Source organism: Medicago sativa, chromosome 7 (genome assembly GCF_051527215.1).
Source record: "Medicago sativa cultivar Bolivia chromosome 7, Bolivia_mono, whole genome shotgun sequence".
Lineage (NCBI taxonomy): Eukaryota > Viridiplantae > Streptophyta > Magnoliopsida > Fabales > Fabaceae > Medicago > Medicago sativa.
In genome coordinates, this window is record NC_140755.1 from 9,754,684 (window position 1) to 9,826,772 (window position 72,089).

Genomic DNA, 72,089 nt, shown 5'->3' on the forward strand with positions numbered 1-72,089 from the left:
AACAAACAATTTACAATAAGAATTATAAAGTAAGGACCCTCAAAACTCTAAAGATTTTATTAAAAGAAAGGGGGAGAAAATAAATACAAATGAGGGGGGACTAGGCCAAAACCCTAAAAAAAAAAAAAACAGATAACAAAAAACACTCAATAACAGACTACAGAAATCTATGGTATTTTTGATGAATTTAATGATGTATTTTTGACCATGTAAAATAAGAATTTAATGATGTATTTTTGACCATGTAAAGAGATTTTGACCATGTAAAAAGATAAATTATATCCTTTTGAAAAAACTAAATTCATTACTATATATTATTTTTATGTTAAAGTATTTAGTTTATTATAAAGTATGTGCATTTTTAAAGTTTTCTTACATATAAATAATTTAATTACTTTTAATTAAAAATGATTAAATACTTTCTTTAGAAAAGAAAAAATTAATAGTAAAAATGATAAAGTAATTATGTTATTTGACAAATTAGTTTGACTAAAATTTATTGATAATTAATAAAAGCTAGTTTAATCGCACGGGACTAGAAGATCCAACTCGATTATCCTTTGGGTTGTCCACTATAAAATTCCATTAAATAGCATGATACAAAGGCCCAATAAATGCGGCCAGTCAAGACCCATTGATGTGATCAGAAGTTCATAGATGCAGCACACGATACAACCTCTTGTACCACCTTCAAAAAATAACACCTCGAAACGATGTGAAAATCAAGATAACAACCGGGGGCGGACCTGAGCAAGGCAGAGTGTGGCAATAGCCACACCAGCCCAGGCCCAGCCCATACCTTTTTTTTATATACAAAGCCTATCTTTAATAATATATATCTTCTATTTCATAACATAAACAATTCTTCAGTCGTAGCTTGGTGGCGTGGGTTTTGAGTACAGACTTGAATGTCTCAGGTTCAACTCTCAATTTTTACATTTTTTTCTTAATTTTTTTCAACTCTCAATTTTTACATTTTTTTCTTAATTTTTTTCAAGTTCAATTCTCCTCTCGTTTGCATCAATTTTTACATTTTTTTCTTAATTTTTTTCAAGTTCAATTCTCCTCTCGTTTGCAATTTTCTCAATTTTTGCAAATAATAATATAAACAATATAAATTATATATGAATATATATTAAGAATTTATTCTGCAACTTATGTCATGCATTATCTAATCTATAAAAAAATATATATAAAAGGGAGACCCATTTTTGGATTGAGATTTTTTACTCCGAATTTATTTAAATTATTTTATCATTTTTATGATGCCATTTAAATTATAATTAAAAAGTTAAATTCACTAAAATGTAAACAACTTTATTACACAAGGAACAAAATGATTCACGTTACGATTAATACAAATGTTATTATTTGTATAATTTATTTCTTCAAAATTTTAATCATACTTCTTTCAAAAAAAAATTTTAGCCCCACTAATAATTTGATCCCAGATCCGCCCCTAATAACAACCCTTCTTTATATATCAACAACCACCTCGATCCTACAAGAGCACTAACATGCCCCACCACCTTAAGCATAGCTAACTTCAGGATATTTACTAGGTCGTTCCTACTTACAAGGACATCATCTGAACCGAATAGACTTCTATGTCTATTACGGGTTTGGTTACATTAAGCAAACATTCATATATGCATTGAGTCGTACCTACTAATAAGGAAGTCACTTAAATCAGATTGGTCTCTTCTTCTATCTCGAGTTCAGTTACTTTGAATATTCGTAGTAGCCTCGTAACAAACCACACTAAAGCTATGGAAAGAAAATAGAAACAGACAAGGATTCTCACACCAGATCCATCACTATAAATGGATTCTCACACCAGATCCATCACTATAAATAGCTGTAACATCCCAGACTGCTTTCAGGATTGCCGACTGACCCTACAAACCAACACGAGTCTTTTCAGCATGTTTTGTCCTCACTCGCACGCTTACCAGGAAACTTCCCGGTAGGTCACCCATCAAAAGACTACTCCAAGTCAAGCACGCTTAACTGTGGAGTTCTTATGGAATGGGCTACCAAAAAGAAGATGCATCTTGTTGATATAAGTAGTACCAAACAATTCTTATAAGCCTTCCTTCAACCATGTAGTCCCATACCTACACGGCCTCAGGATCCCTCTCATTCCAGTGTGATTCGGTTCCTCTATAAGCTGTCGAAAGCCGCTCATTGTCGTGCCTTGTGCACCAGCGATCACTCCCCTACTCTCGTCAGCCGTGGGTGTTACATGCCCACCAACTTCCGCCTGGTTCGTCCCCGAACCACACCGTACTGGGAGAGGCCTGCTCTGATACCATTTGTAACATCCCAGACTGCTTTCAGGATTGCTGACTGACCCTACAAACCAACACGAGTCTTTTCAGCATGTTTTGTCCTCACTCGCACGCTTACCAGGAAACTTCCCGATAGGTCACCCATCCAAAGACTACTCCAAGTCAAGCACGTTTAACTGTGGAGTTCTTATGGAATGGGCTACCAAAAAGAAGATGCATCTTGTTGATATAAGTAGTACCAAACAATTCTTATAAGCCTTCCTTCAACCATTTAGTCCCATACCTACACGGCCTCAGGATCCCTCTCATTCCAGTGTGATTCGGTTCCTCTATAAGCTGTCGGGAGCCGCTCATTGTCGTGCCTTATGCACCGGCGATCACTCCCCTACTCTTGTCAGCCGTGGGTGTTACAATAGGGGTCTCGCGTCCTAAGCATGACCACTTATGAATTATACTTCACTTTTCTACATTGTAGCATCCATTCTTACTTGAGACTCAAAGTTTAAGAACCTATGCATCCTTCTCATCAATTTATCTATTAACCTTATGGCCGTCACGAGAAGGGGTGCTTATGCATGCAATAAAGATCTAAAGCAATTGCAACAAAACCTCTATGGAGTTGTAAACTCATAGCTTACCTCAGCAAAAAAGAGAAATCAGATAGAAGCACCAATAAAGACTTGAGTTAAGCTGGACACTATGTTGAATATATTTTAATACGCTATCGACATACGGTACTAAATTTGAAATATTAAAATAACACTACTCAAATTACATTTGTGTCGTTTGAAAGAAAACAATGTCAATTGATTAGTGATGACATTATTCTTTATGAAAAATACATCACTTATGAGACAAGATTCTTTAGGCTTGTATAAGATTGGCATCGTTATGAGGAATTTGATAGCTCAACTGGTTTGAGTTAAGGGTTAAGAAGTTGGAGGTAAGACTTACATCTCTATAATATATTATACGTGTATAATTGTGGTATTGAAGTTCATGATTTTTGTAACACCCCAAACCCCACATATTATTTTCTAATAAAAATACAATAATTAATTAAGCATGCAAGGGTGTCATACATTTTCATCTATTCAAAAGTACTTCATTTAAATTTTAAAAAACGTCGCAGCGAAATAATTTTCAAAACATCAAAGTAATTGTCACATCATTGTATTAACATCAAAACAAAATTTGAAGACGAATTCGGAAACAAATCTGAAATAAAATGAAACCCCAATCCCTAGTGTTACTAATCAGAGAATCGACTCAATAAAAACACCTAAAAGCGATAAACAAAAACGAGAAGGCTCCAACGCCTTCCTCCGAGACTCCCTGATACTTAGTTTCTTCTTCCTGTGAATTTGTACCAAGCGAGGGTACATTCCAATAGAGAGTGAGAATATATCCAACATAAGAGATGCGAGCACATGTATAGATTCAGATAAAAGAATATATCAATTACACTTAGGCATGTATACACCACAATCATATAATATACACATTTAAGCATATACGTTCATTTAATAAAATCAACTGGCATGAATTCAACATTCTATACTAACATGTAAGCAACAACAACATTTAAGAATATCAAGTAGACATTTAGCAAAATACAAACCATTCAAACATAGCCATATAGAAGCACATCAAAGAATATCACATCTTTAAATAGTTACACATCTTTAAATGACACGTCTTTTAATTACACATATTCAAATAGACTTGCAGTTATGTATGTGCTGTCCCTAACTCGATTTTATATGCATGTGATGCTGGTTTTGGATATCAGAGGTATGTTATTGATTTATCCCACATCTTTAAATCGGACTGACCATGAATGCATGAACACCAACTAATAACTCAACAATGCACATTTTTATATGACTCGCCAATTATAGATCTTAGGCAACACATCTTTATATGGCACATCTTTGTATAACACGTCTTTATATAAACACATATTCAAACAAAACATTTAGTTACACATCTCAAAATAGTACATTATTTTCTCATCATTATATGTTTCACAAATTAAACTTCTTTACAAATCCCATCCATGCCTGTCATTTAACTACATCTTCTACTCAATTTGTCGGCTAACATCTATAATTAAAAAATTTCAAGTTTCGTCACTTACACTCACTTGTAATCAATGAGAATTATTTCATTAGGTCCATCTTCCTATTAATTGAATACACTATTGCATTCCAAGTTCTTTCTAAAATTATTTCATCATTGTACAAAATCATGTTACTAAGTTAAATCCTTAAAACCTTTCTAACCATCATGATTCTTATTCCAATTTAACTTATTAACATTAATTCATATTAATTACTCATCCCCTCTCACCAAAGTTCCAAACATAAGTGAATCGGCGTCAAAGGAATGCCTTGGATTGTCCTAAACACTCCCTGCAGACAGAACAACTTACACTTTACTGTCATGCTCGCTTGGCGAGAAGGTAGCTCGCCTAGCGAGACCCCCAGGGCAAAAATGACCAAAAGTGTGTTGTTATGCTCGCATAGCGAGTGTATCAATACCAGAAACCCAGAAATCGTATTTTGGCCTCGGGATTGACCCTAAATCATTCAAAAGACCATGTGTTTTGATCCCTTATGACCTCAAAGTGGTAGAAAACATTACCTAGGTTGTTTATGCATTGATTAAATACTTATCTCATCTTAAACCATCAATTAACCATCAAGTTTTATGACTTTTTCACACTTTAACACATAAGAAATCAAATCAAAAGAAAACCATGAATCAATTATGAATTTAGCTCATAAATTAATGAATTTATAGAGTTTCCTCATCCGTTTTATGTTTAATGACTTACTATGAATCATAAAATGGATTATGAAACAGCTTTAGACAAATTCCCTCTGGAAGATGATCTTGAGATATGAATCATAAAACGGATAAGAAAACTGTTTCACACAAATTCTCTCTGGCAGATGGTCGTGAGAGAGAATAACACCAAACGACTAGGATTTCTCAATAATGTAACATAATAAAGGTCACATGTAAATATATAGTAAAACTTCAAGGACTAGACTAGTAACTTAGAGACCTAAATTTCCCAATATCACAAGCACATTTACTTATTGTCGAATACCTCCCCTCACACTCATGATGCAATAACAGGAAGTATAGAGGGTTTGTTAAACAAAACTAAAAAAAACTTACTCAACAGTATAAACTCATAGTATTTCCCCCCAAATTGGTATTATATTTTCTTGTTATAGTCTTTTCGGTATTACTATATATTTTCTTGTTACCTTTATTATGTTAAAGAATAATAATAATAATAATAATAATAATAATAATAATAATAATAATAATAATAATAATAATAATAATAATAATAATAATATTATTATTATTATTATTATTATTATTCATTTTCTTCTTCTTCTTCAAGGATGTCTACTAGTCCCTTGATTCCTTAATTGTGTTTTTAGTTCTTTATGTTTATATTTTTATGATTTGATTCTATTTTTGTTTGTCTTATTCTACTTTTCTATTTTTGTTTTGGAGGTGCCTATGATATTGGGACCTTTAGGTTTCTATATTTTAATATATAATTTTCATTGAGAAACCTTATTCGTTTGGTCTTACTCTCTTTTACGACCATCATCCGAAGAGAATTTGTCTAAAACGGTTTCCTTAACTGTTTTATGATTCATATATCAAGATCATATTCGAGAAAGAATTTGTCTGATAAAGTTTCCCTTTCCATCTATGATTCATATCTCAAGATCATCTTCCGAATAGAATTTGTCTGAAACAATTTCCTTATCCGTTTTATAATTCATAATAAGATATGAGACATAAAATGGATAAGGAAAATATTTCAGACAAATTCTCTCTGGAAAATGTCTTGATATATGAATCATAAAACTGATAATGAAATTGTTTCACACCAATTCACTCAGGAAGATGTTCTTGAGTGAGAATAACCAAAAGTACTAAGGTTTCTCAATGTCATAACATAAAAAAGGTTACAAGAAAATATATAGTAAAACCTAATGGACCAGACTACTACAAGAAAATACAATATTAATTTGAGGGGATATATTGTGAGTTTGTATTGTTGATTAAGTTTTTTTCTTTTTGTTTAACAAACCCTCTATGCTTCCTGTTATTGCATCATGAGTTTGAGGAGAGGTATTAGATAATAAGTTATTGTGCGCATGAATTTGGGATCTTTAGGTTTCTAAGTTACTAGTCTAGTCCAACGAGTTTTACTATATATTTGAAAACAAACATATCAAGAAATGTGAAGGGTGATGAAGGAGTGGCGTATGGAAGGAGGAACACACGGTTTTGGTAGCATCTACGAAGGAAAATTTAATTTTATCTTTACCCCAAATAAAAGAAGGAAGGAAGAAGGGTATCAGGAAGGGAAAGAAGGAAGAATAAGGATTTGAGTTTGATTGAAATCAAAACTATGTCGTTGGGACTATATATTAAAGAGAACAGAGAAAAATGTGAGGCTAAAGACAAGATCATTTTGATACTTATTTTTAGTCAAAAAAGCACAGAAGAATAAAGGAAACTAGATAAACCGTCATTTTTTCCGGGTTTTAATATATATTTTCCGGAAAAAAATGGCGGTTTATCCAGGTTCCTTTATTCTCCTGTTCTTTTTCTAACTGAAAATAGATATCATAATGATCTAGTTTTGAGCTTTATATTTTTCTCCGTTCTTTTTAATATGATCCAAAACGACGTAGTTTTGACTTCAATCAAACTCAAATCTTTATTCTTTCTTTTTTCCCTTCCTGGTACCCTTGTTCCTTCCTTCTTTTATTTGGGGTAAAGATAAAATTAAATTTTCCTTCGTATAGATGCTACCAAAACCCTGTGTTCCTCCTTCCATACGCCATTCCTCCATCACCCTTCACATTTCTTGATATATGTTTGTTTTCAAATATATAGGAAAACTTGATGGGCTAGGCTATTAACTTAGAAACCTAAATATCCCAATTTCATACGCACAATAACTTATTATCTAACACATCTCCTCAAACTCTTGATGCAATAACAGGAAGCCTAGAGAGTTAGTTAAACAAAAAGAAAAAAACTTAATCAACAATATAAACTATATTTCCCCTCAAATTGGTATTGTATTTTCTTGTAGTAGTCTAGTCCATCAGGTTTTACTATTTATTTTCTTGTAACTATTTTTATGTTATGACATTGAGAAACCTTAGCTCTTTTGTGTTATTCTCGCTCAAGATCATCTTCTAGAGTGAATTTGTGTGAAATAATTGCATTATCCGTTTTATGATTCATATATCAAGACATTTCCGAGAGAGAATTTGATCTGAAATATTTTCCTTATCCATTTTATGACTCATATCACGAGATATCTTCCCGAGAGAATTTTCCTGAATGAGTTTCCTTATCCGTGTTATGTCTCATATCTTATTATGAATCATAAAATGAATATGGAAACTGTTTCAGGTAAATTATGTCTAGAAGATGAAGATGATCTTAAGATATGAATCATAGACTTAAAAGGAAACTTTTTGAGACAAATTATTTCTCAAATATGATCTTGAGATATGAATCAGAAAATAGATAAGGAAACTAATTTAGATAAATTCTCTCCGTAAGAGAGTATAAAACCAAACGACTAAGGTTTCTCAATGATGTAAGATATTAAAGGATACAAGCAAAGAAGAAGAAGAAATGTGAAGGGTGGTGGAGGCCTGGCGTATGGAAGGACGAACAGTGGGTTTTGGTAGCATCTACGAAGGTATTTTTATTTAAGCTTTACCCCAAATAAAAGAAAGAAAAAAGAAGGGTATCGGGAAGGGAAAGAAGGAAGAATAAGGTTTTGAGTATGATTGAAGTCAAAACTACGTCGTTTTGGATCATTCTTAAAAGAACGGAGAAAAATATGAGGCTAAAAACTAGATCATTTTTATATTTATTTTTAGTACAAATAGCACCGAAGAATAAAGGAAATCGGATATACCGTCATTTTTTCTGGCTTTTAATCTATAATTTATATTTGGGATAAAGTTAAAATAAAAATACCTTCGTAGATGCTACCAAAACCCTTGTCTGTCCTTCCATACGCCACGCCTCCATCACCCTTCCTATTTCTTGATATGTTTGTTTTCAAATAATATAATATATAGTATAACTTGATGGACTATACTAGTAACTAAGAAACCCAAAGGTAATACACAATAACTTATTATCTAACACCTCTCCTCAAACTAATGATACAATAACAGGAAGCATATAAGGTTTGTTTAACAAAAAGCAAATAACTTACTCAACAATCTTCCCCCTGAAGCTTAAGCTTACAAAGTTTAAAAAACACTGCTACTATCTTCCACCTTTACCAACTTGACCAATTTTGTTCTTTGATTAATAAACTCCTCTTTAAATCAACTATTGTCTTGCCAAAATTCCCATATATCAGCACATATACGCCAGAATATATTTTGATATAAAATAAAGTTTAATTCAGCACATATACGCCAGAATATATGCCTAGCTTTTTTGGAAGGTTGAGATGGAGAATTTGGTTGAGCATCGTCCTCCAACTCAAAAACAATGCTATTTATTTCTTGCTTCTCACAACTAGAATTCTTCTCACCTAAATTTTTATCAAAAACCACAATATTTGTAAAATGTGAGTCACCATGAAATCTCTTATTAACCTGAGGAAATCAAATTATCAGTATAAACATGCATACAAGGTTGTTTCATTACTCACTCCTAAAGATTTGTTTCCATAAGTTCTTGCATAACAACAATTGGATCCCAAGAATCTAGTTGATATTGCACAACCATTTTAGTTACATTTTTCTTAGAAAACACTTTTTGACTTGTGTTTTGATTAAGAGATGATGAAAATAAGTACCTACTTTGTTAATTCTTTTACATTTAGCAATAGGAATTTTAGTGTTATGCTAAAGATTACAAACTTTCACTTGCTTTGCTAGATCTTTCATGTTGAGAGAACGTTTTGAGAAAAATTCAGGAGTGTTTAGACCATTTTCAGAAAGTAGTGAATTTGAATTGATCTTAAAAGATTCAGCAACAAGATTAAAAACCAGAAAAATAATTAAATAATTAGATAGTGTCTATTTGTTAACAATATTATGAAGATTAGTTAAGCTATTTACCTATATCACAATTACTAACATTAAATTTTTCTATTTGAAAGAACGAGCTGCCCTAGCCCTATATTCAACTTATTCAAGATAACACAAGTGAAGAGCTCTTAATTTATTAATTATGGAACTTGATTAAGCTAATCATTAACAATGTAAGAATATGAAGAAAAGAAATTATAGGTCATATCATATGTAACCAACCATTTTGGAAGTGGAAAAAAGAAGGGAAAACTAATAACATAGAGAGGAGAATATTTCACACTTGCAATAAATCATTTGGAATAATTGTAAATTTATATATAAAAAAAAGGCTTAATAGCAGTTTTCGCCCCCTAACTTTCACGAAGTTGCGCTTTTGACCCCCTAAGAAAAAAAACTACAAAACTGTCCCTAAGTTTTGCAACTGTAGCAATAAAATAAGTGAGAAGATGTTTCCACCAAACCACAACCTCCTACACAAGATTGAGCATCTAAATCAATAATTCGGCGATGAAAGAGATTGTCCTTGGTCGAGAGTCTATCATGGAGCAAACGCCACGCAAACATCACCACCTTCAAAGGAACGTCTTTATGCCAAATGGAAGGTAACTGGACCTCAGACGCAAGATGAAACTGCTCATTCAAAAACTTGTAAGCACTACGAACAGTGTAGTTAGAAGATGAATCCAACCTAGGGGTGGCAAAAAAATCCGTGCCCGCGGGTATCCGCGGATAAAATCCGTCATGGGCACGGGGCGGGTAGTTAAATGGGTACCCGCGGGTAAAATAAACGGGCATTTAACTACCCGTTTCTTTATGGACACGGGCACGGATTTGATGATACCCGTGCCCGCGGGTATCCGTACCCGTTAGTATATTAAGTAAATTACTAAAATACCCATGTGTATATATATAAGAGTTTGGACTTTGGTGTAACCCTAGTTTATGTGCAAGCTCAAGTTGTTTCTCTCTGTTCTCTGTGCGGCTCAACATTCTTTCTCTCAAAAATCATTCATCTCCTCTACTTTTGCGGCCAGGTTTGCTTCTTCTCCTTCATCTCTTTTCTTTTTTTTATTCCTTCTTCTCCTTAGCATGATTTTGTTTATGATTTTAGAATTTAGGGCTTTCTAATTTGAGAGTAATAAACTAATTTAGGGCTTTCTATTTTGACTGGGGTGTACAGCTAATGACCTTAATATCGTTAAATTTCTCCCAACTGTATTTTTTGTGCATTTTGTATTCCTATTTTGTTTTATTCTTTATAAGCCATCGTGACTCTTGAGTAGCTTTTACTACTTGTGTGCCATATGTTTAATATCACATTTTTTTTCTTCTTCTGCTGTATTTCAGATCTGCTGAAGATGCAAACGTATTCCTAGTAAATGATTTTCAGAGTATGATTGTTTGAATTTTTTGTAAACATATCACAAATGATTTTTTGTAAACATATCACAAATGATTGTATGATTGTATAATCACCTGAAAATTTCGGTGGCTGTATTTTAATGGTTTTTTTTTTAGTGTTTTTAATTATATAATGTACTACTATATTGGCAGTATTTCGGTGGCTGTATTTTAATTTTTTTGTCTATTTCGGTGGCTGTATTCACTATAATGTTTGTACAATTCTGTCTTTAATGGTTTTTTTTTTTTAAGTTTCTAATTATTCCTGTTATTCCTTTGTAGAATGTCTTTTGAAGAAAGTCAAGGAACCTTCAGTCCTAGTCCTATGGCAGTGGCAGATGCACAAGAGCATCCGGTGCTCGTGGATGGGTCTAATGTCGCTGCTTCAAATGTTCCGATTCTTCCAAATGCAGAAACTAATTCAACTCCTAATGAAATTGAAAGTCCAGTCCCATGTGAAACTGAGGTTAAAGGTGGTAAAAGAAGGCGCACTTCGGAAGTATGGAAACATTTCAAAAGGAAAAAAATAGAGAATAAGTGGAAGGCTATTTGTAACTATTGTGGCAAGAAACTCTTGGGTGACCCAGCTCAAGGAACGTCACACTTGAAGTCACATTGGATGTCTTGCGCAAATCGAACAACTCGAGATATAAGACAAGCTTTGATCAAAACTGAAAAAGTTGATGGTTAAACTGTAACAGTTGGTTCTTATGCATTTAATCAAGACGTAGCAAGACGTAAAGTTGCTAAGATGATAATTCTTCATGAGTATCCTTTATTGATGGTTGAACACATTGGTTTTAGAGAATTTTGTGCTTCTATGCAACCTTTATTTAACTTAGTTTCTCGTAACACTATCAAGGCTGACATCATGAAAATTTACGAGGATGAGAAAGAGAATACAAAGAAGCTGTTGTCAAAAAATCAAAGCCGTATTGCATTTACCAGTGATATGTGGACTTCAAGTAACCAAAATAAAGGATATATGACAGTTACAGCTCACTTTCTTGATGATTCATGGACCCTTCAAAGTCGACTTGTAAGGTAATAACACTAAACTACTTAATTTATGGTATTTTATATAATGTTAGCGATATATCATATAGTTTTTTGTTGTTATGGTATTTTGTATAATGTTAGTGATATAGTTTTTTGTTGTTATGGTATTTTGTATAATGGTAGGTTCATTTATGTGCCGGCTCCCCACACTAGCAAAACTCTAGCTGACACCTTATATGAATGTTTGTTGGATTGGAATCTAGATAGAAATGTGTCCACAGTAACTCTTGATAATTGCTCTACGAATGATGCTATGATTGAACGCCTTTTGAATAAGATTACACCTAGGTCACTTATATTGGGTGGTAAATTGTTCCACATGCGCTGCTCAGCTCACATAGTGAATTTAATTGTGAAAGAGGGCTTGTCCACAATCGCTGCTGCCATTGAAAATATTAGATTAAGTGTTGGCTATTGGAAAGCAACACCGAAAAGAGAGGAAAATTTCATAGAGGCATGTGCTCAAGTGAACATACCTTATGATAAAAAACTTGTTCAAGATTGCAAGACTAGGTGGAACTCTACCTTCTTAATGCTTATTGTTGCCATACAATACAAAGATGTTTTTGATCGCTTGGCAAAACGATATAGTGAATACGAAACTGTGCCGAGTGAAAATGAATGGATGGAAGCAAAGGAAATTTGTAAGCATTTGGAAGTTTTTTATGAAGTCACACAATTGTTTTCTGGTACCATGTACCCAACTGCAAATGTTTATTTTCCCAAAGTATGTGAAATGAAATTGGCTTTAATTGAATGGTCAGATTCTTCTACTAGCCATCTCATTAAAAAGATGGCTACAAGTATGCTTTCTAAGTTTAACAAGTACTGGAGTGTGGTAAATGAAGTGATGGCAGTAGGCATAGTGTTGGATCCAAGGTACAAAATTGAATTGATGGATTACTTTTATCCACTGTAGACCAAGATTTTCGGGTGTCAAGCCATTGATTGGACTTGAACCTTCAATCTACCGGACCTGCTCGATTTTATTCTTGGGAAGGGAAAAAGAGATTGAAAAACCCTTTTTGGATCCGGGGGTCGGTTACGATTCGGGAAGGTGTTAGGCACCCGCGTCGTTCACGGTACTCCGTGAGAACCTCTTTCTAACTTTATTTTTATTTGAAAATTTATTGTTATATAGTTGAAATGAAAGAATGGAGGGAGGAGAAGTTGGAGTTTTGGTTATTTTTATTTGATCGATTTGAAAGGATTAAAGTCTCTGCCTACGTACCCTTTAAAGGGATCAAAACCGTCGTAGTTCGCTCTTATAAAAACATTTTTGTGGGTTAGGTTGATTTTAGTTTGATTTTGAAAATGATTTTGAGAAGGGTTGCGAGACCTCAAGGTATAGAAGAATAAAATAGAAGTGAGGTTGTTTCATTTTATTTGAGAAATTTAGTCTAAGTTTAATTAAAGTTCAATTAGGAATTTGATTAAGAAAATAAAGGAAAAATCTCTTGGATTTGGATCCAAGGCTTATTAAGAAAATAATTTGACTTTTGCTTATTTGATTTTTGAGATAAAAAGGGTTTTTTAAACTAACGGTAAAGCTAGCATAATGACGTGAAAAATAAAGCGAGCGTAAAGCGATAAGTGTCGGTGCAAGTGTCGGTGCTTGTGTTACCTACATTATTACAAAAATTCCTAGATACATTCTATGGCCTCTTTGCCAAGCTACAAACCAATGGTAAAAAATATACATCCATTTCCTAGTTATACACACTAAATATCATGGAATTTAAATAAATTGCAAGAAGAAGAAAAATACAAGGGCTTATACTAGAATTAAAGCAAGCAAGATAATAAGAAAGCTTAGGGGTATGACATAATAGAATGCATGATGTCAAAATTTTAAAGCAATGCATGAAATATAAATTGAAATACTAAAGCAAAAATTAACAAGGGATATCATGGAGTAAAAAAAGACATTTGAAATGCATGAAATAAGAGTTGAATTTTAAAGCTAGGTTGTAAGAATGTTTGATGAAACCACAACCAAAAGATGCATAAAATGATTGTAAAACCAACATATAAATTGACAATAATGCATAATGTTGAGATATCAAGGAAAGGCATGAAATGATTATTGAAATATTAAAGCAAGATTAACACAAGATGTTATAGAGTAAAAGATTTATGATGCATTAAATGATTTTTGAGCCCAATACACTAAAGAAGTAAAAATGCATGATATTAGGTGTATAGAGAAAAAAAAAAAACAAGTTTTTAAAACAAACATTAGGCCAAAATTAACTACAAGATGTATAATGCAATATTATAGATGATGCAAAAAGCGAGATGCAGCAGACTATTAGATCATAAATCAAAAGAGGCATGAAGGCCTTGTGTGTAAAAGTTAACTATGCATAAAAAAACATGATATGAAGTTATTAAGAATGTGCATGGAATGAAGTGTTACGGCACTTAGAATGAAATAGACACAAAGAGGCATAAAGGCCTTGTATGCAAAAGACTAATTATATGTAAAAACATGATATGAAAGTGTTAGGAATATGCATGAAGATAAAGTTTCAAGTCGCTAAACCGTATTAAAAAAAGCATGATGTTTAAGTATATTTATTTTTTTTTAAAGAAGAAAAACTCATGGAAGAAAATTTTAAAGTGTTAGAAACCAAACGAAAATGCAAATTACAATGATTAAAACGTTTTAACAAACATATGAAGCTTAAAAAAGGAAAATGCATGAATTCTATGATTTACTATATATGCTGGAAAAAAGTGCAGCGAATAACACAGAAGGGTACAAGTAGCAGGAACAGGGGTGCAGTAGCAAACAATACAAACAGACAGCAAGCAAAACAGGCCAAACAGATGGGCTTGGAGCAAAGGAAACTGGAGCGGGTCAATTAAGCTGGACCGGTTCAGGACTTGGATCGGTTTAACCGAACCGGTTCAATCAAGAGTATAAAAACAGGAGCTCCATAGTTTCCTTTCCTTTTTACGGATAATATTTTTAAGAAAAACAAAGATCTTCTTCTCTCTTAAGTTCAGATCGGAAGAGATGAACAGAGATGGTCGGAATTCTCTCCGGCACGGTGGTCCGGCTGCCTTCACGGTGGCGCCACCGCACCGGAAATTTGAAGAAAAAATTATATCAAAACGTCCATCTCTTTCTCCTCTATCCGGATCCACCATTAGTTTTTTAAAACGAAGCAAAGCAAGAAGGAGATCTAGGGATTTCTAATCGAAAATAAACTTCATGTAGCAAGCAAAACTTAAACAGATTCGCATATGAACTTGCAAGGAAAGAAGATTTACCTCGGTTTTAAATCGGAGAAATCTATGAAGATAGGAAAACTTCAAGTTCACTTTTGCTCAACTCCGGATCTGCTAGCTAATGAGTCCGATCCAATTCCCCGTTATCTTGTCTCTTCGCGATCTTAACTTCCATTTCCTCTGTTTTCAAAACCGGTTCTGGATCTGCTCTTGTATGAATGTTTGAGTTCGAAAATTTAAGTGGTTGTGGTTTTATCACATGAATCAGTGTTGTGGTTATTGGAAATTTCGAATGGTTATGTTTTTGTGCTGATTGAAAGAGGACGATATATGTGATTAAAAAAAAATGAAGGAATGTTGGCGTTGATGATTATAATGGAAAATGGTGTTTGATTATATGAACGTGAGATGAATTTGAGTGGTGATGAGAAAAAGAACGTTGCTGGAGAATTTTTGTGTTCACATTATTCTTGGTGTTTTTGAGTATTTTGGTGAAGAAAGAGGGTTTGATCCAAAAATTATCACTGTCAATTTTGGAATCTGTTTCTGTGGGTTTTGGGCAACTGCTGAATATGTCAGTGTTTATTTCTGTGTAGCCCCCTTTCACCAATGATTGGGAGACTATTTATAGCCAAAACTAGGTTAAAAAAAAGGATGAATAGACTAAAGACTAAACTACCCTTAATGAAACTTGGAGAGAAAGAAAATGCTTTAGATGCTCTTTGGACTAATAACAATGTAACAAGTGGACTTAAGACAAAACAAATTGTTGATAAAAAAATAAAAATGACATTAAAATGAAATAAAAGAAAATAGAGTTGTAAAATAAGATAAAAGTAATAATAAAAAAAAAGTAATAAAATTTAAAGCTGTCGAAATCTCGACTGAGACGACTAAAACTTGCGGTGTTTTAAAACACGAACAAAACTTTTTAAACGGTTTAATCATGCGGACAAAAAGGAGATTACCTAAAAATGTTTATTTATAAAGAGAAATGAATAAAAGACTTTAAATATTTTACAAGCACGCGTAAAAATTTAAAATGTCTGAAAAGACAAATAAAGCAATTTCAACTGGACAAAATTTTACTTGCAAGTTCACAGACTTTGAATGATTAAACAACGACTGAGAAAGGTTTTAACTCGTTAAAGCGAAAAGAAGAGAAATTGAGCCGTTTTAAAATACGGAAAAAAATAGGTAAAAACAGAGCAAAGTGGTCAAAATTTGGGGTATGACAGATGCCCCTATTTAAGTTTCTTCGACACGAAGATTTGAAAGAAAACTTTTAAATCGATGGGTCGAAGAGACTTAAATACTAAGTACACCGAATTTTGACCAATTGAAAAGCTGAGAATGCGATGAATACAATAATATGAATGCATGCGATGCTAGTATGAATGCAAAGACGACGGAAATAAACTGACTGGGGAACAAACTGATAGGTATCACTGGGGAGATAAAGCCTGCCTATTACCAATTGTCGTGATGAAGACGAACATACGGAAGATAAAGCTTGAATTTTACCAACTGCTATGGTAAAGACGAAAATACAGAAGATAAAGCTTGGAACGGGCAATAAAGCTTAAGACGGAAAATAAAGCTTCAGACGGGAAGTAAAGCTTGTCTATTACCAACAGCCCGTGGTAAAGACGGAGATACAGAAGATAAAGCTTGTCTATTACCAACTGACGCGGTAAAGACGAAAATACAGATGATGAAGCTTGTCGGAATATAAAGCTTGAACAGACGGTAAAGCTTGGAAGATAAAGCTCAGACAGCAAATAAAGCTTAAGACGGGAAGTAAAGCTTGAGACGGAAAATAAAGCTTAAGAAGGAAAATAAAGCTTATGACGGAGAGTAAAGCTTGAGATGGAAAGTAAAGCTTATCAATTACCAACAGCCCGTGGTAAACGATGACAATGCGGAAGATAAAGCTTGGACTGAAGATAAAGCTCAGAAGGAAGATAAAGCTTGAGACTGAACATAAAGCTTGAGACAAAAATAAAGCTTGAGGTGGAAAGTAAAACTTATCAATTACCAACAGCCCGTGGTAAATGATGAAAATGCGGAAGATAAAGCTTGTCTACTACCAACTGCCGTGGTAAAGACGAAAATACTGATTAAAGCTTGTCTATTACCAACTGCCCGTGGTAACGACGAAAATGCAGAAGATAAAGCTTGTCTATTACCAACTGCTCGTGGTAACGACGATTAAACAGAAGATAAAGCTTGTCTATTACCAACTGCCCGTGGTAAAGACGAAAGAACGGAAGATAAAGCTTGTCTATTACCAACTGCCGTGGTAAAGACGAAAGAATGGAAGATAAAGCTTGTCTATTACCAACTGCCGTGGTAAAGACGAATATACTGATTGGTATCGGTAAAGTGATTACTTGATGGGACCTGCCACTTGAACACATACTGATTGGTGACATTTATGGATTAGACACTTTGAGATTGACATCTTATGTATTGGAGTGAGACGTAGGAAAATAATGCAACTATGCATGAATGATATTTGTATGTGTGCTATGTATGCATGGATGAATGAATGCATATGAGACTTATTTGACAGTATAATGGTGAGACTGTTGAGACCAGATTGGGCAGGTCCGAAGAAAGTGGCCCGACATCATGTTGCTAGCATCCGACACCCTTCATTGGGGATAACATCACTGGGGATGAACCAAACACTGACGGGGTAAAGCCCTTCAAACCACTGACGGGGTAAAGCCCTTCAAACCACTGATGGGGTAAAGCCCGCATTCTTAACCATTGATGGGGTAAAAACCCAAATTCAAACCAAGCTGATGGGGTAAAGCTCATATTCAAACCAAGCTGATGGGGTCAAGACCCATGATCAACTACTGAAAGGGGGGAAGGGTCCAATAACCAATTACTGAACAGAGAATGCCCCGTAATCAAACCGCTTGAAGGGATAACAACCCATTGATCATACTGCTGAGGGGAGAATGCCACATAATCAAATCACTTGAAGAGAGAATGACACATTGATCATACCGCTGCACGGGTAACAACCCATTAATCAGGCCAGTGAAGAGGTACCAAATACCCACCCATTAATTGAAACACTGAAGAGGTAACGAACTCTTTAAACAGGCCACTGAAGATGTAACATACCATCAATCCGACCACCGGAGGGGTAACAACCCATTAATCATACCGCGAAGGGGTAATGACACATTAATTATACCGCTGATGGGATACAACCCAACAAACAAAACTGCTGATGGGGATATGACCTAATATAATGTCTCAGTTGATGGTGAAGTAACCATTCCTTGGGATAAAGCCCGCCAATCAGAAACCTGACAGAAATCGCCATTTCTTGAGATAAAAACCCATCAATCAACGCACAGGCAAAAAATGCCATTAATCAAGCCACTGGCGGAAGTCGCCATTTGTCAAACCACAGGCAAAAGACGTCATTGATCAAACCAACAGGCAACAGTCGCTATCAATCAAAGCACTGGCAGAGGACGCCATTTGTAAGCTAGCACAAAGTGCATTCTTCCATTTAACCCCCTTGAAATTGTGATGCCTCTGTCTTTGTGTTTTTTTTTTGTATATTTTTTTGAATCCCTAATTTTTACCTGGACCGCCCTTTCGGGTTTTCAATCCACCGGAAATATATTCTTTTTGTTTGCCCCTAATTTTTGCCTGGACTGCCCTTTCGGGTTTTCAATCCACCAGGGCGCTCCTTTTTGCCTAAGCCGCCTTTTCAGGATTTCGACTTAGCGAGCTTTTCTTTTTTTGTTCTCTTTTTCCCTTTTTTTTTTGACAGAGGTCATCTCACAGCTTTTGGTCATGCTTGCCTTGCAGAGTTTAACTGTCCTTGAGACGAATGTTGATGTATGTTTCTACTACTCATAAATTCAAAGAAGATGTACCTGTTGTTTATGCTTTTCAAAAGACAATTAAAAAAGTTTTAAATCTTTGCTCTGAGTATTCACATCAAAAATAGAAGAAAATTATGCAAACAGAATAACTGAGAATTTCAAATAAATGGGCACAAGCTCAAATTAGATGTAAAAGAGTGGTGACCTGCCAAAGGCGTGGCTCCACAGATTTTAAAAGTTTTGGAAAATGGTAATTATATGGAAAAGTTACATTGAACACAATAACCATTGTGCTCCCTAACAACTTTGAATTCCACTGTTCCGAGTCTTTGACCTGCAGATGCTTTATATCGGGAGTTCTTTGACAGTTAGGATGCCCCAGATGAATCATACTTGATTTGATGAAGATGCCTTGCCATAAGTCGGAAGTCTTTTGACGACTGGAATGCCCCAAGTGAGTCATGTCCGTCCAGATGCAGTTACTTTGTCATAATCCTTAACTTTTGCATAGGTCGCCCTTGCGGGTTTCAACCTATCAGGATAAACACATTTTTCTTTTTTTTTGTCTCTAACTTTTGCATGGACTGCCCTTTCGGGTTTTCAATCCATCGAGACGCTCTTTTTTGCCTAAGCCGCCTTTTCTGGTTTTCGACTTAGCGAGCTTTTCTTTTTTAACAAAGTATTTCTTGACTGCATCGGTATTAACAGGACATACAAGTTTACCACCATTCTTTGTAATTTGGCATTCATTTGCCCATGGCATCAGGTAACATATTTTTGAGCACAAAGCCACTTTCTTGACATGCACGGGGACGAGCCTTCTTTGTCGAATACTTGCTTCATTCTTTCGATATAACTGTCCATGGCAAACGGCAGTAACGCTTTTAAATTCAATCAAGCTTGGCTTTCATTGGAACTTCCGTTGCCGGGACTTTGACCTCCATGTGAAGCATTGCCTTTATATTGTATACTGAGGGATGGTGGGGGGGTTGCCCCTGTTGAAGTGTGCACTTGAAGTATAACATCCCTGCAAGGCAGATGGTAGCATCTCGTGCCAGTCTTTGTACATGAATGTCCTCTTCTGGACAATCTTTCTTGATATTCACAGCTTCGATGGCCAAGATGCCCCAGTAGGCGAGAAATCACATTGGAAACTTCTTCTTCATACTCCTCTTCAGTCTCGGATACAAGGAACTCAAAGTTGAGAGAGAGTACAGGGTTTAAGTGTTCAACGGGTTTATTAATGCATGATTTGATTATTGATATAAACATTATGATTATGCAAATATGTGGAAATGATTTAAAGAAAAGAATTTTTGGTTTTTTGTATTACCATCTTTCCAGAAAAAGCACAAAATAAAAACAAAGTCGGGATCAAAGCGACCTTTTAATTAATGATGAAAATACATAAAGCAAAAAGCCCTAAATAAGTTCACTTCCGTCTCGGGTGGGACGAAAGGATTTTTTTTTTGAAAAACATAAAGCAACAAACAAACATATTAATTAAACAGATGAGTAGTAGAAATAAACATCAACAAAGACCCAAATGCAGCTAAACATTCCATGTACCAACACCAGGCTCCACGATCCGATAACAGATTAACTTGCACCTTCAAATTCAAAACTCTTCAAAAGGTATGAGATTTTTCTGGATCAACTTCTGAACTATCTTCTGCAATGCACAACAGTGCTCAATATCATGACCTGGTGCCCCTTGATGGAAAGCACAAAAGTGGTCGGGCCTGTACCGGGACGTCAATTTTGCTGGCACTGGAAGAGGTGCCTTGGTATAGACCAAATTCCTTTCAAGCAACTTTGGAAACAACTCTGCATACTTCATGGGAATGGGATCGACCTGTTTCCTTGAAGTCTGTTGTTGATATTGCTGAAACTGAGGATGATAAACCGGATTTTGAACAGTATTGGTGATGGGCTTAATAGCAGCAACAGAGTGAGAAATTAAATACTGTTGTTGACATTGTTGAAATTGGGGCTGATAACCCGGATTTTGAACAGCATTGATGGGCCTAACAGCGGCAACAGAGTGAGGAGCCAGATGTTGTTGACTTGGTTGAAATTGGGGCTGATAACCCGGATTTTGAACAGTATTTATGGGCTTGATAGCGGCAACAGAGTGAGAAGCCAGATGTTGTTGCTGAAGTAGCACCTTTATATCCGGGTCTTCGAAGAACTCAGTGTTATTTCCAATCAACTTTTGAACTTCTTCCTTCAAAGCGTAACATTGCTCGGCGTCATGGCCTGGTGCCCCTTGATGGAAATCACATTTGAGGTCAGGGCGATACGAAGATGGCAGCGGATTCGGCACCCAAGGAGGTGGCCTGGTTTGAACAAGTCTCTTCTTAAGCAAGATAGGAAGCAAAGTTGCATATTTGATAGGAATTGGGTCAAACTGTGATGCTTTCCGAGCCTGATTTTGAAGAATAAGCTGCTGAGGAGCCTGACTTTGAGGGATAAGCTGCTGAGGAGCCTAATTTTGGGAAGTAAATGGCTGAGGATCCTGATTCTGAGTAGTAAACGATTGAGGCTGTTGAGGAACCTGTTGTCGAGGTCGTTTCATGCACATTGGCTGACATAATGGATGAGACCTTTGCTGAACAAGCGGTGAATCCTTTGCAACCATCAATGAAGATACTAGGCTAGTTAACCTCTCTACCTCAGCCCGAAGCGTTGTTACCTCTCCACGAAGCTCATGGACCTCTTGCTCAAGCTGATCCATCTTTTGTGTTTGCATGAGTGTTTGCATGTACGAGCCGAACTTGGATGAAGACATCGGACCACTTTACTCATGGATTGACCTTTTGTAGAGAAAGACACATGATAAGACACAGACTAGAAACTATGAATGCAAAAATGATGCATGATATGTTTATGCAAAAATGTACAATATTTTTGTTATCGAAGGATTTATCAAGGTAAATTGTAAACATGGCAGATGAACATGGTTGCATTTGAAGATTTGTAAAGATATTGCAATAGGTTTCCTTTTCAAAAGGTAAGAACGAACCCAAGGAAGAAGTTCTTAACAAAAGCAAAAGCTTAGTTGAGATTTTTGAAATTGTATTGCTTGGTGTTCATTCTTACAAGGCCCATTCCTTTGATGTTTACAAAAAGCTTGGTTAAATCCTTCAATATATTTTTTTATGGATGAGAAAAAGGTTTATGGATGAAAGCATGTATGCATGATTATGCAATGAAAACATGATGAGGTTTAAGGTATACAATGTTGGAGTTTAGGGACAACAACGCCATTTGGTAAGGACTATGGTTTCAATTGCACATGTAACAAGGGTTCTACCAAGTTCCCAAATTACAACTACCCTTATGAATTTATCGGTGCGTAGGAATGCTCCTAGTCCAATATCATCCATAAGGAAGTCTAGTTTGAGTGTAGTATCGCGTGACAACTAAAGTCAAGAATGCTCTTGGTTCAGTCTCCGCACTACGTCCTAGAAAGGCCAAGTGGGGTTAAGGGTTTACTAAGGTCCACGGCTTCACCGGACACTCACATTGAAAGTAATAACGCCAACACGAATGCTCATGTTAACAAGACTACTACCTTCCGTGAGGCCTCCGCCGAGTGGGATTATCACTTGTAAACATGGGTCAAGAATGCTCTTGGTATGTCACTATGATTTTATCCCGTCCTATATCCTATGTTTCACTCAAGTCCGGGTATAGGACTTTGTCTCACCACTCACGTTAAAAATAATTACAAAGTATATACAAATGATAAAGCATAAAGAAAGAAAGGTGGGCTAAACCCGCGTAGGATCCCCAGTGAAGTCGCCATTTTTGTAGACCAAGATTTTCGGGTGTCAAGCCATTGATTGGACTTGAACCTTCAATCTACCGGACCTGCTCGATTTTATTCTTGGGAAGGGAAAAAGAGATTGAAAAACCCTTTTTGGATCCGGGGTCGGTTACGATTCGGGAAGGTGTTAGGCACCCGCGTCGTTCACGGTACTCCGTGAGAACCTCTTTCTAACTTTATTTTTATTTGAAAATTTATTGTTATATAGTTGAAATGAAAGAATGGAGGGAGGAGAAGTTGGAGTTTTGGTTATTTTTATTTGATCGATTTGAAAGGATTAAAGCCTCTGCCTACGTACCCTTTAAAGGGATCAAAACCGTCGTAGTTCGCTCTTATAAAAACATTTTTGTGGGTTAGGTTGATTTTAGTTTGATTTTGAAAATGATTTTGAGAAGGGTTGCGAGACCTCAAGGTATAGAAGAATAAAATAGAAGTGAGGTTGTTTCATTTTATTTGAGAAATTTAGTCTAAGTTTAATTAAAGTTCAATTAGGAATTTGATTAAGAAAATAAAGGAAAAATCTCTTGGATTTGGATCCAAGGCTTATTAAGAAAATAATTTGACTTTTGCTTATTTGATTTTTGAGATAAAAAGGGTTTTTTAAACTAACGGTAAAGCTAGCGTAATGACGTGAAAAATAAAGCGAGCGTAAAGCGATAAGTGTCGGTGCAAGTGTCGGTGCTTGTGTTACCTACATTATTACAAAAATTCCTAGATACATTCTATGGCCTCTTTGCCAAGCTACAAACCAATGGTAAAAAATATACATCCATTTCCTAGTTATACACACTAAATATCATGGAATTTAAATAAATTGCAAGAAGAAGAAAAATACAAGGGCTTATACTAGAATTAAAGCAAGCAAGATAATAAGAAAGCTTAGGGGTATGACATAATAGAATGCATGATGTCAAAATTTTAAAGCAATGCATGAAATATAAATTGAAATACTAAAGCAAAAATTAACAAGGGATATCATGGAGTAAAAAAAGACATTTGAAATGCATGAAATAAGAGTTGAATTTTAAAGCTAGGTTGTAAGAATGTTTGATGAAACCACAACCAAAAGATGCATAAAATGATTGTAAAACCAACATATAAATTGACAATAATGCATAATGTTGAGATATCAAGGAAAGGCATGAAATGATTATTGAAATATTAAAGCAAGATTAACACAAGATGTTATAGAGTAAAAGATTTATGATGCATTAAATGATTTTTGAGCCCAATACACTAAAGAAGTAAAAATGCATGATATTAGGTGTATAGAGAAAAAAAAAACGTGGAAAACAAGTTTTTAAAACAAACATTAGGCCAAAATTAACTACAAGATGTATAATGCAATATTATAGATGATGCAAAAAGAAAGATGCAGCAGACTATTAGATCATAAATCAAAAGAGGCATGAAGGCCTTGTGTGTAAAAGTTAACTATGCATAAAAAAACATGATATGAAGTTATTAAGAATGTGCATGGAATGAAGTGTTACGGCACTTAGAATGAAATAGACACAAAGAGGCATAAAGGCCTTGTATGCAAAAGACTAATTATATGTAAAAACATGATATGAAAGTGTTAGGAATATGCATGAAGATAAAGTTTCAAGTCGCTAAACCGTATTAAAAAAAGCATGATGTTTAAGTATATTTATTTTTTTTTAAAGAAGAAAAACTCATGGAAGAAAATTTTAAAGTGTTAGAAACCAAACGAAAATGCAAATTACAATGATTAAAACGTTTTAACAAACATATGAAGCTTAAAAAAGGAAAATGCATGAATTCTATGATTTACTATATATGCTGGAAAAAAGTGCAGCGAATAACACAGAAGGGTACAAGTAGCAGGAACAGGGGTGCAGTAGCAAACAATACAAACAGACAGCAAGCAAAACAGGCCAAACAGATGGGCTTGGAGCAAAGGAAACTGGAGCGGGTCAATTAAGCTGGACCGGTTCAGGACTTGCATCGGTTTAACCGAACCGGTTCAATCAAGAGTATAAAAACAGGAGCTCCATAGTTTCCTTTCCTTTTTACGGATAATATTTTTAAGAAAAACAAAGATCTTCTTCTCTCTTAAGTTCAGATCGGAAGAGATGAACAGAGATGGTCGGAATTCTCTCCGGCACGGTGGTCCGGCTGCCTTCACGGTGGCGCCACCGCACCGGAAATTTGAAGAAAAAATTATATCAAAACGTCCATCTCTTTCTCCTCTATCCGGATCCACCATTAGTTTTTTAAAACGAAGCAAAGCAAGAAGGAGATCTAGGGATTTCTAATCGAAAATAAACTTCATGTAGCAAGCAAAACTTAAACAGATTCGCATATGAACTTGCAAGGAAAGAAGATTTACCTCGGTTTTAAATCGGAGAAATCTATGAAGATAGGAAAACTTCAAGTTCACTTTTGCTCAACTCCGGATCTGCTAGCTAATGAGTCCGATCCAATTCCCCTTTATCTTGTCTCTTCGCGATCTTAACTTCCATTTCCTCTGTTTTCAAAACCGGTTCTGGATCTGCTCTTGTATGAATGTTTGAGTTCGAAAATTTAAGTGGTTGTGGTTTTATCACATGAATCAGTGTTGTGGTTATTGGAAATTTCGAATGGTTATGTTTTTGTGCTGATTGAAAGAGGACGATATATGTGATTAAAAAAAAATGAAGGAATGTTGGCGTTGATGATTATAATGGAAAATGGTGTTTGATTATATGAACGTGAGATGAATTTGAGTGGTGATGAGAAAAAGAACGTTGCTGGAGAATTTTTGTGTTCACATTATTCTTGGTGTTTTTGAGTATTTTGGTGAAGAAAGAGGGTTTGATCCAAAAATTATCACTGTCAATTTTGGAATCTGTTTCTGTGGGTTTTGGGCAACTGCTGAATATGTCAGCGTTTATTTCTGTGCAGCCCCCTTTCACCAATGATTGGGAGACTATTTATAGCCAAAACTAGGTTAAAAAAAAGGATGAATAGACTAAAGACTAAACTACCCTTAATGAAACTTGGAGAGAAAGAAAATGCTTTAGATGCTCTTTGGACTAATAACAATGTAACAAGTGGACTTAAGACAAAACAAATTGTTGATAAAAAAATAAAAATGACATTAAAATGAAATAAAAGAAAATAGAGTTGTAAAATAAGATAAAAGTAATAATAAAAAAAAAGTAATAAAATTTAAAGCTGTCGAAATCTCGACTGAGACGACTAAAACTTGCGGTGTTTTAAAACACGAACAAAACTTTTTAAACGGTTTAATCATGCGGACAAAAAGGAGATTACCTAAAAATGTTTATTTATAAAGAGAAATGAATAAAAGACTTTAAATATTTTACAAGCACGCGTAAAAATTTAAAATGTCTGAAAAGACAAATAAAGCAATTTCAACTGGACAAAATTTTACTTGCAAGATCACAGACTTTGAATGATTAAACAACGACTGAGAAAGGTTTTAACTCGTTAAAGCGAAAAGAAGAGAAATTGAGCCGTTTTAAAATACGGAAAAAAATAGGTAAAAACAGAGCAAAGTGGTCAAAATTTGGGGTATGACATCCACAAATTTATGGAGATGGATCTGACCGTGAAATTGAGAAGATTAAATCTTTTTTCAGAGATATGGTAACTGAGTATGATTCAAAAATGAAGGAGAAGCAGAAGGAGAAGGAGATTGCTTCTTCATCTTCAAGTCAAAATCAAAATTTATCAGAAGTGATTGCTGTTGGGAAAAAAGAAGCTTGGAAGGCTAATTTTGCCAAACATGTTAGTGCAAAACCAAGTGTTGCATCTAGTAGGTCAGAATTTGACCTATACATAGAGGAGAAAAGGTTACCGGATGATGAAAATTTTGACATCTTAGGTTGGTGGAAGGCAAATGGATTAAAATATCCAGTCATGCAAAAGATTGCAAGAGATTTCTTAGCAATTCCTATTTCAACTGTTGCTTCAGAGTCTTCATTTAGCACTAGTGGTCGGATTCTTACTCCTCATCGTAGTAAATTGAGTTCAGATACTTTAGAAGCATTGATGTGTGTCCAAGATTGGCTATGGAGTGATGTGAAAGGTAATCAATTCTATAACAAGTTTATTTTTTTTTTATCAATGTTAATTCTAAGGGACTGAGTTAACTAGTTATTCTTCCATTTTTCTTAATTTCATGCTTATATAGTTTATTTGTTAATTGACACAGATTATTATTTGACTTTTTCTTTTTCTTTTATAGGTTCTACAAAATCAAAGTTTGAGAACATTGAAATTAACTCAATCCTGGAAGATATGGATGGTGACATTGACATAACCGGTGAATGACAATGTTAGTGAATGATATAAGATTTTATTTCAAATTTCATTGTTATGTCGATTTATTTGGATTTTTATTTGGAGGTTTTATGCACTTATTTCAGGAAGTGGGAAGTGAAGTTATTGGAGCTTGGAAAGCATATAAGGAATTATGGGTGCTAATTTGGATTTTAGGCTTCTCTAGCTTTTATTTGGAGATTTTTATGTTTTTTGGATGTTTTTTGGATTTTGGATGTTTTTATCTTTTATTCTACTTCAAGAATTTTCATGGATTATGTAAGAATCATATCTATTATGGTATGATGAATTTATCTATTATGGTATGATGAATTTGCTTGTGATCATGTAAGAATCCTTTTTTTGTTGGTTTATAATATGGATTATGAAATTTCAATAGAATATTTTATGTATGGATCTTTAAAGTTGAATTTTGTAGGTAATTAAAAGTTGAATTTTTCTGAAAAAAAAATTCAAAAATTCATGGGTACCCGCGGATATCCGTGGGTATCTAAATACCCGTGGATTACCCGTATAGAGATACCTGTACGGGTATGGGGACGGGTACGGGTAGCATATTTATCCAACGGGGCGGGGACGGATATCATACTACCCGTACCCGCGGGTACCCATTGACATCCCTAATCCAACCTCCACAACCATCTATCATTCCTAGTAACCTGCAAATTAACATTTTCAAGTAAAAGCCTAAGCTCCCCTACCAACTCCTCCTCCAAGCAAACAACCTACGTCTCCAAAGCCAAACCCCACCATCTGTCCCCCACCCTAAATTGCACATCGTAGACACTGACACCTCCTTCAGTGTCGACAATTCAAATAATCTACTATATTTGTCCCTTAACGACATAAGCCGTTCTTGGTAATTAAGCTAAGATTGCCATGATTTTCATTTCAAGAATCAATTGATGTTATGTGCATTGCCTAGATGTAGTTTTGAGGTTATAAAGTTATAAAACGATGAAAGAAAGGCTTTGGAATGCACCACCGACCCTAGAATGGGCCAACAGGCCAAAATCATGTTGGCCATGTCAGAGACATTCGCTAGTAGTGACTTTTTCTGGGTAGCATCCTGGGAATTTCGCTATTAGCAAAATTATTTCGCTAATAGCGAGTTTCTTCGGGTCTGTGGTGTAAAATTTGCAATTTTTGACCCAAAACTCATCCAAATTGATCCTGCAATGCACCAAAACAACCAGCAACATATATATACAATAATAAACATATTCCATGGCAATATTAGCAAGTAATCATCAAGATTTGGCTTTAGGGTATCAAAAGCATAACATTTAAATCTAGCATAAATTCTAAGAAATCTCAAACAAAAGGAGGGTTAACTATCTAAGAACTCACCTTGCAAGAACTGAAGTGAAACTCAAGTATTCTAAGCTTATACCAAAACCCTAGATACGTAAAGATCAAATTGAGGAAGCTTGCAACAAGTTCTCTTAGTTGTTTTCCATCAAGAATTACTCATTCCTCACATAGATGCTTGCTTGAAGAAGATAACACTAGTAGAAGATGGATTTGGGAGCGATGGGAACCGATTTGTCTAGAAAGGGAAGAGAGCAAATATTTTCTTCAAAACCTAGAGATAAGAAGTTTGGAACAAATGAGTATTTTGGGACCTAAAGTCCTTAAATACTCCTCATGCTCAAATTCCAAAATTTCCCCTAATCTTAAACGCGCGCATTTTTTATCGTTAACAGGTATTACATCGCAACATAAAAGAGCGGGATATTACATTAATCATTTGTCGGGTTGTCCAATAGCAAAGTCCATTAAATTTAGAAGATTGCTTTTCTGACATTTAAAACGTCATATTGACACATGAAAATGACGTTTTTACCCCCAACGGTAGTTAACTACCGCTTGATTTATCCGACGGTAGTTAACTACCGTTCCAAGTATTCGGCACAAAAAAAAAAATTGCTCCAGCGGTAGTTAACTACCGTGGAGCATGATATCTTAAAATTCTTTCTGCACCAAAACACAGTCCCGCACTAATGTAGTGTTGTTCGTTTGTCATTACAATTCAACACATGGTTGAGACATTATATCAAACAACTTACAGGCACCTTAAAACACTTGCCTTCAACGAAAAACACTTAAAATTGGACCAAAAATGTCGTATCATCAATTCTAGACTTTTTAAAGGTTGATATCAGTAGCTAAAAACATCAAAGAATTCATGAGCCAATATGTCAAACATCGACCAAAATGATAGAAGCCTTTGATGGTAGTTTTTTTTGTGTAAACTCTTTCGTCCTTCAACAATTTGTCAAAATCTAACCACATCTTGATGCAACGATGTTGTTAACTGAATTTTATAGTAACAAGTTGAATTCCTGAGGCCATCTGTAGTTTTCCTCATTTAACCAGATTCAACAAAATCAATTGCAATACAAACCGCAATTTGGAGAGTTCTTTCCAATCAAGAGTGTGGCAACGCATTACTAGTCTAACGCTGTCTTTAGCAGATTCTTGGAGTGGATCCAAGACAGAATCAATCACCTTTCTCTTTCTCTCTCGTTGAAGTTTTGAAAGTGGTAGGAGACTTTAATGGTTGTTAACTACCGCTGGAGCAATTTTTTTTGCTGTATACTTGAAACGGTAGTTAACTGCTGTCGGATAAATCTAACGGTAGTTAACTACTGTCGGGGGTAAAAATGTCATTTCCATGTGTCAATATGACGTTTTGAATGTCAAAAAAGCAATTTTCTAAATTTTAAGGTAGGAAGGCCCACCAGTCAAGGCCCATTGAAGTGACCACGGGTCCATATGGTGCAATATAGGATCCGGCCTCCTATACCATCCCAAAAGAAATAGCACCCTGGAACAACATGAAAACAAGATAATAATCCTTTCCAATATATCAAGAACCACCCCGTTCCTGTTAGAACGTCGACGTGTTTACAATACAAATCAGATAAGACTCTTAAGACTCTAAAATTTCTAAGATATGAAAGTTGTTAAAGAATTTCTAAGTGAACTATGATGTGAAACAATTTCAGCAGAGGTTTGACATTTGTAAAATTGTTGTAAGAGTCTTGCCAATCTTCAGGTCTTCACTCCTTTATATAGAGGTATGCAAGATACGTTGGAAATCTCCAGCACATCAAAAGAGTCGTGAAGCTTGATCAAATCACCAATGATATGTTGCTTGATTTGGTTATTGTCCTATGAAGGAATAATTTCAAATCCATTCCATGTATAGATAATAGAGAGCATAGGTGCAGTTGTATTCTTGTACTATTGCAGACATGAAGAATGGAGCAGTGGTTGTACAATTGTAATTTTGTCCTTTTCAAGCGCTCTTCAGTGGATAAGCATCTAATGCCTTCAAATTCCTCTGAATTAGCCGTTGCTCCAGGCTTTCATTCCTTCTGCAATCATAAGCCTTCAGAATAACAACTTCTAACAAATTGAAGATTCCAGTCTTCAGCCTCTGATGAACTTCAACTTCTGATGACCTTCAGTTTCTGATGACGTCAGCTTCTGGTAGACAGCTTCTGATGATCTTCAGCTTCTGATATACAGCTTCTGATCATCTTCAGCTTCTGATGACGTCAGCTTCTAATGATCTTCAGATGCTCTTTTCTTCAGATGTTTTCTTGCAACAAGCTTCTTTTTTGTAAATTTCATTGCTCTCATTTTTTTTTCTCTAAGAACCTATATTTGATTTAAATTTTTTTCTATGGTCCTGCACACTTGAACAAATATTAGCATATCCAATTGACATTTTTAATACCTTGTTATCATCAAAACTTAAAGTGGTATTGTTGAACACATTTTGTTCCAACAGCCTTCGCAAGTAGTGGTGTGACAATATTCATTCTCAGCACCATCGGTGTTCCTCTTCCCGTCCGGTGATCTCCTTATTTTCGTTGACCCTCAGATATGTTCTAGTTTAGGGTCGGAGAGTTGTTGTGTGCTCATGAGTTATTGTTCGTGGGTCTCGCCCGTGGTTGAGATTTGTTTAGGTGGTCGGTGGCGGCACCGCCGTTCCGCCTTGCCTTCAAGATGTCTTCAGTGGTTTGTGGATTTCTCAGTGGTGGGTTGTCGTTGATTACAGGTGGTGCTTTCAGCAACTCTGTTTTGGCTTCTCTCATCTTCACCTTGCAAGACCTCTATTTTTTGGTTTCTATAAGATCTGTTGAGATTTGCAGATTTCATGGCCGTTGTTTCGCTGCCACCCCGCCGTTGTTCTTGGAAGCTGCTTTTTTTGTTGTTGTTATTGTTATGTGTTGTGTTTTGTTTTTGTTGTAGGTTTGTTGTTTTGTTGTTGTTCCTAGATTTGGAGGGATTGGATTTGACCTTTTTGCAGTAGATTGTTTCATAAACGCAAAAGGGTTTGTTATGTGATTCAAAAACCCGTAAGGGCCTGGCTCGTTTAACCTGAAAGGGTCTGATTGCTGACGTATTGGACTCGTCCCTCGATCTAAGTTCTTACGCGTTGTTTTGCTCGAAAGGGCATCTTATGCTTGCTATTTTTCAGGGAGCTATTGTCACTTGGATTTTGTTACCGTGTTGGTGGTCGATCCATTCTCCATATATAAACTCTAATTGCTCTCTGAAGATGTTCACTCTTCATATTTTTTTTTTTGTAACCTGGTTGGGTTCATTAGGTTGCGCTTGTGATTAGTGAATTTTTGCTATAATAGATTAGCGTTGATCCATTTGGACTGTTTTATCACGATATATTCCCGTTTTGGTTATTCCTTAGTCAGGTCTAATGTCTCCCGATCTTTGTAACTTTTTCTTTTTGTTTTATATATTTTCTTATTTGTGTAAAAGCCTTCAATCACTTATCTTTCGCTTATTAGCTCGAACGTTGGACTTATTACACATACCATAACAATTCACAGCCTTACTCTTGGTTAAGGATGGTAATATGTCAGGCCAGACTAGATTTTGATAGACCTGAGTCTGGCCTACGAAATATTTTGTCAGCCTATGCCCTTTCATAAACCTGTTTTTTTTTTGCCTGACCTGACCTATTTAAAAGTTTGGCCTGGCCTACAAGCCTATTTACAGGTCTACTTCATATTAAAGTCATTAAATATTCAATTTTGTTTACTTTTAAATAAGTCAAATTGGCCTTAAAGTCTATTTCATTGTAAGACATATTTATTGCTATTAGGCTTAAAAGCCTATTTCACTATAAGATCTCAAAGCCTATTTAAATAGTTGATAATTTAAGTTTTTTTCTTGATTTTTATTCTGATATAAACAGGTCAGGCTTAAACAGGTCAGGCCGGCCCCTGTAGGCCGGCCTGGCCTATTCTCAACCCTACTCTTGGTCCAGATCGGTTCAGTTTTTATACAAAAATAATAGTTTATAAAAACATTAATTAAATATATTTTAAAATATTAAAATTTAATAAAAATAATTTGAATTTAATTACTCCCTCCGTTCCTTTTTAAGTGTCACTTTTGAAGAATTTTTTTGTTCCTATTTAACTGTCACTTTCAAAGTTCAATGCAACATTAAATGTTGTTTTACCAATATTATCCTTAGTTATTTATTGCGGAGAGAGAAATATATGAAATGGGATGTTAAATGAATAAGGTCATTATAGTAAAAGTAAAGTTTATTGCATCAAAAAGTGACAATTAAAAAGGAACGGAGGTAGTATATTATTTGATTTCACAACGTATAATAACAAGTACAGAATATTGTGAATACCTATCATCATTACTCTCCGATCCAAATCGGAAAAAGTAGTGATATTTTGATCTCAATCATTATCCTTGAAAAAGACATAAATTGGGTCTCCCATGTGAATGTTGAAGCATCCCACATGCAAGAACATGAGTCCTGCAACTGGATTGCATTTAGCTTTTACATTATCTCCCTCATTAAATATTGGATTTCTTGAGAATTTTTCTACAGTAGTTTAGAATGTCTTTTTCTATTTTAATAATTGTATGAATTATTTTTATTATAGTATTTTTTTTTACTGTTATTGAAGTATCCATCAATTTTTCTAATGATTAATCTTTATTGCAAAACTTAATTAACTACATTTTTCGATTCTCATTGCTCAAATATAAAATCTTGCTTAAGTTATTTATGATTTAAATCTGATTTTTATTACTAGTAGTACATTACAAAGTCCTTTTTTCCGTATGGGACATCCAACACATTCAATGCATGGGTTTGCAATTAGCACAACACTAACACACTTGCCTAAAAACTGTTACTAAAGAATGAATATTATGGAACTCTACACGTGATAGGAGTAATACCAAATTTATGTGGACAAATTTTATGAATGTTGTACTTAGTTCTACCACCGACGTTGGTAACTGGTCCAAATTAATGGTAAGATAATTGATTTTAATTTCATGTAAATGAAAAAAAATTATTGAACAGGATTTGCTGCTTTTTTTATGTCGAATTTACAAAACTAAAATTAAGGGTGTGGTACGGTGTTTGATTTGTAAAAATGTTTTTAGACCGTATAAATTGAAGGCAAGGGACATGATAAAAAAATATGTCTCTCATTAAACTACGACATAACTTTTTGTCCCACGTATATGTTATCTAAAATACAAAATTAGTGTTTTGTCTATAAAAAATCGTATAATCAATATCATAAAAATTTGTTATGTGTTATTTTGATTTATATTCTACTATTTTATCTTGTATTATTTTGTCAAATACACAGTGTTTAATAAATCAAACGCATAGAAGTCAAAAGAAAACACAAGCAACCAAACCAAAAGACGATATAACCACACATGAAAGATTCCACTATCCACCCTTGTAGTTGTAGATAGTGACAGAGCCAAAAAAGAAATTGAGTAAAACACAAAAATAATTATTTCAAAAACAAGTCATTTTAAACAAAACTTTTATTGTTTTTTGTCAAATGAGTTTTATAGTGTATCGTTTTTTGTTATAATTCATTATAAAAGATTCAAATGAGAAATTAATTTGAATAGTGTATCATAAAAAGTTTATTTAACTATTTCATCCTTTTCCTTCAAAAAAAAACTATTTCATCCTTTTGGTACGACTATTTTTGCATAATAAAGTTTCAAAAAATGCTTAAAATGAGAAATTATTTTGAATAGCTTCTCATAAAAATCATTTTTAGAGATTTTTTTTTTTTGAAAAAAATATGATTATTATAATGTTTTTTTTTTGAAGGAGTGATTATCATAATGTTAAATCTCTAACAATGAATGTTTATGTTAATGGATTCCAAAATACTCTTTTAATTTATAAGAAATGAGTTTCAACTTATTTTTATTATTTAGAGTAAATTTTCATAAAAATCATTTCTAGAAATACAAAGAAAAAAAAACATTTTTTTTCAAATCTATAACAAAAAAGCTCATAGACTCAAAGCTGATACTTGAACTAATTTTTCTTTAATTATAAGTTGTCATGATATCATTTAAAAACTGTCATGCAATGAACAATAATATAGAAAAAAAAATCTTAGTAGCAGCAATCAACAAGAATGTATGTTAACAAGTAACCCATTTTTGTCCTCGTGAGTTTAGCTCAATTGGTTTGGACAATGCATAAAATATGCAAGGTTCGGGGTTCAAATCCCGGCCACTACAAAAAAAAAGTAACCCATTTTATTTATATGTTAACAAGTAACCCATTTTCAAATGTATCATTATTTGAAGTTTTTTTTTTCTTTCTAAATTAATTGTAATTGTTCATGATCAGGTTCTATTTAGTTTAAATATCTTGTGACTGTAACACATATTGAGAGGGAGAAAAGGGTGGACCATAATGTAAATATTTTAAGGGAAACTTGTTAACGAATTATAAAAAGAAAATTTGTCTTGGAAATTGTTTATTCTACTTTTTGAAAGTTAAAAAAGTTTTTTTTTTAATGCAAAATTTGACTTCTCTTTCTACTCTTAGCACCTTAACTAGTGCCCCGGAGACACTGGTTAACAAGACTTATATTTTAAAGCAAGAGACACTTTAGTAATTTCCACTATAATTTTTTTTGCGGGATAGGTCATAGCCCACCTATATGCCCTAACGTAGCTCTGCGATCGAGTGAATAGCTAAGCAATGTGACGAAGAGAACTTAACCAAAAACAACTTCTAGGAAGAGACTTAATACAATCAATCTACAAATTGTTCAACATTAACAACCTTATTTGAGAAGATAACTTCATTCTTCGACTTCAAAATAAACCACACAATAGAGTATCAAACCAAAGTCAAATGGTTTCGAAGTTAGGAACTACATCAAAAGGAGTAACAAATTGAGAATAAACAAAAAAAAAGTTAGACGACATAACCAAATCTCATCAAAACCAATCGAAGACTTTATATCACACTTGAAGCAAGAAGTTACAATTTACAAAAAGATAACGCGATGACTCTTGAAAAATGCTGGACAAGACACAATTTGCACGTTCAACATCAAAAATAACCTAAAGAAAGAAGATTTTACCGAGTATGTTGGAGCCTTATCTAAAAGTACTTGCCAATAAAAGGGAATTACTTCAGATGGTGCCCAAATTTCCACTCTTTTGTCATGACTCAACGATCAACCTACGATAACCTTTTCACCTTAGGTTACCAAGCTGTAAGAGTTTCATGCGCTAAATGTACATAAAAATGATTGTGTTACATTATTAAGAAAAAATGTGCAATGCATTTTTTTTTACAAATAAATTGTCTTTTGCATTATGTGATACGAGCAAACCAACTGAACCTAACGATCCAAATCAAACTGTTCGTGAACTTTAAGCAAGTCAAACTCAAGCTGAAAAAAGTTTATTTATGTCAAACTAGAACCGAGTTCGACTCGAGTCGTTTTCAATCCTATTCCCCATCCATACATCATACCAAAAGGAAATGCAAAAACCATCACGAATCACCTTCACAACTCTATCTAATGTACCTTCAATATGAGATCCTTGTAAGGAAGGCTATATCGACCAGGTTGAGCAACGATGTGCTACCTAAGAATTAATCTCATAAAAGTAAATGGAGACATGACTTTAATATGAGATCCTTCCCATAAGAACTTTGGCCATTGACTTATACAAACAACCAATCAAGGAGATAAAACTGAAATCACATACCTAAAGTGGTGACTCTTGTTTAGGGATGTGGACAGTGAAATAAGAAGAGAAGCTTTATAGGAGGCTTGAATTGTTAATGAGAAGAAAAAAAATTAAAATCATCAGGTCTCAGACTCTTGTTCCCATCACATTGTACCACTACCATTTGAACTAGGTCATCCCATAAGGGCTCAACGAAGTGATCCAAAATGTAGTTGGTCGTCTAGTATAACCTTAATAATATTTTTCACCCAATGATTTTGAACTTTTAAGGTTGGGATATGCTTCCTCTTAGTTGTGATTAAGCATGAAAATACCCTCCTGTTCATATCTCCTTCTCTAAGTCATTGCATTCCGGATTTATAAAAAGTCAGTGAGTCCTTGAACTTTAGAAGGTTCTAGACCTCCAAGAAAGCCTCCCCCTTAGATGTCAAATCCTTATATGTAAACACAAAAGCCTCTCCTTCCAAATCAATCTGCTTAATTGAATCCGCTCAACTTTTTTTTTAGAAGCTAAATAGTCCACCTAAATTTAGACTGAAGATAATCGATCCTGAGACTTTGAAGAGAAACATACTTCAATCTGATACTTTCCTAGAATGAGGTCTGTAGACAAAAAAAAGTAAAAGTATTCGTGAAAGGAGGAAAAATATATTCATGAAGTAATTGTCTGAAATTATAAATAAAAAAATAAAAAGTATCCAGCTTGATATATATATATATAGGGTTATGATAGAAGACACCTTTTGTGAAGGTGTCTTTTATCAAGTTACTCTATGGGCATTTGCGAAAAGACACCAACTTACTTTTATGAAGGTGTCTTTTAGCAAAGTTATAACTAAAAAGTGAAAATCACACCTTAAGGTGTGACTTGATAAAAGACACCACCAAAGGGTGGCTTGTAACATAACCCATATATATATATATATATATATATATATATATATATATATATATATATATATATATTGCTAGAAGACACCTTTTATGAAGGTGTCTTTTAGCAAGTTATTCTATGAATATTTGTTAAAAGACACCAACTAATTTTTATGAAGGTGTCTTTTAGCAAAGTTATAACTAAAAAGTGGAAATCATACCTTGAGGTGTGGATTGCTAAAAGATACCTTCATGGGTGACATCTAGCAAAACTCATATATATATATATATATATATATATATATATATATATATATATATATATATATGGGGTTTGCTAGAACACACCCACTAGTTTTTATGTGGGAGTGTTTTAGCAAAGCTACACCTTAGGGTGTAATTAACCACTTTTTAGTTATTTACTTGCTAAAACACTCCCACATAAAAACTAGTGGGTGTGTTCTAGCAAATGCCTATAGGATTTGCTAGAACACACCCACTTGTTTTTGTTAGAAGGTGTGTTATAGTAACATACACCTTAGGGTGTATTTAACCACTTTTTAGTTATTTACTTGCTAAAACACTCCCACATGAAAACTAGTGGGTGTGTTCTAGCAAACCCCTATATATATATATATATATATATATATATATATATATATATATATATATATATATATATATAAATTGTAATTTATATCACTACCAAAAAAATTGTAATTTATATAAAATATAAAATGAAAGGCAAACAGACAACAAACGGAAATGTTAAAATATTAAAATGGAAAGAAAACGGACGGTGTAAAATACTTTTACAGTATTATTTAGTAAGAATCAATAGTATTGTCATCTAAGTCCAATTTTATAACTATTTTCTAAAAAGAACTACTAAATACTTCATTCTTATTAGACGTTAATCTAAAACTAATTTAAAGTACATTTTTTCTTAATATTGCAACACACTCATAATAAAAAGGATCAAGTGACGAGTATAAAATATCTTATGTTGTGAATTCTCATGAAAGCAAACGATGCACCGCCGGAAGAGCCCACCACCCAATTTTTTATATTATGACAATTTAGTTGCATGTGGATTGCATATGACATTAACATGATCCCTAATGCATATATCTTTGTTGAAACTTGGTATAATACAAGTTGAAACTTGATCTATTATGGTTATCAAGTGGCCCATACCCACAGCTTTGAGAAAACAGTAAGAATGCCTAAAGCTTTTAGCTGAATCAAATTGTTTTCTATTTGCCTCACCTTTAAGTGTACACCTTAAAGTATTGCTCATAAAAAAGGAAAATTGCAATTATTTTATAGAATAGATTTATCTAAAGAATAATTTTTCCTTATCTTTCTGATTTTAAATTTTATATTTTCTATATTGTTTAAATCAGTATACTTTCTATTCAAAGTCAAAAACTGATTTTTAAAGTAGGTAGGTCATATACTACAATCTTTTTTATTTTTGATTTTTAACCTCTAATTTTTAAGAGAAGATGACCTTCGTAATTTGAGGTTCAGAAGTCTAACTAAAGATCATATCAATTAAGATTCAAAATTGAATTCCCTGTAAAATATTTCTTTTTTTTAAGAAAAATTCTCCTCAACACTTCTTCCTTAAATATACGATTCTCATTAGTATATGATTTTAATTACTATATTATTCTCCATCGCATTATTTTCAAAATTTTAACTTATCGATTTTTTTACTGAAATGGCCTTAAATACTGTACATATCTTTCTGTTTATTTTGGATTTCCAAATTGTTATTAGATTATTCTTTTTATGACGTTCCGTGGCACTATCCAAAAATTAGATAAGATAAACGATCAAACACGCAGCCTACAAGATTAAAAAAAAAAAAAACTCAGTTATAGTTGTGCGATTAATTATTGCATTGTAGTTAATCGTTCAAGAATCACACCTTCAATCCAGTATTAAAACCACTCTTAATTTAATACTAAACTATCAATCATGGTATTATGACCACGTTACTATGATATTTTGACCACTCAAATATGGTGTTATCATCAATCTAACTTTTAACATCTCCAAAAATCAATATGGTACTACAACCACTCAAATACGATGCTGCCACCATTATAACCTTTAACTTCTCCAAAAATCAAGGGAGAATATATGCTTAATATGATTCTTAATTTTGAAGGGACATTATAACTCAAAAGGGACTATGATCTTAAAAATGCTCTTTATTCTAAAGAGACGTAAATTGTCAAATAGACTATGCTCTTAAAATCATTCTTAATTACAAAGCGACATTATAACTAGAAAAAGTCTATAGTCTTAAGAACACTCTTAATTTAAAAGGGACGGAAAAAGGAGATGAATAGAAGAAGAGCTTGTTAACACAAGCCAAAGGGAGAAGCGAAGAAAAAGGATTGACTACTCAAAAGTCTTTTTTGGTGTGTGGAATGAACTATGTGAGCTCTGTATTTGTAGAGAAAATTTACAACTATGTGAGAAACTTTTTGATCAGGTAATTCACATATCAAATCTAGTACCAAAATATCTCTTCTTAAGTACAAAAATATCTCAAATGGGTACCAAAATATTTCATATTTAGTACCAGAATATCTATGAATGAGTACTAAAAATATTTTAGATCAAGTATCAAAATATTTTAGATTGTGCACCAATACACATACACATTTAGAGGTACACTTCCACTATATAAATACTATTAATGAGTGTGATCCATCCAATGTGGAACTTTCATTTGTTTAATTCACATTGCACTAGTTCGATCCAATAAGAAATGATGGATGAAATTGACAAGTGTACCAAATCGCAATAAGTAGTAAAGTAGTAAGTTGTATCGTTCTCCACAGGGATTCTCGTTCAACTCTATAATTAGAAAAAACTTATTTTAAACGAAAACATAAATAAAAGATGATTAGAATTGCAAGATTTTAATTGTCATGTCCAATGCGAGATTAGGTTTTGAGATTCAGATGACTAACGGCGATTAGAGTTTCCTATAATCCCCCCTTCGTCTTTGAATGGAATTTATCTTTTAAGAAATCAAACAATTTATTTCATAAATATTCATTGATTTAATGTGTCATGACGATACTACTTTTTCTAACGTTCCTAGGTTAACTAGTGTAGCACCAACCGGAGTCATGTACTAAGCTTGGTAAATTTTGAAATTTTAAAGTTTATGTTTCTTCCATTTCTTCGGTTGTTCATAATTATGAGATTTTTTTGTTTTATTCCTAATTATAAGATAGTTTTTAATTGTTAAGGGACATCTATTCGTTTTCTTCTAATTATTTACTCCCTATGTCCCTTAATATAATTACATATTGTCTTTTTAACTTTTATCAAGTAAAATTGATATTTATAAAAAAAAGACTTAAAAAAAAGATATTGTAGTTAATGTGTCTATTTTATGTATGAGTGTATCTAAAATTCCAATTATATATGTACTTCCTCCATCCCAAGTTAATATGAAAAAAAAAATCCAATTCACATTTATTAAGAAAAACTAAAACATAATAATTTTAGGTAAAAACTTTTGGTGTTCTCTTTAAAATAAATTTTACGGGAGATGTAAAAACAACTTTGTTTGTTTATCGATAATGCAGAAAATTGAATGAAGAGCAAATGGAATGCAATTTGCATGTAATTTCACTTTGGAAAATATTACCATTTAAAACAACATAATTAAATAGGATAAAAGTTGGTCGTTTTTACTTATCATTTGGGATGATGAAAATGAATTTTGTTTACTTTTAATTTGGGATGGAGGGAGTATGTGTAATAAATTATGACATTTCATATTACAATGCACTTAATGGTATTCATTAGGGATTTATTTGAAAAAGAGGCAATAAATTTATCCAATAATTTGAAAAAGAGTAAATTTTTAAGGACAAATTTTTAGTCAATTAATGCGTATATTTCAGAAGAGAGGGAGTAAATTTTTTTTGGTCGTGTCCGGGGTTCGAACCCCAGAGATGTTCGAACCCCAGACCTTGCATATATTATTCATTGTCTTTACCAACTGAGCTAAGTTCTCGGGGACAGAGGGAGTATATATCAATGCTCTAACATTTTGCAATGCTTATATATATATATATATATATATATATATATATATATATATAATAATGTAAAATAAATTGAGTTTAATTTTTTAAAATTTGTTGAAGTTTGACTTTATTTCCCCCTTTATCCGTTCTATTTTTAGTTTTCCACAACTAATACTTTAACTTAACAATTTTCCCCATTCCTTTCATAAATGCTTGTCTCTTATCCCACTAGCATAAGATTTTTTTTTTTTTTAAAAATGATATTCATTCATTCAAATTGATAGGGTATATCAATCAATATCGCAAAAATGAGATTAAACGCAGGGGATAAACCATTGATATTTCCCTTTCGGTGTAACCTTACGAATGTTCATGATTAGGGATCAAATGATTACCTCTTGAAGCGCATAACCTTTGTAGTCGAACTTAGAGAGCAATCATGAACACTGAACAATCTGCAACACCTCTACTCAGTCTACACAAACAGAGCCTCCCATCGTACCTTACGGTGCACTGTGTTTTTCACTTAAGCGTACCATACCTTACAATGCACCAAATTATAAATCAATCTCATCCATTTATTTATTCTCCCGTTCATCTATACTTATGTGTGTGATTATGTAGATTCTCATAACATTGACAATAATATTAAATTATTTATTTAATATTATAAACACTAAGTGATATTTAGCAACACACCACCGCTATTCAAGTTACGAGAATGTCTTGTAATATGACGTAACCTTTTTGTGACAGTGATTGTGTGTATAATTACAATTTTCACCTTATATCTAAATTGAACCGAAGGTATAATATGTGTCATCCTTGTATGGTCGAATTATAATATTCCTTGATAAATTAAACGAGTATGCTTATTTCAATTAGTTTAATATCTCATATTAACTCATCTTGGTGTGACCACACACTTTAAAATAATACTTAATCAAAGAGCCCAATGATACTAATTCTATTATGTAGGAGGGACAAATCTCATCTAGATCACTTAAGTTCCTCAACATAATTTGTGCAGTACTCATCATCCGACTTTATAGTCATCCAGTAATAGACAATATTTGAACAACAACAACAAACTACTTGAGTCCATATCTAAGGTCCATAGTTGTTTCAGGGTAGATGGTGATATACATCATTATCACTATGAGAATAACTTATAACACTTATATACATACTATATAGTATTACCATGGAGTATCAATCAATTTAGTCATTAGTTTTAATACACTTCCTCCGCTCATATTTATAAGGAAAAAACAACTTTTTAAGTACAATGAATAACTAATGTATCCGACATATAAATGTGATCACGCACATTAGTTATTTATGTACCTAAAAAATTGTTTTTTTGCTTATAAATATGATTGGAAGCAGTGGCGGAGCTAAAAAAAAGCTTGAGTGGGCCACCAAAATTAATTATAATACATAAACACAAATTAAAGTTGTAATAAGCATTATGTACAAAGTTGAAATGACGGAGTTTGACTAAAAAATTAGGTGGATTCTTAAATAATTACATATTTAACGACTAATATAAATTATGAAACTTTTTTTTTTACATTACAACGGTTAACTGAGATAATTTTCAGTTGACAGAACAATATATGGGAGATTTGAAACCCATGCAAATTTGAAGGTCTATAAGCATTCGCTAACATGTCGAGTATAAACATCACAAAAATCATGTATGCCATATTTAAAAGCGCAGAAAACTATAACTGTTGAAAAATTGTTTAAAGTCTCGCAAAATAGACCTATAATTGAATTATTTAAATTATTTGGGTGGACCACTACTCCAATTTGCATGAATTTGGATCAGCCAAAACCTAAAACCGACACAAAATTGTATAAAATCTCGAAAAATAGACCTATGATCGTTACGGCCCACCCTAGCCCATGAAAGCTCCGCCACTAATTGAAAGGAGTATAACATATGTGAAAATTTCATAACCTTTTATCCATGACTCGTAAGATGTGACTTTAAGTCTACCCACATAATAATTACTCCCTCCGGTCACTATTATAAGCAAAAAAACTACTTTTTAGGTTCATTGAATAAGTGATGTATGTGGCCATTAATATAGAACATATACATCATTTATTCAATGAACCTAAAAAGTAAATTTTTGCTTATAATAGTGACTAGAGAGTATGCTTTTGTGTTATCTCACTTTAGAGTTAATCTTGATTACAAATGCTTTAAAATTATTCTTAAAAAAAAATGCTTTTTTTTTTAAGGACAAAAAAAAAAGCTTTAAAATTAGTTTCCTTATGTTTTAACCAGGCACTCCATCGGATCAGATCCGTAATGCGTCGGATTATATTAAATCCATTGACCCATGTTGCGGTGTTCTGGTTTACAAAAGAAAATAACTAATTAATAGAATTTGCCACGTCAATCTTCCGTCTGCTTAATATGCAAATAGTTGGAAGGAACAATGTTAGTATCACCTATTTGTAAAAAAAAAAAAAATGTTAGTAACACTTAAAAATGTAATGTTAAAAACATTTTTTAAAGAAACGACTAAAGTCGAAAAAATTCAATTATATTGAGATCAAAAACATATTTAACCATAAAATACATTTATTTTAAAAAAAGCCATGAAGTTTATTTTATTATAAGTAGACGATAATAACCACTATTAATATAAGATAGATCGATTGCAATTTTATTTCGGTCATACCTAACTATTGTCTTGAGGTTTTTTTTGACAAAAACAAAAAAACGATATTCATTCATTCAAATCGAAATTGATAGAGTACATCATTCAACACTGCTAAAAACGTAAAGGATGAATCTGCGAACAAACTCACAGCATCCAAGTTAATAGCATATAACAGCAAAATGCCTACAAAATTATATGATAAAATTAAAGTGACCGGATTACCCATGTCTCCGGATCTGCAACGTTGACGTCCAAATATTTGATTGAATAAATCGATCTTTCAATATGAATCAAATGAACACCGCACCAAGACAGAAAATCAAACAACGCCGCACAAGACGACGAACAAAAAGATGAAGAGGGGTGATTTCAGGTCAAAAATTGACCCAAAACCACCCCTCAATGAAGAAACTGAAAGAGAAAACCTAGAGAGTAAAAACTAGGGTCGGCTTGTTGGAGAGAGAGGAGATCAACTATTGTCTTGAGGTTGCTATTGAAAAACTAGGAAAAAAAAATTACATGGAAAAAGACATTTTTAACACTTAAAACATTGACTACAAAAATTTTAATATAATTTTTTTTAAGGAAATGCTATAAATAGTTAATGCTATAAATTTTAATATAATTTTTAATATAATTTTATAGTATTTAATGCATTGAAATTGTGTAATTAATTTATAATAAAGTCAAAAACAGTTTTCTTTTATGGCAATAATTCCGTTTTATGGTATGCTTAACCGGTGCCCAGGAGACACCGGTTAACATGACCCTTTTTTTATCATATACTGGTGGTTAAAAGTTCATCTCTTAAGATAAATAATTGATAAATCTAAGGTTCGAACACTTCCTCTTGTATATATAACACAAGAGAAATGATATTTTGACAACCAATTTTTGACAACTTTTGGACAACTTTCTCTCTCATACTCACATGATGTTGTTATTCTCTCTCTTCCTTTTTCTCTCTCCATTGTTTTTGACCAATAAGAAGTGAGAAAAACAAGGTTGTCAACAAAATTGTCAATAAATGGATGTCAAAATATCATTACTCATAACACAATGTTCTTGTCAAATGAGCGACACTAACCATGATAAATACAACATAATTTTATTATATTTGATTTGTTAAAAAGTATCCACCTAGTATTTTCCATATATTTTTAGGCAATATTGTTTGTAGGTTTTCGTAGCAGCTACAGTGTAGATAGAGTAGTTATTATCATTAAAAAAGTGTAGAGTAGTTTTTTATTTTTTTATTTTGAATAAAAACAGTGTAGGGTAGTTATGTTCCAATTTATTTTATGGAAAATGCTATTTATCTAGAAAAATAGCATCAAGAATTTTTCAAGACACATGTGACAAGTTTTAATTGCATGATTTATTTGTCCATTTCCTAATTTTCAGCCACACCTCCTTGAATTGTGACAAATAGTGCATTGTGATTGGTTGCTTTTTATTCTTGAAGAATTCTTGATGTTTTTTTTCTAGAGATATAGCATTGCTCTTATTTTATTTTATCTAGAGGTAGTTATTTTTATAGGTAGTTATGTTCCAAGTTGCATAGCATTATCAAAATAAATTAAATGCATAATGTAGACCGTACGATCAGATCTCATGTGGCTCACATCAGCAATAATAATAAACCGACACACGTGTCAGATAACTGTTGGTCAAAATGAGGACAACTCTTTACTAATGGGTGTACCCAATAAATGTTTCATCTAAACCCCATTCACATTCATTACTCTATAAATACCCCACATTCATTCTAACTTGATCCCACATCTCCTCAATTAATATCTTTCTCTCTTGTGATTTGGTTCTCTCTTACCTACAAATAGAGTTTTTCCAAATCTAGAGGTGCTACAATGGCCATGACTAAGTTCTTTGCTTCTTTGATCTTAGCACTCATTGCAATTTCCATGCTTCAAACATTGGTTAGTATTTAATTTTAAAGATCAAAATACACAAGAACATGACTTATGTTTCACTAATTGAGTAGTGATTAGTGTATGAAAGAAGGTAATGCTTACATTTGAATGTATGGCTTGATTTTTCAGGTCATGGCTGGTAATGATCAAGGAGGTCACCTCAATGATAACAAGGTATAATATATTTAATTTTTTGGGTGCATGGGTAAAATGGTCAAAATGGAGTTTTGTAATTTTGCTTTTTTTGTGGGTGTCAATTAGTGCTAAATTATGTTTAATTTTGTTTTCTTCAGAGTCAATATGGACCTGGAAGTCTCAAGAGCTACCGTAAGTAAAGTTTCTTATGAGATTAATTTTTCCTTTCCTTTTTCTTCACATTGTATTTTTGGGGTATAATAAAGTAATATAGAGATTATAGATTGATTTCTCCAACTTGGAACTTGAAAAAAATGGTATCAACATCTGAACGGAAGATAAAGAAACAATTGTCTCAACAAGAAAAGTAAATCATGTGGGTTATGTTAACACTTGATAGTGTAGTTGAAAATTATTTAAGCATGAGTTTAGTTATTTTTACCACTTGCATATAAAGCAAATTATTTTTTACCACTTTTTTTTAAATAAAAATTATTTTTACCACTTGGATTTATAGGGTTTATTTAACACACACACTGAATACTAATCATTTGGGCTAGATCTAATGGTATAAAGGTGGCTGACTACTATTTTTTAAGAAAAAAAATATAACTCCTCTAAAAAAGATATTTTATGAACAAAAAATCATTTTTTGTTGAATTTTTTTAATGTTTTTTTTGTAATGAACAAAATATTCTTCTTGGTCCATTACATTGACTATAGTCAAAATTGTTTCAGTTTCAGTAAAAGCTGTTTCTGTTGGACTGTCTTGAATATGATGATGTGTTAAAGAAAAAAAAAACCACTGTGATGATTTTTTTTACTTTTAATTTAATAAATAATTTATTTGTCTCTTGGCAATGTGAAATGACCAGAATGCCCATCCCAATGCTCAAGGAGATGTGGACAGACACAATACCACAAGCCTTGCATGTTTTTCTGTCAGAAGTGTTGTAAGAAGTGCTTGTGTGTACCACCAGGCTATTATGGTAACAAAGCAGTGTGCCCTTGCTACAACAACTGGAAGACCCAACAAGGAGGACCCAAGTGCCCTTAAAATAAAAAAAAAAAGCTTCTTTTATTTCATCAATCAACTACCTATATCACTATCACTATATTTAATAATTTCCCCCCTTTGTTGTGTCCTTTATATATTTTAATTTATTTTATGCTAACTAGATGGTAACCCCTTTTGGGTCTATGAAAAATGTGTTGATGTACTTTGGGATACCCTTTTGAGATTATGGGTTCCATGTGCTACTATTAAATATCATATCACTCCTTTTAGGCTTGTTTGCCTTTATTGAGAGTGGCCTATTAATGCAAGTGTTACCATCTATATATGAAATGTAATCTTGATTTGGTGTCCGTTTGGTTCAGCTTTGAATATAATTGATTCTGAGAGAATTGATTCTGATAGAATTGATTCTGACAGAATTGATTCTGAGAGAATTGATTTATGTTTGGATACAATTATGTAGAATTGATTAAACAAAATGATTTATGTTTGGATGCAATTATGTAGAATTGCTTTTGAATGTATAATTACTAAAATAGACATAGCTAAAGGAGAATTGATAAAGAATGAGAATTGATAAAGGACAATAAAGTAAAATAACGTGTTGTAATAATAAAATATACAAACCTATACACGTTGTTCAAGGAGAATTGATTCTAGAAAAGCTAGAAGCTAGAATTTGTAGCTTCATGGAGAATTGCTTTTGGAGGACAAAAGCAATTCTGAAAAGCTGAACCAAACACGTTGTTTTTGGCTAGAATTGTTTTTGGCACTGTAGAGAATTGATTTTGGGCTAGAATTGCTTCTCAGAAGCCAAACCAAACAGGCCCTTGGAAGATCAATTATTATTACATGTTTCTAATCAGAATGAAATGCGTAATTGGAAACGATGTATTGAATTTGTGTTGAACTATTTATATAGAGAAATGTCAAAGTTGCATACCCTACCACTTTAACACCCTGCCACTTTCACAAGAAATATCTTTTTTTCTGGTCCTTTTTCTAGTACATCACTAGGTAAAATTTCGGACACTTTACCATATTTTGAAATTTATAAATGTAAAAAAAAAAGTATAAATTAAAATCATAAGGAAACATTTTTTTTTGACAAATCATAAGGAAACATATAAAATAGTTAAATACATAAATTATATAAATGATATTTTAGAGTTGATAGGTATAAAAATCTACGAACCTTGTCTTTAAAATAATTTTAACTTATGTGATTGATTATTAATAATTAATAATGATATATATGAAATTAAATAGATAAAGAGATGTGTTCTGCGAAACGAGTATTACATAACAATCAATAATGATGTAAAAAACAGTAAATTGAAAAGAATCCAATGACTCAAGAATTAAAACTCAAATTCAATTTATAGACATGCTGAACACATTGATTACCCGATAGACTCTCAACTTTAATATTCTATGATTTTAATTTAGTTGGTAATGACATTGCATATTATATGTGGGGGTTGGAGTACAAACACTAGACACCTTATTTCTCCATATTTAAAATGTGTGAGCTCAAACCATTGGTGCATTTGAAAAAAAAAGTCACAATTTTAATAAGAGCAACTACAACATAGCGGAAAACACTTGAGTGACATTGCGGTGCCAATGTCATGTGATATTGACCAACCAAAATGTCACAAGTGTAAAAAAAACAAAAGATCCTTGAAAATGATAGAGAAGAAAACCATGATTTTTTTTTCTTTTTGTACACTTGCGACATTGTGGTTGGATAATGTCACATGACATTGACACTCAATGTCACCCAAATGCTACCCCCAACATAGCACTCTTTCGATGCTTAAAAAAGTCACAATTTTCTTTACAAGTCAATAAAATTAAAGATGCTTTCATACCATTGAAATTTTCGACTCCACAACGAAGGTGCTTGTTTATTACTCCTACTATTGTGGATGATATACGGAAATAGGTAAAAAAAAAAAAAAAAAAAAACCTAACATTATGGATGATACAAAGACATTGGGTTTTCTTTATCTTAAAAATAAAGACATTGGAAAAAGGTCCCATATTATTTTTTTAAAAGAAAAAAGATGTAATATTTAATGACCAGTTCACACACTTTTGTCTCTATGCAACTGCCCATATTTTCCCTAAATAAAATGCATATTTTACACCGGTAGCTAGAATAAAAACTGTCAGATTAATAGTTACATTAGCTTGTAGCAGGAAATGGTCAATGCACCATTTAGATGTAAAATCTGCATTTTAAAATGGACCATTAGAGAAAACTCTTTTTTGTCACTCAACCTTCAGGATTTGAGGTAAAAGAGAAGTAACAAACGGTGTATAATTTGCATAAGGCACTATATGCTTTAAAACATGCTTCAAGAGCATGGAACAAGAGAATAGATCAGTTTCTGATTCATCTTGGCTTCAAAATATGCATAATTAAATATGGTATGTATGAGTTAAACCTGAGTGACACTGATATCACAATGATATGCTTGTACGTTGACGAACCATAGGAAGCATCATCAGCAGATACATGAATGATCATAGGAAGTCGTGTCTCACTACAGCTAAGAGGATTCTCATCTACATAAAAGGAACCATGAAGCTAGGTTTGCTATTTCCTAATGAGAACAAAGAAGAAAAAATTGAGCTAGTAGGATATTCTTATTCAAACTTGTGTGGAGATAGAAATGATAGAAGAAACACTTCTAGCTATGTTTTCAAGTTCAACAATGTTGCGATCTCCTGATGCACCAAGAAGCAACCTGTCACAACCTTATCCTCTTGTGAAGCAGGGTATATTGTAGGCACATTTGCTGCTTGTCAAGCAGTCTAGCTTGATTCATGGATGAAAGAGCTGAATTGTGAAGTAAAAATCCCCTGAAGATGAAAATTGATAACATATCAACTTTGAATCTTGTTAAAAATACTATTGCACTAATAAAACTTCCATAGATAACTCTACCCAATTTTTATTGATGGGTAAATAAAAATTTATCTAGCTGAAAGCATAATCGAAATCATGAGAAGATTGAAATAATGTTTTACTTACGTTGAGTTTAACCATGTGAGGAAGAATGGAAATAAGGTGGCCGATTTGATAGCCCAATAGATTTTAGAAAACCCAATATAGTTGAGTTTAACCATGTGAGGAAGAATGGAAATAAGGTGGCCGATTTGATAGCCCAATAGATTTTAGAAAACCCAAATATTGTTTCGATAATGTATATGTCTTGTATAATTGTACAACATGTCTTTTTGGATTTGCTTGATTAATAACAGTTTTTTTTATTTTTATTTATTTTAAATAACACTATTCTTCCCAGTTCCTAATATTTTATGTGCCTTAGGCCAAATTTAAAAAAGGGTCTCCTACATAATTCATCATATTTCTTTTTTGATAAACGATGATTGAGACACATATTATTTATGACGGTTGACATCCGAGCTATGCCGGCACCCCCAGTCACTATAATACGATGTTTTGAAATCTCAGCTCTGCTGACACCACAAAACATTGTGTGTCGAATGCACCTCATCCTATATATTATTAATAAAAAAAATAACAAAATAAAAAAAAAGATTGGGGGCAAACCAAACCCAACATAGTTAAGCAAAACGATAGGTAAACATACCAAACAGTATAAGTTTCATTATATGATTTGATGATTCAGTGTTTTTGAAGAAGTTTAATTAGCCCAAACTTCTCAAAGAGCTTCGTTATCATTAATCACCATAAATCTATAAAATTAGTATAAATACACTTCCCTCATACCCAGTAACATGAAAACCTTTTATCATTTGTCAATAGAATACGATATGTCACATATAAAAAAAATCATACAAGACCAAATTTGATGTCTTAAGCATGAAACTTTCATGATGAAAGTCATATTATATTATAAGAGATAAATACAAATCCAGGTTAGCTTCAATCCGAAACACCAAAAAACATCTTCAAATGCTTGACTATGGGAAGGAGTAGAGATTCTGTGTTTTACATTTCCTTATACGTATTACGTTTTACTTCTCAGTTTTGCGTTTTTGGCTAATGAAATTATAGGGGGTGTGAATAGTAAAGCACTGGGCTGGGATGTAAAAATGAAAGAAAATTGCTTTTCTAACATCAAAAACTTCCTAATAACACATGTAAAATACTCAAATTCCCCCAGCGGTAGTTAACTACCGCTGGCTTATAACTAGAAAACCGACGGTAGTTAACTACCGCTGGATTTTTTAGTCATTTCCATGTGTTTCCAGGAAAGATTGGATGTCGAAAAAGCAAGCTTCAAAATGAAATGTTGTTGAATTGTAAAAAAAAAAAAATTTTGATTGGTTCCTGGGCTGAAGTTATTTATAAAGATTTGCGACCTCTTTGTACTTTTTACTATATATACCCCCTATAGAACACTTACTGCCATATACACACCTCGCATATAATTTTTTTTTTAGGTCCCCTATGGCCATGGGCCCTAGGCCGCCGCACCCTAGGGACGACTCTCCACTATTCGGTTGTTGGTAATAGGTAGGAGAATCACAACTACGAAGGATATTAGGTTTTCTTTGTTGTTGAATAAATTGGACGATAATAGATAGTAGGGAAACCTAAACTTATTTTCTAAAGAAAAAATAAAAACTGATACAATCCAAATCATTTGTACCGATCTTTGAAAAATTATACGAAATCAGCCGGTCCAATATATTGAAAGGAAAACATGGTCAATTCTGTTAGAACAAGAATGGATCATACAAGTCCTTTACGGTTTTGATGATAACAAATTATTGGAGAACAATTGGAATACTAACAATATGTTCAAGTGTGTTGAATCTATCAATCATGAAGAAAGGACATATGAAGAGCATCAGAAAAGGATTGGGAATCTTATAAGACTATGATGGAAGATCCAAAGGGAAGGTCAACCAGAAGTCAATGTCCTTAAGAAGGATGGCTCACAGAAGCTGGCGAGAGTGATCTCAACAGATTCTGTGAAGGACATCAAACACAGAATCTGACTAGCATACTTGGATCTGAGGGACTCATAATCCACGTAAGCTTTTGTCTTATTCTGTGAGTTGTCTCTATCATAGTATCTGATAGAGCAGTTCTTTTGTCTTCTTCTGTTTACGTGTGCAACCAGACAAAGGACATCAAGAACAAAGAGAATTCAACAAATAATTCTTCTTTCAACAAAAGAAATTCAAAGGACTTTCCAACGAATTATCCATATCAGACAAAGGGCCAACGTTCTTGATCAAAGCTTCTCAACGACTCTATTTGTGCTGACACTCTTCTCCAACGTCTCTCAAATCACTGCCTATAAAAGGAGCTAAAGACCTGAAGAAGAAGAAGAAGTAACAAGACTCTTCTATTTTACTGTGCCGAAACTCTGTCAAATCAAATAGCGCAAAACACTTAGGATTTATTTTCAAGTTTATATCTTAGAAATCCTAAGGAGTGAGTCTGTTCATTTGTTCAGTTTACACTACCATTGTTAAATCTAGTGTAAGAACAAATTAATCTGTTTGCAATTGGGGAAAACATTTTAGAAAGTCTCTCGCCTGCGTGCTTGAGCATATAAGTCTCTTGGTGAAACCTTGAGCACCTAGGAGTCTCAATCAATTGCGATTGAGCAATGGAAAGTCTTAAGCAGTTGTGCTTAAGAAAAGGGAAATCTCTTGGGGAGGATGTTTAGGATGTAAGTGGTCATTTGTAGTGCATGATGTCAAAAGTGATGTGGTAAAGATGCATGAGGTATAAGGGTGTGGATGATGTTATTGATGGTGCGAATTTTTCGTAGGACTTTTCTATTTTGAGGAGAGGTGTGGGAACAAGAAAAACAAAATGTCATTCCATTTAGTTCACGAAACTTGTGAAAATGTGAATTGTATATTCTGTTCCATCACCATATTTAAAACATTCAATTTCTCTTTCAATCTGTGTTTTAACGTGAGCAAGAAATTGAAGAAAAATGGAATAAACTTAATATTTATTTGAAATTGGAAAAATCAATAAAAAAATTCATGAATGTATCGAGAAATAAAACATAATAACGATGTCCACCTAAACTTAGAATAGATGACTTCCAAACATCAATATGCACAATATCAAAAGCAACAAAGTATATGAAAAAGATTTATAAAATGATAATTTTATTTGTTTTTCAAGACGACAAGAATGACAAAAGAAATCCTTCTGAAACTTATTACATAAAATGAATTTGTTTCGATGAAGAGAGCTTAAAACGTGCCACGATGTCCGAAGCGATTGTTCCATAATTCTTTGGATAAAGCGACAAGATTTGGTAGTGGTTGGTTTTATGGTAATTGGATAAAGGTCACCAGAGCTATTCCACCTCATTAAAAGTATCCATGTCTAAAAATCATTTACAAAAAATCCAAAAGGATCAAATGCAATAGAAATATCTCTATCAATTGTAAATTTTATTACACAAACAAGGTTTTTAATTAACTTTGATGCAATTGAGACATTGTTTGGGGATAAGGAATGATGATGATAAGGTACTAATGCATTTATGTAAACAATAACTGAAATATTATGACCACAACCAAAATTAATATTATTGCTCATTTTTAAATAAGACTTGTGATTACTTCCATTTATAGTCATGTGAGAAGTGGCATTGATGTCTATCTACCACTGATCATCAAGATGAGACATAGATATGGTATGTAGTGCAACTTGAATGTTGGTTGGTGCATACGATGGATGAATGTTGTTTGTCACCGCGACTGCCATACGAGTCTGTTAAGGCTTGGGACCAGGAAGTCTTGGCTGGCGATGAGTTGTAGACTGATTTTACCAATTAGCTGACGATTTGTATGATTCGATGCTCTTTTTGCGGCTCGACTAGTTATGATCATTTAGAGGACATGCTAGAGGAAGATCAACAAGAACTGATCCGGTCTTTTATCCTGAGTGAAGAAAGTAATGGTTTTTTTTAGGGTTTTGTTGTTCTCTGATTGTGCTGAGCTGATCACAATCTTGGCTAAAAATTGAGAAAGGATCGCAGAAGCGATGAGAGAATTTCAATCTTACATAATAAGGAATCAAGAAGGTTTATCAGAATATTCACTGTTCTCATTGTTGAAATTGGTATGACTCAAGACAAGAGAGATACAAAAGAATACTGTGATATTACTACAGATACTGAAAAGAGAAACTAAACTATCTATATTGGGTCTAATAAGTACTAAAAAATCAGAAAAGATGACCTAAGTTATTGTCAGAGTTAGCACTTGGCAGCCACAAATACTAGCATCAAGCTAAGGGCATACTAGATGAGATCATAAAATAAGTTAAATATGGAAAGGCTCAATTTCTGTACAAATAGACTTTATTTAATATATATTCTGAAATTTATACAATTTCAGCAATATATACTATAATACATTACACACTTCCAGCAATACAGACACAAATAATAGCATCACACACCAAGGTATATTTACAATAGGAAATTTATACATTTCCAGAAATACTATAATAGATTACTCTTCCAGCAATACAGACTCAAATAATAACATGACACAACAAGTAATTTACAATAGGGAATTTATACAATTCCAGCAATACTATAATATCTTACACACTTTTTATTTTACAATATAGATAGATTGCACCTCTTTTTCTTTTCTTTTTGTTGATATTTCATTTTTTGTTGATAATAGATTGCATTTCTTCTTACTCCTCAGCAATACCAATAGATGGAAAATTTTTGTTGATTTTTCATTTTTTTTGTTGATGACTATTGCATTTTTTTTGTTGATTTTTCAATTTTTTTGTTTTTGTTTTGTTGAAGTTTCCCATTTTTTGTTGATGATAGATTGCATTTCTTATTCCTCCTGCAATTGTTGCATGCTTATTTATAAAGGAGGAAACTGTCCAGAGAGACTCCTTCACATGTCCCTCTCCATCTCCCTCTCCCTCTCCCTGTCAATGCGGTCGAGCTCTTGCTGGCCTCTAAAGTAATGTAAAAAAGTTATAAATTGATAATAATCAGAAATCATAAAGTTATGTCATGAGATCATAAAATAATTAATACTAAAAGGGTAGTAACAGAAATAGATGAGATCCTAAAATAATTACCTGCAAGCCAAAATCCAGTAGAAAACATATAGGGGCACAGTAATAAACACCACAGTCTGAAATACAAATGTATATTTTCTTATGAATTATATGATTCAAGAATAACTAATTAAACACCAATAACTAGAAACTTTCATGAGATTAGGTTAAATGATATGCATCCCTTACAAGGTACATAACGCGAGAAAACATATCCTCCTTGGGTGGTGTAAGGTAATATGCATCCCTTATAATCATTGATGCAAGGAACTGCATTTGATTCATGAGCAAGTAATTAATCAAAGATTAGATGGAATTGAATGCAAATGACACATAATACATAAAACGTATCCTTTACATGTATTTTGTAACAGATGTAGAAACCGTTAGATTTAGAGAGAAGTGTTAATTACCATGAGAAGTAGCGTCCCAAAAATGACGCCTCCAGCAGTGTTCAGTACCATAGACCGGATAAGGCGATTATTGCCGCGCTCAATCAGTCGCAGTGGCGACATCATTCCAATGTTTGTGTTAGGGATCGTCCAGCGATCACTTCATTGAAAAAATAAATAAAACTTAAATATTTTAGTTTATATTATTGCTAAGATTTGCATTTACTAAAAATTGAGAAGGGTGGCTATATAGAACATGCCTGACGGGAATGTCATCTTCATCAAGAGAAGGTGGTTCAGTCACTGCAAAGTTTGGAGAGAAAATCTGCACACCCAATCATACAGAGAGCATAGCTTTGTATATTGAGTCATGTTAAATAATGTCTATGGAGCATTTTCATATTTAAAAATTTAAGGACCTACTTAATATTATTTTTTTAACTAGAGGACCTAATCACAAATATCATAACGTTAAACGAGAAACTATTTCACGACAACATCACGTGCGAGACTTCAACTTACGCTTTTTTAAAGTTTTAAGAAGTTCCACACTTTACTTGCCGTGATTTTCGGCTATTACCAAGATTTAAATGGTTGACTGAAATTTCATGAGTCATTCAGGAAGAAATCTCTCGCAATAAATAGCACAACTCTTTCAAATAACAATTAACAAATTACAAATTGTTATTGCTCACTCGCCGGCTTAAAATTTGTCAAATAGTTAAAAAAAAACTAACGAGTAACTAAACCTATAAATGCATATAAATCAAAGATGGAAGTCATTAATTTATAGAATTCATGAAAAATTAAGAAAACACCACCATAACTATATATCACAAGGATATATCCATAGACAATATATGTACCTCACGGCAGATCTCACATCTTATGCTGCGCTTGACGTTGCACCAATGGGAAATACATCTCCTGTGAGCATACTAAGACACAGGGAAATTTGCATTTAATTTAGTATATAGTTTAAAAATTAGAACATTATACATTACTCATACAAATAAAATCATCTAAAATAAATCATTTGCCCAAAAAAAAAATCTAAATTAATAAACACACATTACATAGTTCTAAATTGCGGTCCGCAAAATCTTGACCACAATATAAAAAGTTTTAGAGTTCTGCACAAAAATGTCCGACAACAATATGCCACCATATAACCGGATTTTGTCGTTTTTTTGAATGACGACCACATTTTGTCGTTGTCGTGATATCAAGTTTTGGCGGGTTAAGCACAACCTCGATTTAAAACTATTTTAAAATTCTAGTTGAAATAGCGCGAACAGTTAAAACAAGTAATTATGAATGGTGTTTAAGGTAGAATTGAAAAACCTTTAAGCTGCCATCACATCTACATGGTGCTTCAAGTCTATAGATCCATTCTTCCTCATGACAAATGCGACATTCTCCCATCTTTCCAATTACTAGTTGTTCTCTTAGAGCTGCACTCAATTCTTCAATGGGGATTTCAACTTGGTGTATAGTGATTTCATCTCCCATATTCATATCTATAATAGAAAAAGAAACATAGAAGTTATTAAGAGTTAAAGAAAAAAGGGTACCAAGGAAAAAATGTGTATATGTGTGTTCATTGTGAGGCTAGCACATGTTTGATTTTAGTGTGATATAGGAAAAATGAACAAATTAAGAAACGTATACGTATTGGTGATATCACATAAAATTTGATTGTAATACTTTATTGTATTATTTGTATTTTTCTAAAATCTTTCTCATCCCACCGTCTTAAATTCAGCAAGAAAAGGATAGAGTTTCATTTTAAGTTTCAAAACCCACCGTCCCATAACTTGATCATGTCATGTTCATCATGCATGTATGAATTAACCAACTAAATCAAGATAAAGGAACTGTTAAAAAAAAAAAATCAAGATAAAGGAAAAAAGAGAGTTTCAAATGAAGCCCTAAATTTGAAATAAAAGTAAGAAATAAAGAAATAATAGAAGTAAGAAGTAAAGAAATCATCAAATTTTGCACAACCAACAATTAAGTGTGTGTGTGTTTAGATTGAAAGTGAACAAAATCATGACATGACATGACACCGCGATTTTGTTTTGAATACGCAAATTATGCAAAAATTAGTGACGCATATGATTTAGTCAAACTCGCGGTAAATTCAATATGCACTGAAACTTCAAAGAAACTCTATCCAGATCTTCAACATGTCATTTTTCTTTGACAATCTATGATCAAGAAAAAGGCTAGGAGGAAAGTTAGCCATGTTCAGTAATAAAAAGCTTCACATGGAAATTTATTAGAATAGGTCAATAGATCAAACGTGACACCAAAAGAAGAAAGAAAATAAAACACTGCAAATAAACCCAGGAACAAGAACAACACACTAATAAAAAAAGTGCTCATTTTTTTTCAAAAAATTAACTAAAAAGAGCTCATTTCTGAAATGAATATTCAAGAAAGAGAAACCAGACCAATATTTGAGTGTTGTCTCTGAAAGGGAAATATTTTTTGAGACCTATTTTTCTCTCTTGCTTGAACTTGCTCTGCTCAGCATAGTTAGACTAGGCACCTATTTATACTATAAATGACATGTGAATGACACACTACCCTATCGATCTTACTCTTGAAGTGAAATCATATTTTGTATTTTTGTGGTAACATGAACCTTTGTCTTCATTTATCCTTTTTCCTCTTTTTTATTTTTTTACGGAATACTTTTTTTCTCTTCTCAATGGAAAAAATAATTTCTGTTTACATAAAGTTAACCATTTTTGGGCTGTACTTTTATTTTTTACATTTTATTCATTTATTTTAAATTATTTTATCATATTTATAATATTATTTAAACTATCAATTAAAAATTTAGTTACAATAAATATTTTTTTATCTCCCTTTCTTACATGTTATCTATCTCTCTTGTTTTGTTTTCACTATTGATTTATTTATTTATTTTTGAGCAATATTAACTTTATTTTTTAGTTAAAAAAATTTACTTTCTTTTCTTTTACTCTATAAAAAATATAGTATCAATATTTATCACTGATGCACAAAAAAATTTGACACCATACACGTCATAAAAACTATCAATATTTACCACTGATAATTATATTTTATTATAAAATCATAAAAGGAATAAATGTTTGTCATTGATTTATGAGTTAAATTTGTCCTCGTGAGCATAGCTCAGTTGGTATGGACAATGCATAAGATATGCAAGGTCTGGGGTTCAAACCCCGGTCACTACCAATAAAAGGATTAATGAGTTATATAATAAAGGATTATTTATTATTCTTTTGCTATGTTTTAAATATAATAAAGGATTATTTATTATTCTTTTGCTATGTTTTAAATAAAAATTGTTTTAAATAAAAATAAGAATAATTATAATTTATTATAAAAACATTATGTTTTAAATAAAAATGAGAACAATTATAATTTATTATAAAAACTATGGACAATGCATAAGATATGCAAGGTCCGGGGTTCAAACCCCGGTCACTACCAATAAAAGGATTAATGAGTTATATAAAGGATTATTTATTATTCTTTTGCTATGTTTTAAATAAAAATTGTTTTAAATAAAAATAAGAATAATTATAATTTATTATAAAAACATTATGTTTTAAATAAAAATGAGAACAATTATAATTTATTATAAAAACATACATGAGACAATATATTTAATAATTTTTTGTATTCATTTAATAATTCTTACATGAAAGTGCACAATTGTTTCAGTTATAGATGAATAATATTTTGTAACAAGTTTCTAAAACTTTATTATATAATTGTTATTATATAATTGTTTCAGTTATAGATGAATAATATTTTGTAACAAGTTTCTAAAACTTTATTATATATTTTCTATCTTAATATACTGTTGAACTTAACTATCTAAAAAAATCAACAAACTCGTGCATTTGCTCGGGTATTTTGGTAGTTATTTATATTAAAATACAACACATTTTGTCAGAAGATATCTCCAAAGTCCTCGTGAGCTTAGCTCAGTTGGTATGGACAAAACGTAATATAATATATGTAAGGTCCGGGTGCGGGGTTCAAAGCCCGGCCACCACCAAAAAAAGTAAAGAAGATATCTCATCTCCAAATATTTTATAATCATTTTTTTAGCGGGTCCGGGGTTCAAACCCCGGCCACCACCAAAAAAACTTCTCCAAATATTTTATAATCATTTTTTTAGCGGGTCCGGGGTTCAAACCCCGGCCACCACCAAAAAAAAGTAAAGAAGATATCTCCAAATATTTTATAATCATTTTTTTAGCAATATTTTTTTTTTGAAGAAATTTTTTTTAGCAATATTTATAATCATTTATGTTATCACTACGAAATCAATATTTTTTAAGGATTTAATATATAGTTCCTATAAAATTTTAATATTTTATGTTTAGTCCCTCTAATTTTTTAAACTTTTAGTCCCTACAAAATTATCTTGCTATCAATTGTGGCCCTCATATTACATTTAATTAATATTGGAAAGATAAGTTCCCGCACAAAGATAAGTTCAAAATTCAATTTATAGATCCAAATTATCGTGACTGTCATCTTGAGTATTTGACGTTCAAATAATTGATATTTAATTCGTCCACATTAAAATATTCTAAATATTTGTGGATAATTTTTTTATAAAGTTGTAAACATAACTAGAAAAAATGAATAAAAAATTTAAAAGTTGAAGGATATTTTAACAAGTTTCATTTTAGCCACGACTAAAATTGCTATCAATGTAATTATGTAGGGAATTAAAAGTTGATGAATATTTTTACAGAAATTAAAAATGAAATGTTAAAAAATTATAGGGACTCTTGTCAAAAAAATAATTATAGGGACTAAAAATATATTTAATTTAATTTTTAAGTGTTTCAAATTATTGAGTGGGTAGAAAATAATAATTTTGATCATATGATTGAAATCTAATTTAATGCTTAGCAAAAAAAATGATTCCAATATTGAAATTCATATTCCTTTATTTTTAGTGATTGTCGTTGTCTACGAATTCGAAAATACCCGACAAGACCAACAATGCAATACGTTATCTTGATGACGTAGTCTGCACGAGATGTTTGTGTCACATGGCACGGAGTTGTCATGTCAACGCTACTAGGTCAATATCTAACATGCGATTGTTACATGGTAGAGACGAAAAGTTAAACATATTTATAGTGATCAAAACCAAAAAGTAAGTGAAAAAAAAATAAAAAAATTCACTTTAAGTTGCAACTACATTACCGCATGAATAAGGGTATTATCACTCTAAGATAATAAATTATGTTCTATCTTATTCTTATTTTTTTCCTAGTGTATATCTCTTAAATCCTGTTGTTTATCTTTACTTTAAATCATTCTTACATAACATATATTCACCATAAAGGTCATGACTACACATGTTCACAAAGTTCACAGATAATAATAGCATGGTTGTCAAAATTAGGATCCCATTAAAGATCGTTGGGGTATAGGAAAAACGTAGATCATAGGATTGTAACAAAGATCGTAGGATCCCACATAATAGACAAAATTATACAAAAAACTAAGAAAATAACCTTTCATCAAAAAAAACTTCCAATAATCATAATTCTCATTGTCTTAAACATCTTCTAAAAACGTTCATACAAAAAAAAAAACAAAGCATCATCTTAAAACATAGGGCGTGCAGACGAGGAAGCACCAGCAAGAGGGATGGATGAAGACACATTTTGGTTGGGAAAAAACATGAGAAATATGAGAAATTGTGGGCAATTTTTTCTTTCTTTTTGGAATTGCTATGTATGAACATGAGATATGATATGAGAAGGGGAGAGGATGTGATAGGAATTTATAGATGAATGAAAGATGAAAGAATTGATTCATTGAAGAAGATGAAAAAAATTCTCAATTTCCTAACCTAATGATTCAATTAAACACCAACAAGTCCCAAAACTGAAATTAATGATTAGATATGGCCTTTAGAGTGGAAAATGGGTCGATTTCCGGCATAATGGGCCGATTTCGTGGTCAAAAGGTGCGGGTCAAAATTCGGGTCGAGACGAAATTGGGTCGGTTTAACAGACTGTGACCGGGAAAACCGCCTTCCCGGACGTAAAAAAACAGTACCGATTCCGCGATCCGACGCTCTTCCGCGGCGCGCCGCCTGCTCAGGCGTCTTCTCCGATCTTGGACCCGCTCCAAATCGTTGGAGGCATCATGACTCGTACGATCTTGGGATCTAGATCGTGATCCTGACAACCATGGATAATAGAATCGTCATAAATATTTGAGCACATTCCGTTTAAAGATTAAAAAAGTAGAACATTCATTACTTGGATTGACAAAGAAAGACATTGACAAAATAATTGAATCCTCGATTGATTCTTACAGGTCTAATTACATGAGTATTAATAGCACAAGAGAAGCAAAACTTAGGCCTAAGTGATGTTGTGATCTAATATGCACATGTTGTACAATACTACAGTCGATAAATTTGGGAATTGTACTTGCAGTGAGCACAATTTATAAAACTAGGGTTTAGTCTGTTTAGGTCATGCATTGAGAATGATCTCAAGGTGGGTATTTATAGCCTTCTTGGGCTTGATCTTTTTGTGATTTTGGCCCTTAGTAACCTAAGCCTTAAGTAATTATTCTTTCTAGAAGATGTGAACGCTAGATCCTTCTAGATGATTTGGCTGTATCTTTGCCCCCAAGATACGGGAAGGGTGGTTTCCGGATTTAATGCGAGGGGCACATCCTTGAAAAGGGCCGGAGGATACTTATAGAGGGTCAGTGAACCCTTAATGGAACATTGGCGGTCCAAAGCCCCCCAATCACGAGTCTTGGGACAAGGCGAAGTGGTTTGAGTTAAAGGTGACGGTCCATGAATAATACAGAAAAGGCACGATAGTAAAATGAGATATGAAGAATCAAAATGATGAAGAATCAATTGCTTGATTTGTTTCTAAATTGGTTGAATCAAATTGTATGTAAGGAGTTTATTTACACAATCATATGTTTGATCTATAGAGGGAACATAAGCTAACACGATATTATTTTTTAGGACATGGTCTCCATCTAATGAGTAGAGGGGATTTGCTTAAACCTGAAAAGCATTACCGAATGTCAGGAAATTTGCACTTAGGTTGTCACACCATTAGTTAGTGTTCTGAGTAAGGGTAACTTGATTTCTTGAAGTAAAGATACAATCCATGAGACTAATTTCTAAGAGCACAATGTGATAAGAGTTGCACCGAAGAAACACACAATGTCCCAAATCTAATTTCTTATAATCACAGTCGATTGCCCTATCAACATCCAAAACATAATTTATATCTAAATCACCAGAGGTTTTGATGCAAAGCGAGAAATATTTGGTCACTTTGAGATACATGTGTTATATTTTTACTACGTGCAAATGAAGGGAAGTCGAAGAGCTCATACTATGTGCAAATGAAGGGAAGTCGAGGAGCTCGTACATTGAATCAACTTATAGACAAACTATGGTATATCACTTCAGGTGTTTGTCACATATTACATAGCTCCAATTTCATAGGGAGATAAGGTGGGATTATTGATTGATTCTCCACCTATTGTATGTTTCTTTCCAGTTACTATTGTAGTTTGAAATGATGTAGAAATTTCGATGTTAAATTTCTTTAGCAAATCATTTATGTACTTGCATTGCTTGAGATGCATGCATACCACTAGAGTTCTTATATATTTCTACTCCAAGAAAATAACAAAGTCGCCCATGTACCTTAAATGCAAAACATGGGTTCAATTGCTCAATGAATGTCTCTAGAAAGCTGGAATTCTAATTTGTTGCAATGATGCCATCAAAATATATTAGAAGAGTCATATGATTGCTCCTTACAATATAGAATATAGAAATCTCAGTCTTGGTGTTCTTGAATTCTTACACAATCAAGTAATTTTTTAGTCTTTAAAACAAGGACCTTGGATCATGTCTCAATCCATAAATTTCCTTTGATAGTTTGCAAATATGTTGTGGTTTATTTGGATCTTCAAGCCTTCAAGTTGTTGCAAGAACACAATTTCTATGAGATGACAATTTAGGAAAGCATTGTTGATGTCCATTTGTCTCACTTCCTAATTAAAGTTAACACCTAATGTCAAAATGATTCTAGTTGTGCTCACAAGGTTGAATGTCTCTTCAAAATATAGTATTGTCGATTGTTGAAGATTCATATCCAATATTTCATCTACCATGTAATTTGAAATTCTAGCCCATTTGTTTTAATATGTTCTGTATGATGCTTCAGCGTTTGCTATGTTACGATTAATGTTTCAACATCACGTGATAAACAGAAACAATAATAAAAAAATGACAGAAAGGTAAAGAACACAATGAGTTTGTTGACCTAGTTCGGTGACAAACACACCTACTCTGGGGGCTACCAAGTCAGGAAGGAAATCCACTAATGTAGTCCTTATTCAATAGCTCTCAGCAAACTCCTCGTTTACACTATATGACCTAGGACCTACCCACATAGATTTCAACCTAGGAACTCCTAGATCTGAGATCACATCTCACTATCCTAATGGTCAGTCACAGCCCCTGCGACCTATCAGACCTAAACCAAAACAAAAGTAGAAGTTACCTTCCAACACAAACAACTAACACCATGTTTCACAACTTCGGTGTAGTACAAAGAGTATCAATACTCACACACAGTCCTAACAAGTATCACAAACGATACAAGAAGACCACACGGTAAGAGATTCTAAACTTGCATCACAAAAGATACAAGAGCAGAATACATGAAGACTCAAACCCTAAAAATCTAAACTTTTTAGTATGACGGCTTGAATGAGCAATGAGGTCTTGAATTCTTCCTTTTATACTGAAGCAGCTTGGGCTAAATAATTCATTGGGCTTCAGCACAATGCAGATCGGTTCAGCTAATCTGCAAAACAAGAATCAGAAACAAATCTGGAAACTCCTAAAATGTCGGAACATTTATAGGATCGTTCCAAACAAAAATAAATATTTCCTAAAATATAATATCTACTTTAGAAATATTCCACAGCTGATTCTTAGAGGATATGCGCATTGCTTGATCAATAAGATACGAAAATATTGTTTCCTTAGACAATAAAGGGTGCGCGTACATAAAGGCATGAACCCAGACACACTGAACCGTGCCAGGATGTTGGAACATTGTATCCAACATCTTACATGGATGCCTAAACACATGTTGGAACTTTGGTTCCAACTTACAGAACAAGGATATTTGTTTTAGCAATAATGCATCCAATACAAATACCCAACATAATTAAATTGAAGATTCATATTCAGAAACTCACATTCTTTTGGCCTTCATAGGGTACAAAAGTCCATGTTCCATTGGCTAATCGTGCGCGATAGATGCGATGCTGATATGTGAAAGTCTGCAGTGCCAAGTGAGCAACAATAAAATCCATGAAAAATTGAAAATTGAGTCATCAGTTCACCATGTTCTAAACACTTTAAAGTTGAGTTAATGATTACTTTCTACACAAGTAATCCTTCCTTAGCTGATATGTTGTGATATCACCCCGAAAGTTAGAGGTTGATAGATATCAGTCATCCCAATTTGGATAATAGATATGAAAAGGTTGAGGAAGTAAAGATTTGGTGAAGAAACCTGCAATTTGATACTTTGAAGAAACTAGAATAAGCTTTAACACTTTAGCTTGAAACTTCGCTCTCATAATGTGGCAATCTATATTAATGTGAATATCACTTCGACTGCCACAGTAGATTATAAAGGGTTTGTCACATGAAACACGAAGGTCCTGAGAAGATAAAGGAAAGCCATTGGAGCTTATAAGTAGAAGCCGCAAGAGCGTAATACTCAGCCTCTGAGGGTGATCTAAAAACAGTAAGTTGATTTTTAGTTATCCATGAAATCAATGACTTGCCCTTAAAGAAACATTGATGTGACCCTGATCTCTTAGAATCAGGACAACCTGCCTAGTCAATATCAGAAAAACCTAAAAGGTGACTGGAAGAATATCTTGGAAATAAGAGACCACGGCCAGGAGAACTCTTGAGATATTTGAAAAATCTTAGAGCAACAACATGGTGTGCATGTGTAGGTTTTGTAAGAAATTGACTAAGTTGATGAGTGATAAAGGTGATGTCTAGCCTTGTAGTATTGAGGTACAATAATCTGCCAACAAGTCTTTTGTAGAAGGGAATGTCTTCATTGGGAGAACTAACATCATGATGTAATTTTTACGATGTATCTATTGGAGCGGAAACTGGTTTGGAATCAAGGAGTCCTGAATCAGAAAATAATTCTAAACAGTATTTTCTCTGGCAGATAGATGGAGATGCCAACTTTGGAGTGTGCTACCTATAGACCAAGAAAATATTTGAGTTGGCCTAAATCCTTGATTTAAAAAGAAGTGTGTAAAATTTCTTTGATGGAGGAAAACTTAGATAACGAGTTACCAGCAAGGATAACATCATCAACATAAACCAGCAACATTGTTAAAGAGGAAGTAGTGGGTTTTGTGAATAATGAGTGATCAGAAGGAGTTTGTGTGTATCAATGATGAATAGGTAAAGAAGTTATTCTTTCATGCCGTTTTCTAGTAGCTTGTTTGAGGTCATATAGAGATTTGATCAACTTGCATACTTGATTTGGCTTCTCAGTTTTGACGTCCATGGGAACAATCTTATAAACACCCTCTTGTAATTCACCCTTGGCTACAAAGAGTTTGGGATCATAAAAAGAAGGTGGTGAGCATTCAGTGCTTTAATTTCAAGAAATAAATTACGAGAAAAGTCTCAACCAGAGAGAGGGGGGGGGGGGGGGGGGGGGGGGGGGGGGGGGGGGGGGGGTTAACTAGTAATTACTAGATTCTCAATCAAGATTTTAAATTGCGGATGTGGTTGCATTCAATGTGGTTGCGGATATTGCGCTCGCTATGACGTGCATTGTTGCGGGAAATAGTTTTACATTGACGCAAATTATAAAAAAAATCCATATTTATTTAAATTCTTTAATTTTTTTTTTATTTACGATGTTGGCAGGGAAGGGCTTGACATGCGATATTGATATCCTTAACGGTCAAATACTTCTTCATACCTGAAATCGATTTGGAATTTGAAAATTCACTTTTTCTAAAATTTGAACGAATATGGTAGTGGTGAGCCTCTGCAGGTCAATTTGGCTAGTGCGATGGCTAAAATGGTCTGGTGCGGAAGCTAATTTAATCATGGATGCTACCACAAATAACAATGTTGTGGCCGCAATTGCATATGCAACCCGCAATTTGATACACGGTCTTAATAGGTTGACAAAACAATGCTTGACCTCCATATTTTACAATTTTTCTATATCATTTTAAACGAATACCTAAAGAATTTAGAATTCTTGGCAATTTAAAAGATTCAATTAAATTACTTTCATTTCTCAATACTTTTGTTTGGATAAAGTAATAAAAAATTTCATTATCATCATTTTTGGACAACTTTTATAAATTTTGATTTTTAGGGGCCGAATTCGAAAATTGAAATTAGGGGTCAATTTGTAATTTTCAAAAACTTGAGGGGTCAAATTATAATTTTTGAAAATTCTGAGGGGCCAATTTGAAATTTTTTGGAAATTTATTGGGGTCAAATTGAAAATTTTGGAAAATTTGAGGACCAAAATGTGAAAAATTATAACAAAGAAGAATTTTGAAATTCCTTGCTTTTAGGTGTCATTTCAAATTCTCTAAATTTGACTTGAACAAAATACTTCATAAATTTCCATCACTTTGAAAATTCTTCAAATTATTATCTAAACAATAGAATTCACCTCAATGTATTTGAATTCCCTCAAAACATTACATTTTCTCAAAACATTCCTCGATCGAAACACACTCTAAGTGTTTATATATTGTGGAATTTCTATGAGTCTATTTTGGAGGGGGTTTCTTGAAGAGTTTTGGACGGGAGGACTTTATAGGGCTCCGTATGTGTTTTAAAATATACTTTATATTTATTAAAAATTGAAATAACATGATAAATGATGAAATAGTTCATTAATAACACTTAAATTATTTTTAAAAATATTTTATAATATTCGTAATTTAAAAATGAAACTTAAGTCCATCCTTCTACTTCAATATCCTTCATCCAATCCAAACAGACCCTAAATATATTTTTTTTATTATTAAAAACTTGGGAATTTCAATTTACCTAAACCTTTATGTTTAGTTTTTTTATTTTCTTTTGTCTTGTTAATTACGAGAATTTTCTATGACATTGAAGTTTATTAAGGAATATTATGTGTTTGTATAATTTCTTTCAGTTACTAGTGTATTTTTACATTCATTTATATAAGCAAATTTTGTGAGAATTGATTTTTATTTTGAGAAATAAGAGCTCTTTGCCATACCAATTTCATCTTTAATAAGAGTTCGTTTTACATTTATTTACTGTTGTTTTTGGATTTCCAAATATTTGAATTTCCAAATTCTATTATCTACCGAAGTTGTTACTAGGTTGAGCCACGACCAGGTCGCTCTCTTTAAGACTTTTCGTGGCACTACCTAAAATTGTGCAAGGTAGACTATCAACCACGCCGCCTCCTGGATAAAACAAGCCCAGCTACAACTGTGCGGTTAACTACTGCACCGTAGAAAACCGTTCGAGAATTACACCCTCAAATATGGTACTAAGACCACTCTTTAATACTGAAACCACTTTAATATGGTATTGTTACCACTCTATTATGGTGCTAAGACCACTCAAATATGGTGTTACCACCATTCTAACCTTAATTTCTCCAAAGTATCAATATGGCACTACGACCACTCAAATATGGTGTTACCACCATTTCTCTTCAAATAAAAATATTGAATAATTTTTATATACCGTTAAGATCATTCTTGATTCCGGCGGGACATTGTTTATTCCAAATAGGGACTATGATCTTAAAAGCACTCTTTATTCCGAAGGGACATATATTATCGAAGGGACTATGAACTTAAGACCATTCTTAATTCCGAAGGGACATTAAACCGAAAAGGGACTATGGTCTTAAGAACACTCTTAATTCCGAAGAGACAGAAAGGAGTAGAAAAAGGAGAAGGACTTGTCAAACAAGTCGAAGGAGGGAGAAGAGATGAAAGACTCGTCAACACAAGTCAAAAAAGGGAGAAGAGAGAAAGAGTTCCCGACAACTCAATGAAACTCTTTGGTGTGTGGAATGTACTGTGTGAGCTCTCTATTTACAGAAAAATTCACAACTAATAAGTGAGAAACTTTGGGAACAAGTAATACATTTCTTTGTCATTAAGTAATTCACATATTAGATCTAGTACAAAAATATCTCAATTGAGTACCAAAATATATTATATTTAGTACAAAAATATTTTAGCAAAACTTGGGGACTAAGAAAGCACTTTCTAATAATGATTAAATTAATTATTTAATTTATCATTTCCAAATAATAAAATATATATCAATATATATTTTTCTCTAGTGCTTATGTACCCCCATTAATTAGAGGTACACCCCCACTATATAAACACTACTAATGTGTGTGTTCCATCCGATGTGAGACTTCCACTTTTTTCAATTCACACAACACTAGTTCTACCCAACATGAGAATTTGTGTTTAGTCTTTTTACTCAATTTCCACACATGTTCCAACATTTACTTTCTTTGTCCTCCACCGTAAAAATCTATTCCTAAGAAAATTATATATTATATATATTACAACAGTGAAGGTTTAAATCACTTTTCATCTAATACATATTTTATGAGACATGTGTTTATTATATAGATCACCTTTGTAAACTTCTACATAAATTTAAAATTATTTGTATGTAATATAAGATACATAAAGAATTCTTTTTGAAGATACCGTTTACTTAGTTAACCATAAATTTTACTTTAAATATTCCATATAAATAGACTTTAAATGAATTCAAAAAAAATTATAAAAAAATAGTTCAACTAAAATAGGTAGTTATTTTTCAAATTTCTTATAATTATGATGTAGATTTGAGTTTAAATTTGAAATTGGAAAAAAATTGAGTTGATAAAGGTAAATAATAAAAATAATAAAAAAGTCATCCCCTATTCGTTTTTTTTTTTTGAAAGATCCCTATTTGCTTTATGATAGTAAATAAATATATATTATATATAGCATATATGTAAAAATATATTTTAAATTTTCCTAATATATGTATATGTGTGTGTGTGTGTGTATATATATATATATATATATATATATATATATATATATATATATATATTTTAAATAAAATTTATCTTTTTTAGATAAAATAAACTTTATCTTCTTTTTTTTCACAAAAGAAAATAAACTTTATCTTATTTATTGACATAATGCTCACGCAGAAATTACTCAAAAAGATGATCAATATTGAGTAGATAGTTCTATACTTCTATTTGAGGCTGATACTGAGGGTGTTATATATGCGGCAAAGAGATGTGTTAACGTAAACATACCTTTACAGTAAGCCCCATCCTTAAAGTCGTATTTGATACTATCAAGCTACCACTTACCTCAGCATATACACACACCTTTGGTTTCTTCTTCTTTAGTCCCTAAAAATACGTACAAGAGCTCTTTACAAAAGCCACCTTGATTTCTAAAATGAAACTGATCCAAAGTCCCTAGTTAAGAAGTTCTTTATCTGAAATATATATATATATATATATATATATATATATATATATATATATATATATATATATATACACACACACACACACATATACATATATTAGGAAAATTTAAAATATATTTTTACATATATGCTATATATAATATATATTTATTTACTATCATAAAGCAAATAGGGATCTTTCAAAAAAAGAGGATGGAGTCAAATATCACCGACTAGTTTCCATTTTATTTCATGACGAAATAAGTTTGTAATTATCTCATTTTTTGTGTGAGATTCTTCTTCACTTTGAAGTTTCTTTTAAGGGATCTTCACTTTGAAGTTAGTAAGTTTTGAAACAACTCTCATCAAATGCATGATGGTCTTCACAAGTTTTTTACAAGTATTTGATAATGATTTTGTCCTTATGAGTACACCTGGCCAACTTAAAGAGTATCAATCACATAGCAATGTCACCTAGTCCACATTCAAAACAAGCTCAAGGGTAAATAGGATAAGCTCTTTAAAAGTAGAGAAATGCTATGAACACACTTTTTAAATTATTCTCTTTGATTGGTTAAAATTAACATGAGTTACACTAAATCATGTGAGGCTCATATAAATTTAGTGGAACACATGTGAATTTTAACCAATCAAAGATAGTGTACCGAAAAGTATGTTGTTAACATTTCTCTTAAAAGTATAATCTTTTTTATTTAATAAAAATGTCTCATTTACTATTTTTAGTATGCAAATTAATGAAAATTTAAAATTAATATTATTCCAAAGGATTAAATTGACTCCGATAAAAAATTAAACTGAAAGACTATATTTTTAATAAAAAAGAAAATAAACTGAATTTGATTACATTAGTTGAATATGTAATTTTGTAGTCCAAAAGTAAAACGTAATATTATTCTATTTTTGACTGTGTCCTTACTCTGTTTTGTATGTTTACACCACTGATTGTATATCAAGTGTAAGAACAAATATTTTATTTGTAATCTTTTAGAAGTCTCTTTCAGTTGTGATTGAGCATTTGGAAGTCTCTTGGTTTTGTGTTTGAACATTGAAAGTCTCTTGGTTGTGTCCTTGAGTAATTTGTAATTAGTTGTGATTATAGTTGAAATTCTTTAAAAGTGCAAGAGACTATCTATAATCTATAACTATTAATAAAGGCAAAACTTTGTTTCGGTGTAGTTTATTTTTTATCCCAAATATGCCCCTGATATTTAAGTTTTTTCATTGTTAACTTCCATCACTAGGACACGATGGTATGCAAAATTTGGACCCCACGGTGGCAAAACGGGTCTGACCCGCCGAGCCGGCCCGTTTGACCCGCTATTTTTGGCGGGCTGAGTCGAAGTTTTGAACTCGCTATCTATAGTTGGCTCGGCTCGTCTCGTTAAAATAGGGGTTTTTTTCATTGTTAACTTCCATCACTAGGACACGATGGTATGCAAAATTTGGACACCACGGTGGCAAAACGGGCCTGACCCGTTTGACCCGCTATTTTTGGCGGGCTGAGTCGAAGTTTTGAACTCGCTTTCTATAGTTGGCTCGGCTCGTCTCGTTAAAATAGGGGCGGGACGGGCCGGCCCGCTTAACTCATGTTTCAATTTGTTATTTTGAGTCTTATTTTATGCCTTTGGATTTATTTTGGTTGTTAGATTTATTTTGAGACTTATTTTATGTTTTTGGATTTATCTTGGTTGTTGAGTTTATTTATTTTGAGACTTATTTGATAATTTGGTTGTTGAATTTATTTTATGATTTGTTTTATGTTGCACATTTGCCTTATTATGCTATTAGTTATGATGTTGAATTCGACAATTTGATAATTATCTTGTTTTTTACGAATTTACTTGCTACCTATTCTTTTATATTTTTTACGATAAAAGTAACATAGTTTTTTTTTAACAATTAAGTTGTAAAAAAAATAAAAAATAAAAGTTTTTTGTTTGGCGGGCCGGCCCACCAACTCGCAAGTCCGCCACTAAACTGGGCGGGTGAGATTTTGGACTCGGTCACAAAATTTGACTTGGCTCGTGTCGTTTCGTTTTTAGCGGGCTTAGACGGGGCGGACTTAAATAGGGCGGACCGGCCCGCTTTGCCATCCCTATCCATCAGAGACT

At 32.9% G+C, this 72,089-nt stretch overlaps 4 protein-coding genes and 1 long non-coding RNA gene across 5 annotated transcripts; 3 read left to right on the forward strand and 2 right to left on the reverse strand.

Annotated features, from left to right (window-relative positions):
• The first annotated feature begins 9,925 nt into the window (after positions 1 to 9,925).
• Positions 9,926 to 11,510, forward strand: LOC146904095 (uncharacterized). Its single transcript, XM_085728227.1, has 2 exons — positions 9,926 to 10,020; positions 11,102 to 11,510. Exons 1-2 carry the CDS (start codon positions 9,926 to 9,928, stop codon positions 11,508 to 11,510), a joined length of 504 nt encoding a protein of 167 aa, XP_085584353.1.
• An 8,822-nt stretch (positions 11,511 to 20,332) lies between these two features.
• LOC146904096 (uncharacterized) lies at positions 20,333 to 25,965 on the reverse strand. Its single transcript, XM_085723823.1, has 2 exons — positions 21,533 to 25,965; positions 20,333 to 21,463 (listed from the first exon to the last, which is right to left on the reverse strand). The coding sequence occupies exons 1-2, from the start codon at positions 21,764 to 21,766 to the stop codon at positions 20,594 to 20,596; spliced, it is 1,104 nt and encodes a 367-aa protein (XP_085579949.1). The 5' UTR covers positions 21,767 to 25,965; the 3' UTR covers positions 20,333 to 20,593.
• A 733-nt stretch (positions 25,966 to 26,698) lies between these two features.
• On the forward strand, positions 26,699 to 27,499 carry LOC146904097 (uncharacterized). Its single transcript, XR_015017849.1, has 3 exons — positions 26,699 to 26,864; positions 27,024 to 27,113; positions 27,205 to 27,499. It is a non-coding gene; the product is annotated as an uncharacterized LOC146904097 (long non-coding RNA).
• An 18,075-nt stretch (positions 27,500 to 45,574) lies between these two features.
• LOC146904098 (gibberellin-regulated protein 4-like) lies at positions 45,575 to 47,227 on the forward strand. Its single transcript, XM_085729575.1, has 4 exons — positions 45,575 to 45,730; positions 45,854 to 45,898; positions 46,018 to 46,051; positions 46,735 to 47,227. The coding sequence occupies exons 1-4, from the start codon at positions 45,662 to 45,664 to the stop codon at positions 46,914 to 46,916; spliced, it is 330 nt and encodes a 109-aa protein (XP_085585701.1). The 5' UTR covers positions 45,575 to 45,661; the 3' UTR covers positions 46,917 to 47,227.
• A 7,104-nt stretch (positions 47,228 to 54,331) lies between these two features.
• Positions 54,332 to 57,906, reverse strand: LOC146904099 (uncharacterized). Its single transcript, XM_085724460.1, has 8 exons — positions 57,803 to 57,906; positions 56,691 to 56,866; positions 56,213 to 56,284; positions 55,607 to 55,671; positions 55,368 to 55,506; positions 55,144 to 55,224; positions 54,976 to 55,031; positions 54,332 to 54,849 (listed from the first exon to the last, which is right to left on the reverse strand). Exons 2-8 carry the CDS (start codon positions 56,862 to 56,864, stop codon positions 54,786 to 54,788), a joined length of 651 nt encoding a protein of 216 aa, XP_085580586.1. The 5' UTR covers positions 56,865 to 56,866; positions 57,803 to 57,906; the 3' UTR covers positions 54,332 to 54,785.
• Between the last annotated feature and the right edge of the window lie 14,183 nt (positions 57,907 to 72,089).

What these genes read in the sequence shown, in the direction of transcription:
- LOC146904098 (XM_085729575.1), top strand. Translation starts at nt 45,662, where the DNA reads ATGGCCATGACTAAGTTCTTTGCTTCTTTGATCTTAGCACTCATTGCA. An exon ending in GTCACCTCAATGATAACAAG is followed by an intron (nt 45,899 to 46,017) that starts GTATAATATATT and finishes TGTTTTCTTCAG; the next exon opens with AGTCAATATGGACCTGGAAG. An exon ending in TGGAAGTCTCAAGAGCTACC is followed by an intron (nt 46,052 to 46,734) that starts GTAAGTAAAGTT and finishes TGAAATGACCAG; the next exon opens with AATGCCCATCCCAATGCTCA.
- LOC146904095 (XM_085728227.1), top strand. Translation starts at nt 9,926, where the DNA reads ATGAAAGAGATTGTCCTTGGTCGAGAGTCTATCATGGAGCAAACGCCA. An exon ending in GTCTTTATGCCAAATGGAAG is followed by an intron (nt 10,021 to 11,101) that starts GTAACTGGACCT and finishes ATTCCTTTGTAG; the next exon opens with AATGTCTTTTGAAGAAAGTC.
- LOC146904099 (XM_085724460.1), bottom strand. Translation starts at nt 56,864, where the DNA reads ATGAATATGGGAGATGAAATCACTATACACCAAGTTGAAATCCCCATT. An exon ending in TTGGGACGCTACTTCTCATG is followed by an intron (nt 55,225 to 55,367) that starts GTAATTAACACT and finishes AATCAAATGCAG; the next exon opens with TTCCTTGCATCAATGATTAT. An exon ending in TTTCTCGCGTTATGTACCTT is followed by an intron (nt 55,032 to 55,143) that starts GTAAGGGATGCA and finishes TTTGTATTTCAG; the next exon opens with ACTGTGGTGTTTATTACTGT.
- LOC146904096 (XM_085723823.1), bottom strand. Translation starts at nt 21,766, where the DNA reads ATGTCTTCATCCAAGTTCGGCTCGTACATGCAAACACTCATGCAAACA. An exon ending in TGAAACGACCTCGACAACAG is followed by an intron (nt 21,464 to 21,532) that starts GTTCCTCAACAG and finishes TCCCAAAATTAG; the next exon opens with GCTCCTCAGCAGCTTATCCC.